The sequence below is a fragment of the Gastrolobium bilobum genome, unplaced genomic scaffold (genome assembly GCF_033153095.1).
Source record: "Gastrolobium bilobum isolate Gb01-03AN ecotype WA unplaced genomic scaffold, APGP_CSIRO_Gbil_v1 utg27444, whole genome shotgun sequence".
Lineage (NCBI taxonomy): Eukaryota > Viridiplantae > Streptophyta > Magnoliopsida > Fabales > Fabaceae > Gastrolobium > Gastrolobium bilobum.
Window position 1 is genome coordinate 366 of NW_026895728.1, and position 72,089 is coordinate 72,454.

The 72,089-nt window shown below is 34.5% G+C and overlaps 5 protein-coding genes and 1 non-coding gene across 6 annotated transcripts; 4 read left to right on the top strand and 2 right to left on the bottom strand.

Annotated features, from left to right (window-relative positions):
* The first annotated feature begins 2,741 nt into the window (after positions 1 to 2,741).
* On the top strand, positions 2,742 to 2,847 carry LOC133294724 (small nucleolar RNA R71). Its single transcript, XR_009749242.1, has one exon. It is a non-coding gene; the product is annotated as a small nucleolar RNA R71 (small nucleolar RNA).
* Positions 2,848 to 16,182: 13,335 nt separating this feature from the next.
* LOC133294717 (uncharacterized) lies at positions 16,183 to 16,971 on the top strand. Its single transcript, XM_061493467.1, has one exon. It carries the CDS (start codon positions 16,183 to 16,185, stop codon positions 16,945 to 16,947), a length of 765 nt encoding a protein of 254 aa, XP_061349451.1. The 3' UTR covers positions 16,948 to 16,971.
* A 28,382-nt stretch (positions 16,972 to 45,353) lies between these two features.
* Positions 45,354 to 49,813, top strand: LOC133294682 (uncharacterized). Its single transcript, XM_061493408.1, has 6 exons — positions 45,354 to 45,461; positions 45,805 to 46,018; positions 46,131 to 46,201; positions 46,337 to 48,082; positions 48,848 to 48,959; positions 49,071 to 49,813. The coding sequence occupies exons 1-6, from the start codon at positions 45,354 to 45,356 to the stop codon at positions 49,811 to 49,813; spliced, it is 2,994 nt and encodes a 997-aa protein (XP_061349392.1).
* An 848-nt stretch (positions 49,814 to 50,661) lies between these two features.
* Positions 50,662 to 51,363, bottom strand: LOC133294689 (uncharacterized). Its single transcript, XM_061493421.1, has one exon. It carries the CDS (start codon positions 51,361 to 51,363, stop codon positions 50,662 to 50,664), a length of 702 nt encoding a protein of 233 aa, XP_061349405.1.
* Positions 51,364 to 59,845: 8,482 nt separating this feature from the next.
* On the top strand, positions 59,846 to 68,177 carry LOC133294648 (plastidic glucose transporter 4-like). The gene is made up of 14 exons (XM_061493359.1): positions 59,846 to 60,042; positions 60,229 to 60,489; positions 61,327 to 61,441; positions 61,668 to 61,735; positions 62,106 to 62,238; positions 62,322 to 62,421; positions 62,508 to 62,620; positions 63,479 to 63,572; positions 64,021 to 64,174; positions 64,652 to 64,798; positions 64,918 to 64,991; positions 66,338 to 66,426; positions 66,544 to 66,658; positions 67,625 to 68,177. Exons 2-14 carry the CDS (start codon positions 60,234 to 60,236, stop codon positions 67,805 to 67,807), a joined length of 1,641 nt encoding a protein of 546 aa, XP_061349343.1. The 5' UTR covers positions 59,846 to 60,042; positions 60,229 to 60,233; the 3' UTR covers positions 67,808 to 68,177.
* An 883-nt stretch (positions 68,178 to 69,060) lies between these two features.
* Positions 69,061 to 70,595, bottom strand: LOC133294709 (uncharacterized). The gene is made up of 4 exons (XM_061493456.1): positions 70,464 to 70,595; positions 70,229 to 70,289; positions 69,954 to 70,140; positions 69,061 to 69,556 (listed from the first exon to the last, which is right to left on the bottom strand). The coding sequence occupies exons 1-4, from the start codon at positions 70,575 to 70,577 to the stop codon at positions 69,514 to 69,516; spliced, it is 405 nt and encodes a 134-aa protein (XP_061349440.1). The 5' UTR covers positions 70,578 to 70,595; the 3' UTR covers positions 69,061 to 69,513.
* Positions 70,596 to 72,089: the final 1,494 nt, after the last annotated feature.

Genomic DNA, 72,089 nt, shown 5'->3' on the forward strand with positions numbered 1-72,089 from the left:
TGGTGCATTGCACAGCCCAAAGGGCATTCCCCTAAAGGCAAAGATGCCATAGGGACAAGTAAAGGTGGTTTTTGGTTGGTCCTCAGGGGCTAAGGCTATTTGATTGTACCCTGAATAGCCATCTAAAAAGCAGTAATATTCCTTACCAGCTAATCTATCTAGCATTTGGCCAATGAAAGGCAAGGGAAAATGGTTTTTCCTAGTGGCTTTGTTAAGTTTTCTGTAGTCCATACAGATCCTCCAACCAGTGACAGTCCTAGTGGGTATTAATTCTTTTTTTTTTCATTTTCCACAACAGTGATCCCACCCTTTTTTGGGACACACTGTACTGGGCTAACCAGTTACTGTCATAAACGGGATAAATGATCCCAGCATCCAGCCACTTAATAATTTACTTTTTTACTACCTCCTTCATGATTGGGTTTAGCTTTCTTTGCTGCTCTCTAGAGCTGCTAGTTGGGTCAGTAAAAAGGATTTTATGTGTGAAATAGGAAGGGTTAATTCCTTTTATGTCTGCCAAAGACCAACCTATAGCCCTCTTAAATTTTTTAAAAACAATCAGCAACTGTTTTTCCTCTAACACAGTGAGCAGATTGGACATTATAACAGGCAAGGTGTCTTTTTCGCCTAAGCAAACATACCAAAGGTGATTAGCCAGAGGCTTGAGTTCTAATACAGGTGGCTCTTCAATTGAGGGTTTAGGAAGTTTTAACCCTCTCTTGGCTAATTCCAAGGACTCAAAATTTTTATTTTTCCAAACCACATCAGTTCTGGAATTTAACCACTTAACTACTTCCTCAGAATCAGTTTGAATGATTTCTAGACCCTCAAAACCAGAATTTTGTAAAGAGTCTAATGAAGACTCATGCAAAAATTTATCTTTGACCACATAGTTAATGATATCCAGCCTAGAACACTCCTCTATATCCCTTGGATATTTCATGGCTTTCAAGATATTAAACTTGACTTGCTCTCCATTCACATTCATTGCTAACTCCCCCTCTTTTACATCTATGACAGCCCCACCAGTGGCTAAGAAAGCCCTTCCCAAAATAATTGGAACCTCTCGGTCTTCCTCATAGTCTAAGATTATAAAATCAGCTGGGAGAATAAACTTATCTACCTTCACCAAGACATTCTCTACTTTCCCTTCAAGATAAACTAGGGACCTATCAGCCAACTGCAAGGTGACAGTGGTAGGATTTGGCTCTCCTACCTTCAGCTTTTTGTACACACTCAGAGGCATTAAATTGATACTAGCACCTAAATCACACAAAGCTCTGCCTATGTAATGGTCTCCTATGGTACATGGGATTGTAAAACTTCCTGGGTCTCCTAGTTTAGGAGGTATCTTACTAAGCAGATATTGACTGCTCTCTTGTGTAAGAGCAACAGTCTCAAACTCTTCTAGCCTCCTTTTTCTTGAAAGAATTTATTTCATGAATCTCACATAAGTGGGCATTTGTTCTAATGCATCCACAAATGGAATGTTGACATGCAACTGTTTTAGGAGGTCTAAGAATTTCCTAAACTGATTATCTTGCTTCTGTTTTTGTAACCTTTGAGGAAAAGGTGGTGGGGGTCTGTTTTTGACAACTGGTGTCTCAACATTTGACTTGGTTGCTTGACCCTTTGGCATGGACTTTTCCATGGAAATATTCCTTAAAGGCTCATCTATAGGGGTCTGATTGTCAGATTCAACCAGAATGGGCAAGGGGTCACTATGCGCAGCCCCTTGGGGGCTGTCATGAACAACAGAATTCTGAACAGGTTCAGAATTTGCATCTTTCTCTTTCTGCATGTTCTCCTCTTCTCTGTTTTTTAATGTGGAAGGTCTAACCACAGTTTCTGGATGATTTACAGATCTGTCATTTCTAAGCTCTATCATATTGCATTGCTCTTTATTTCTCCTAGGCTCTTCAGTGTTACTAGGCAGGGTACCAGGGGCTCTGGTATTCATAGTGTTTGCTAAATGGCCTAGTTGGGATTCTATATTCCTCAAAGATGCAGGAATACTTTGGACAAAAGCTTCCAAACTGTTTTGCTTAGTCTCATTCTTAACCAAATATTCCCTTAACAAAGCTTCTAAGGAAGAAGGTGGAGCAATAGGCATCTCACTAGGATGAACAACAACTTGCTGCCTTGAAGTTTGTTGGTAGTTCTGGGTGGGAAAAGGCATTTTGGTTTGGGCATTAGAGGGGCCAGCTTGCTGCCCTTGCCCTTGGAAATATTGAGGTTGTTGGTTCTGCCTCCATCCTTGATTAAAATGAGTGAAAAATTTATTTTGATTCCTATTTTGGTTCCCCACTTAATACACTGATTCGGGGTTGGATGGGAAGCTACCAAACAAATGGGGCCCACCACAGCAAACACAAGTTTCACCTGTGTTCACTGCATTGACTTGAGGTTGGGTCACTGGCACTTGAGGTGTAGGTATTGGAACTTGAGGCTGAGACAATTTTGCCTTAATGGCTTGTCCTTGGGATCTCACTAAAGTGGACAGTGCATCAAACTTGGCTGAAAGGGCTGTTACAGGATCTATTTCATTTAAACCATCCACTCTCCTAGACTGATTTCTCTCTTCAGGCCATTGGGCATAATTTTGAGTCATTTGTTCTAACAACTCATAGGCTTGGTTGAAGGACATGGTCATAAACATGCCATTAGCAACAGAATTTGCTAAGGCTCTGTTTTGAGTATTCAGTCCATTGTACAGGGTCTATAACACTGCCCAAGAGGGTAAACCATGGTTGGAGCATTGCTTAAGAAGGAGTTTGTACCTTTCCCACACATCCACTAAGGTCTCACCATCCTTCTGCATGAAGTTGGTGATATCACATCTAGTTTGCACTATCTTGTTGGATGGGAAAAATTTCATGATAAATTTTTCAGCTAGTGTGTGCCAATTAGTTATGGAGTTGGATGGAAGGGAGTTCAACCACTCTTTGGCTTTATCAGCTAGTGAGTGAGGGAAGAGCTTTAACCTCAGCACATCATCTGAGATGTTAGGATTCCTAAAAGTGTTGGCCACTTCTATAAAATTTCTAAGGTGCTTGTGTGGGTCTTCCATCAACAACCCATGAAACTGCCCCATGTTTTGGAGCATGGTGAACATCATCGGTTCTAACTTAAAGGGTACTCCATTCACAGGTTGGGCAATGCTCGGATCTAACTCATCCAACATAGGTATGATGAAGTCCATCATGGACCTATCATTGTCATCTATTACAGGTGTGTTCTCTATCCTTGCAGATCCTCCTACCCCATCATTCCCATTTCCATTTCCTACATTCTCCATTTCTTCAAAGTCCGGGATTGGGATTTGCCTTTGGGCTCTTATCCTAACTCTAAAGGTCCTCTCAGGTTCAGGGTCAAATGAATCTAAGAACGGGTATGGAGTTGCACTCATGCACCCTTTTAACTAAAACAGGTAAACCTAACTAACTAAAACAACTTAGATTACTATTTAGTTTTGTGTTTTTTTATTTATTTTTTTAAAAAATAAACAAACAAGAACCTGCAAACAGAAAAGTCCCAAAACAGTTTATAACCAAACAAATTTATAACGCAGAAACAATATATCCAAACTAACAGAATGAAACTAAGAGTAAAAATAAAAAACTGAAACTACAAAATTAAGAAAAACAATACCAGCTATGAAACAATAAGCTAAAAAATTAAATGACAGCAAAATTATATAAAATATGCAGCAAAACAGAAAATCAACAAAACAGTATTCTAAGCTACCAATATTCAAGAGTAGTCAGTACTATTTACTAACACAATACAAAAGCAGAATTAAAATTAAGCTAAACTAAAAATAGCACAACGAATCAGTTCAGAAATAGCAATCACACAAAGAAATCTAATCATGTACGCCTTGATCCCCGGCAACGGCGCCAAAAACTTGTTGCCTTGCTAACAGTTATGCAAGTAAGCGAGCAAGTTTACGCGACAACAAGTAATATAGGGCTTTTGTGAGTCCCAGTTATCGTTCCCACAAGGATCTTTGCATTCTAACTTGGAATAAATTGGTAATTGCTAACAGAACTAAAAATAAAATAAAATAAAATTAAATGCTACTACTATTCTGAAATAGTGTACTGAAAATGTTTTTGTGAAGATTTTCTCTTTTTAAACAGTGATTTTAGTTGGTGAAAGGTTCTTTAACTACTGCCTAGAAAAATAACTTAACCAAACGACTTGTAAAATATTTTTTTAATGATTTTCTTTTAAGTTTTAAAACAGAAAAATAATTTCAGATTTGGATGAAAATACAAAAAGATGACAAAGATGGTTTTGAAAACAGTATTTGGAAGTAAGTTGGGTGTCAATTTCCCCTTCCCTCATTTATCATTAGGATGCTTTAACAGAAAACAAAAATTGCTTCCAGCTTAACGAAAATACTAAAATAATTGTTGTTTCCCAACAACAATTTTCTTCCATTGACAACAGTTGGCATATCCCTATCTCACTGTTGTCATAGGACCTTGAAGAACCATTTTCACAAGTTACATGGGGGTAACTTCATCCCTGGAGCCATATCCATTGAGAGAGTTTTTCTCTCAACTTTCTATGTGCTCACAGTGGGGTCTAGTGTGAGTTATTTCCCAATAATCTCACACCACTAAGAGCTGCTATGTGTGATCATCACATGACAAACTCAGCAATAAACATGCACAACAAACAAGCTGAAAAACAACCATGTAAACATTAAAACATCATCTAATAACAGTGAGTTCCGGGTACTTTTTCAACCCAACTCTCAGAAAAATTAGCTCATCACCACAGGTTGATGAGCTAACATACAACAAGAGAACATGATAAAAACAAGAACTTTAAAATGTACGAAAACTAAAACTCAGGAGCTATCAACAGCCGATAGCCCTGAAGAAGTGCTCATCAAGAATTACAAACAGAAAAAATGCTAAGGAACGAAAACAGAAAACCTAAAAAATTCCCAAAGAGCAGAAAATAAAATTAAAATTAAGCAAGAAAAGGAGAGAGAACAGATCGATCCCTACAAATGCCTTTTTCCCTTCTTTATAGCTGACCCCAAATCATCTCCTCCACCGTACGCTCCTCGCTCCAATCGATCGTGGGTGTCCCTTGCACGATTTAGCAACGCACCACAAAAGCAGTTCCAGCCACTAACGACCTCCAGCTCATCACTTGTTTGGATTTTTCTGTGTCATCAACTGAATCTGGTAGGGTTTGTATGGGTTGGTTCGATTCAAAAACTGAACCGTGATGGAGGGCTAGGGTTCTATGTCTAGGATGAAAATCAGAGGGTGTTTCGGTTTATTTGCACGATTCAAAGAAGGAACCGTGATGCAAGGCTTGAGATGGATTTACTTGGATGGTGGGTTTGTTTGTGCTTAGGTTTTTTTCTTTTCTCTGAGCTTTCTTCATGTTTTTGACTCCCTCTTTTGTTTCCTTTCTTCTCTTCTTCTTTGGGCCGCTGATTGATTTAATTGCCTCTGGCTCAATTCTTTTCTTTCCTTCTTTCTTCTACTGCTCACTTGTTTTCTTTCTTTCCTCACTTTGTGCGTTTCGGGCTTCTGATCAGCAAAGGAATGGCCCAATTTTTCTTCATTCTTTTTGCAAGGGGGAATAACACTATTTTGGGCCTGAAACATACAAAATCAGCCCATTAGTATTAAAATCAGAAAAATTCACTTCAATGCAATATTTGGGGTTTTTTATTAACAAAGATATTCTTTTTGCTACCATTTTAACATCAAATCATATGTTCAAAGTCACAAATCATGGACTTATCATAGGTCATAGTTTGTTATGATGTGATAATATTAGATAGGATATTTGTTCGTAACAATAGATAAGGTTTAGGAATTTGTTACCTTATTCTTTGCTGATCCTACGATGATCATGCAGTTACATTAGTTTTTCTGTTTCCTTTATAATCGTATTTTTGGTTGTTTCCTTTGCCTATTTAAAGGTTACTGATCAATGATACAGAGTATCCTTTTTGTGACTAAGATTTATTAGCTTGGAAGACAATACCATAAAAATTTCCTAATGCTGAAAACAGACGACCTCCATAGCGAAAAAACACGTTTTGTCCCATCTCATCCCAATTAATCAAAAATACAAAGAGCAAGAAAAATAACATGATTTCAATTATAAAGAGATATATAAATAACAAACAACCTATAACTACCAATTTAATCGAATGATCACTAAATCATTTTAAACCTCAAAATTGGGAGCTTTAAAACTCCATTTTGCATCCAAACTATAGCAAATTCACGGGTCGTTAATTATATTTAAACATTTTGTTAAACAGTTCAAAAGTTCTTTCGAAGATAATGGAATTCCAGTATAAAAAACAAAGTCGTACCATTATTACTATAAAATCTGTATGCTCTTAGTAAACATAACTGGATTCCGTTTACGCTCGATCACTCTATGCCTCCCATACATATGTAAACTGTTGATTAAAAACATGCATTGCTAAGTTATAAAAATAATTTGTTTCCAACTTACATGTTTCCTTTTACATTTTATCATCACTTATTCAATCTTCAAGTCTGATTTATGACATGCATTGCTAAGTTATAATAATAATACTTTGTTTCCAACTTACATGTTATATATTACTTAATAATTCGTACACTATTGACAAATGAATGAAAAGTGCAAAATCTCATGCGGAGGAATAACATAAATAACTAAAAAATAATAAATAAAGGAAAGCATCTTCATTTGCATGCCGTTTTGATATAAGTATTGACAAAATAACCTTTGACTAATGATTAACTCCATGTGACAATTGACAAACGCAAAAAGATAACGGGGGAGGGCAAGCATAAAACGCAATGTCACCTTATCCACCTTATCGTGCAAACGGATTATTACGGAATATTTATGTTATGAATTTATTTAAATTTTATTTGAGTGACCTATTGAATAAATAGTTTCATGGTTTTTCCTTTTAGCACAACAAAGAGAAAAAATCAAAATTAAATATAGATAATTATTAGAAATTTTAATATAAAACTTTAATATGACCAACACTTATTAATATTGTGGTTGAATTGGTTCTATTATATGATATCAGAATTAATGCTCAATTGATAGAATAAAAAACGTAAATGTGTATATCTTGTTATGCCATCACAAAATCGGAGGAAATAAAAAAACTTGATTTTTGGGTCTTCCTTTCTATTGTCTATCATTCTTAACAGCTTTTGCGATAAGAGCGTAGACGATACATAAAGTCAAACTCTATGCTAAATAGATTAGAGAGATGATCTAACCAAAATCTCGTGTTAGAATAATATGTATCGGCAGGATTCACTTATCATGAAAACCATGATCGCACTAAAACATACACTATTGTCCAACTATGCTAAATCTAATTAGATGTTATTACCTCCAAAATATATAATATGATCACAATAAATTTAATTAGACAATTAACTGCATTAGAATATGTCATTAACCCCAATTATTTTAAAATACTTAAATAATATTAAATAATAAACCTCATGTAATAAAAAATTCTAAAAAAAAGGCATAAACAATTTTTTTTAAAAAAAACACACATAGAGAGACAACTTTTTGTATTGAACTTTACAGAGACAATGGTAAGTAGCAATGACAATATGAGTTGAACCCGATGGGTCATCCCGCCAAAACAAGGCGGGTTAGGTTACACATTTCAACCCACCAACCTGCCTCGTTGGGTTGTGGGTCAAAACGGTTGGCGACGGGTCGGGACAGGTTGGCCCGTCAGGTTTTTTTTTTTTTACTATTTGTAGTATTTTATTTGTCTTTAAGCTTTATAATATCCAAAAAATTTATCTTAGCACTCCCTAGAAAAAATAAAGAAAAAAATCTTTATTTATGACAAATGTTATCTATTTATGGAAACAAAAATAAGTTCCTAAAGAATGTTTGACAGAACATTAGCATATATTTAGACTTGAGATTGGAAAAAAATTAAGGCAAGTGTGAAATAAAAATAACTAATATAATAAAATTAATAGAATATAATTTTTTTTTAATTTTTAATTATTTATTATTTTTTATATGGGTTAACCCGCCAACCCACCATAAAACTGGACGGATTGGAATTTTCAACCCACATTCAAGAGATGGGGCGAGGCGGGCCAACCCGTTTTGGCGGGTCGGGGCAGACCGACCCATTTTGCCACCCCTAGTGGTAAGTCTATATGGGAGTGGATCCTCTCATATTGAAAAAGATATGATATGGTCATGTGAGCAATTATAATCATACAAAATGAATTAATGGCGATAAAAGAGGAGAGAAAAAATATATTAAAATAAGTAATTATTAAATCATAATCGTTAATTTATTTTTATGTGATTATAATTATCTTATATATATGATCATATCATGTCTTTTTTTAAGGGCTTTATTAATCTCATGCAATAGAAGAGAAACTCTCATGCTATAAAGACAATCACGTATGGGATCCATCCACTTATAGAAAAAGATAAAAATAAAATAAAAAAAGTACTACGAAAATCGATGTATGTGTAAGAGAGAAAAATATTTTCCTATAATATAAGAATATATTTTTTCTTTTTTTAATATGAGAGCTATATCTTTCTTGTGAAAATACAACAAGAGAAAAATACTATCTCATGTACAAACAATAACATAGGAGAGAAAAAAGAAGAGGAGGTGAGAGAAAAGAATTTGCAGAAGACCCATCATTTTATGTTTCTGCTAGAGTATTAATTTATTGTGTAACGGGAGAAATTAATACCTCATATAACAATTGTCATATATTGAAAAAAAAAATGAAGATTCAAATCTATATTGTATGTGCCGTCGCTGAAGGAATATTTAAGGTTCAAATTTAATGCACAAATGTGACGCCTTGCAAATGCAATAAAATAGAGAGAGAGTTAGAGTAAACGTATAACAAATGTCACCTCATCATACAAAAGAAATCTTACAGAAGATTTATTTCATGACTTTATTTAAAATTATTTGAGTGATTTTTTTGGATGAAACAAGTTCATGCTGTCACCTTTTCAGCAAGAGAAAGGACAAAATATTGTTTATTTATAATAATAATAATAACGAAAAATGGGTTGTTACTTGCACACATGATGTGACCATGTATCTGTCAACGCGGTTGTACGCACGATAATTTATTTAATAAGAAAACTATTTTTTAAATTCTCAATAAATATTATGTGACTTAATTTAATTTTTTATAATAAGAAATTGACTCGTAATTTTTTTAAAATTTAAAAATAAATTCATATTAATTCTTTTAAAAAATTTATGTGGGTTTTCTTTAAATTTTAAAGAATCATAATTTTAACTAACTAAATCTATTTTGAATTTTAGAATGATCTTAAATGAATTTTTTTTTCTAAAAAATTAAAATATCCCCCATAAATTTTATTGAGAACCTAAAAAATATTTTACTCTAATTGAATTAAATAGCAAGTTGTTGGTGTATACACAATACAATACACTAATCAGTTACTTAAAGTGTACTATAATTTATTTTAATATTTCAGAAAGTGTTTTCAAATTTTTATGATTGATAAATTGTATCATAGTTTGTATAGTATGTTTATTTTTTATTATTAGTGATTATATCATCCTTAATTAGTAAGATGTTAGTATTTTATTTTTTTTAATTCTAATGAGGTATCTCCGTACACTTTTAAGTCTGAAAATAAATATCACTTAAGATATTGTAGCTTCTCCTTCTAACAAAGTATTATAATTTAATGAAATTCAAACCTTTGATATTAATGACAAGTAAAGCTTGTCTCATTATGTTACTCACTATTTCAACCACACCTTGATGAAATAATTGACATTAATTTTAAAATAGATAATGAAAAATTATTTTTCCTTTAAACTCAAAACAACGTGGTTTTGATATTTAAATAAAAAATATAAGATATTTTAAGTATAATATTCAACGTTAATATACTTTGTGAAACATGTAAAGAAAATAAAAAATACTAATTATGTTCGAGCAATATGAATCTAAATAATTAGATTCTCAGAGCTAAGTTGTATACAAAAATTGTTCAAGTGCTTACAATTATTGCAATAAGTTTTACCAACAAATTAACACTTTGGTAGGATACCAAAAAAAATGAACACTTCGGTACATAATTAAGAGTTTGAATGATAAAGTATGGCAATCATGTGTTAATTAATATGAAATTTACATCAGAAACGTCTAATCCTTTTTTGTCTCTTGTACGAAACCGACTTAATTAGCCCCTAATAATGCTTATCTAATAAAAAGAATCCAATCATAAGAATCTTATCATTTTCTCATGATTATAAATAAATAGCACGCGATTACATCAAGTTTTATGTTATTTTCAGAAAAATGCATAACGAAAAACTAGTCTGCCAAAGAATAAATTATATGTTAAAAAAAATAAAAAAAAATAAATAAATTATAAAAAAATACGAAAATATGTGTTAAAGAAATATCAAATACTTATTTCAAAAATATTTATCTTCATTAATTATATAAATTGAGAGAAATTTAATTTTGTAAAAAAAAAAATTGACATTAATTTAATTCTTTGTATATATGAGTAGCATCAATTTAATATTTTTATTACTAAAAGTGATATCAATCTAATACCAAAATTTAAAACTTTAATAATGGTATCATGAGTTCATATTTAAAATAATTTTAATATATTTTTATTAGTGAAGAATTAAGTTGACGTTCACTTTCCTTGAAAAAATGTGTAACCTTTACCAAAAAAAAAATGTGTACTTGCTCTCTTTTTTTTTTCTTTTTTTTTTTGGTAAACTGTGTACTTGCTCTTTTAATAAATAGGATCTTACAATTTTTTTCCAAAATATATAGGATACATATAATTATGATTTGTGAATGATTATGTTTTATAATATATAAACAAGAGTTTTATAAGAGTTATGTTGTAGGAAAAGTGATGGTGTAATGTTATAAAGATTCGTTTTGCGTGCCGTAATTTTTTTTTTTCTTTTTTCTTAAAAAAGTTTGGGCCCCACAAAATATTGTATGTGTAGGAAAGTTTGTTGTGTCATGTTAAATGACAAATGCAAACCTCTGTAAACAAAGGCTTTCTAAAGTAAATGTAGATAAATTATTTACATTCGCTCCCAAAACGATGTCGTTTTTGGTTGAAAAATTAAAAAATTATAATGAAAAAGAATATTATAATGCTGAAATAAATCATAATTATAAAAATACCTTGATTTTTACCTTAAAATAACATTGTTTTAAGCTTACTGTAGATAAATTATCTATATTAACCGTGAACCCATAAACAAATTCAAGCTTTCAAAAATTTTCTTTTCACATTAATTATTTTTATAATTAATCATTTTTTATATCCATTATTGTTTTACAATCCAACACGAAGAAGCCTTAATATGTCATCGTCGCGGAGCAGTGACAAGACAGCCATCAACCTTTTTTTGGTAAGCCAGCCATCAACCTTTATAATTGAACTTTTAATAATATTATTTGATTGATTTTACTTAAAATATAAATTTTATTTAATTCAATTTAAATTAGTTTGGGTTAGATTTTTTAATTTTTTTTTACAGTTTTTCAAATATTAGTCATTAAAATACATAAATATAATTAAGTTTAAAAAACTCATTGAAAGATACATTGAATACATATTCAAACAAACTCATCAAAAAACATTGAAAAATTAATTTTAAATTAATATTCTATTTTAAAATATATATTAAAATAAAAGATAAAGAATATTTGGCTTAAGATTGTGAGATATCAGACCTTTGAGATGAAAAGGAACTATTCACACACGGTGTGAACAAAGAGAAAACAGAAGCAATAAGAGAATGAAATATTTGGTATTTGATTAACATGAAGAGTACATGATGGGCTGCTTTATATAGCAGAAAGGGAAGCTAAAATAACAGAAAATAACTGTAAATAACTACCATCTATCATCCCCCCTCAAACTCAGTGGCAGAGGAAAGACTCTGAGTTTGTTTCTAAAGGATAGAAAAGTGGCAGCGGAAATAGGTTTCGTGAGGAGGTCTGCTATTTGTTCGGTGCCAGGAATATGCTGAACGAAAACTTGCTTTTGAATAACTCGATCCCGTACAAAATAGAGATCAATTTCGAAGTGCTTTGTACGATTATGAAGAATAGGATTTGCTGCTAACATGACAGCACTTGCATTTTCACAAAACACAGTGGGAAGAGTAGTACAAGGAATATGCAGCTCATGAAGAAGTGACTGAAGCCAAGTGATATCAGCCAACGTAGAGGCTAAGCTGCGAAATTCTGCTTCTGTGCTGGATCGAGAAACAACATGTTGCTTTTTGCTGGACCAAGATATAAGATTTGAACCAAGATATATACAGAATCCACTAGTAGACTTGCGATCATCAATATCAGACCCCCAATCAGAATCACAAAAGGCAAGTAAGCGAAGGTCCTTGGATTGATGAAAGACAAGACCGTGTGTTCTGGTTCCAGCTAAATATCGGAGGATGCGTTTAACAGCTCTCCAGTGAGTTTCCAGAGGTTTATGCATGAACTGGCTAACTTTATTGACAGCAAAAGAAAGATCAGGTCTAGTGATAGTGGCATATTGCAATCCACCAACAATGGACCTATAGAGAGTAGGATCTGGAAAAGCAGTGTCACCTTCCATTGATAACTTCTGACCCGTCAGCATTGGGGTAGGCATAGGTTTTGCAGAGGTCATTTTGGTTTTCTCTAAAAGATCAGTGATGTATTTGGTTTGACTCAGATGAATGGTGGTAGGAGAGGTGTAGACGGCTTCCAACCCAAGAAAGTAATGAAGCTGTCCTAGATCTTTAAGAGAGAAGATGTTGTTTAGTTGAGATATAAGAGAGGAAATTTCAGTAGAGTTGTTGCCAGTAATGAGTATGTCATCAATATACACAAGGATGTAAGTAGTAGAAGTGGAAGTGAACCGAGTGAACAATGAAGGATCAGATTTGGTGCTGTGAAATCCGAATTTGTGAAGAGTAAGGTTGAGAGTATTGAACCACGCACGGGGGGCCTGTTTGAGACCATAAAGGGCTTTGTTTAACTTGCAAACAAGATGAGGATTGTTGCTGGGAAAGCCATCAGGTTGCTGCATGAAGACAGCTTCATGTAAAGTGCCACAAAGAAAGGCATTGTTAAAATCGAATTGTCTGATGATCCAGCCTTTTGTGAGAGCAATGGAAAGAATGAGACGAATGGTGGAGGGTTTAATGACAGGACTGAATACTTCATCAAAGTCAAAACCCTCCCTTTGTTGAAACTTCTGGGTGCTGTGAGATGATGGTTGATAATTGGAATCAAATCTGTAAAAGCATTTTAGAGCAGGGTGTCCTACTCTTCCACATATTTGACATTGTAAGCGAGGTTGATTCCAAGAATTCCAAGACTGACTTTGAGATCTTCCACCTCTAAAGCCACGGCCTCCTCTGCCTCTTCTTCCTCCAAAGGATCTTCCATCATTACTGTTGAACCTTCCTTCAGTGTTGGTGGTCTTGTTTTCTTGCTGCAGATTGGTTTGTGTAACATTTGCTTGAATAGGGAGAGAATCTGTCTTTTTGAATCTTTCGAGCATTTCTTCTTGAGCAAGGAGAAAAGCTTCCAATTCTATGATTGAAAAGGGTGGGAATCGTGACATTGCAGAAGTGATGAGAGGAGTATATTCTTCACTCAAACCATCAAGGATGGCTTCAGAATATTCTGCATCAGTTAATGGAGAACCTACAGCTCCCAAAGAATCAATGATTTTCTTGATTTGAAGGAGATATTCAGATGCTGGTCCTTTCTTCTTGATGGACTTCAGCTGGTTTTTCAGTTGTTTAACTTTTGCTTGAGTGTGTGAGGCAAAATACACTTGAAGCCTTGTCCAAATTTCATAGGCGAATTTGCATCCTACCATTCTGTTTTTGAAGGATATATTCATGGAGGACAGCAGCCAGGATACAAGAAGATGGTCTTGTTGATGCCAGGTTGCATATTCTTCAGATTCTTTTTCACTTTCTTTATCTTCTTGAGTTGAAAAACGGGTGGGGATCTTGTCTTTGTTGAGATGATCCTGCAAGTTGTGCCCATGTATTGAAGCAAGGGCAAGTTGTTCCCAAGGAAGAAAGCTTTCTTCATCAAGCTTGTCAGCAATGGGATTTGAGAAAGATTTCATAATGAGCTTGACTGATTTTGCATTTTCATTGCTTGTTGCGGATCTTGGAGATGATTGATCAGAATCCATGGATCGTTGAATAGCTCTGATACCATGTGAGATATCAGACCTTTGAGATGAAAAGGAACTATTCACACACGGTGTGAACAAAGAGAAAACAGAAGCAATAAGAGAATGAAATATTTGGTATTTGATTAACATGAAGAGTACATGATGGGCTGCTTTATATAGCAGAAAGGGAAGCTAAAATAACAGAAAATAACTGTAAATAACTACCATCTATCAAAGATAATAAGTATGGATAATATAAATTTCTTAAATAGAATATCTTTGTAAATATATATATGATTTTGATTTGGTCTAGATTGAATCAATTTTTAAGTTTAGTTCGAAAATCTTTTTTTTTTTAAGTTAAGTTTTATTTAATTAATTTATTTTATATTTTTATATTTTTTTGGTAGTTAGCGTTATTTTTTTTATTTTGATTAGATTGATTTGATTTTAAACATCTCTCACATGCATAGTGAATCTTTCTTCTTCTTGTCAGGAAGACTTTGGCTATCTACCTTTTTTAATATTTGCTGGAATAAATAAAGCTATTATTTATAAGAAAAATATAAAATGAGCTTTTTAATTTATTCCAATTGTAAATTGTATTATCTTTCAATTATTCATTGTGATTTTACCTTTGAAATAACTGTTTATTACAGTTAAAGAATTAATATATACTTTAATATAGTCATTGGTTCCAATGTTTCGATTTCACCTCAAAATTGATATTGGGATCTTAACTCACCCATTAAATGGGTGTGATTAATCCAACCTCTTCGTTATTTATTGTTCATTGGAAAATGAAAAAAAAAAAAAAAAAGAAAGAAAACTCTTCAAATTAGGAAAAGTAAAAGATACCCTTTTGAAATTATTAACTCTTGTTCACTAAAAATATTATTAACTTCTTTTAAGATAATTGAAGAAAATAAATTAAGAATCGTATTCTTGAAGACACAAAATATATATATATATATATATATATATATATATATATATGGTCAAGCATGTCAATAAGTTTTTGATTTCTTAAGGTATCCTTCAGCTGACAGTTGAAGACTAATTCTTTAGAGGCGGAAGATCACATTAAGTGAGTAAATCTCTCCCAACAAAGCTTTCTCCATAAACATGACCAGGAATCAAACTCCTGTCAACATGCTTAAAGAATTCAGCTATCTACCAACTGTGCTGGACTTTGTTAGTAACATGTCAATAAGTTAGCATTTAATAAAAGGTAAATATATATATATATATATATATATATATATATATATATATATATATATATATGGTCAAGCATGTCAATAAGTTAGCATTTAATAATAGATGAAAACATATGACCAAATAATAAATTAAAAAGGAGTTACAAATGAATTGTTCTTTTTTATTTTATTTTATTTTATTCATACGGGATAGTCAATTTCATTTTATTCAAAGGTTCTTAACTACCACCTTTGAGTTCTTGACTTCATGTCTCAGCCAACCTCTCCAAAAGAAAAACTAACCTTTGAATCTTCTCCAAAAAGCATTCACCATTTCCGTTTCTAAAGTCTCAATCTTTGGTTTCCTCTTAAAACCCAGATGCCATATTCTTTCACAAATCACACCTTTTCAGCCTCCACTCTCATTACCCCTTTTCTTTTGTCCACTTTGGTTTGCACCATTAGACCATTGAAAAGCAAAAAATAAAAAAGTTACAAACTTTGATTTCATTTCATATCTTCACAAATTCAAACCTTCTTTTGATGTTATCCATTTTTTTGAACTCTTTAGACTTCTTTTATTGCAATCTTTGTTTAGTTTTTGAATAAACTAAATTGATTACTACTTTTGCTGCTAACTTTTTTTTCTCTTTTTCTTTTTTGAGTTTTTGGTCCTTCATTCAGAACCCCTCTATTGTTCTGTCTTGTTTCTCATAAAAAAATACTTGTTTTTCTTGTGAAATTTTGAATGGCTATTGAACTTTCCTCAGAAAATTTTGGGGTTTCTATGAGTCCAAGGATTTCATTCTCACATGACTTTTCCCAATCAGATGTCATACCAGTTGAGAGACAACAAAAACACCCTTTGAGATCAAATTCATCTGGTTTGAATTCAAGCATTGATTTTGATTTCTGTGTTCAAGAAAGCTTAGAGCTTGAATCATCTTCAGCAGATGAGCTTTTCTCAGATGGGAGGATCCTTCCCATTGAAATCAAGAAGAAAAATGCTCCCTTGAAACAAACACTTCAACTAGCACCTCAGCCTCCATTACCACTCCCATATGCTATTCGTAACAATGCTTCAACCAACAAAAAATCCAAGAAAGAGAGCCCCAAAGAGAGCTTGAATGATGAAGTGGAAGAGAAGCAGAGTTCCAAATCCTTTTGGCGTTTTAAGAGAAGTAGCAGTTGTGGTAGTGGATATGGAAGTAGCTTATGCCCTTTGCCTCTTCTATCTAGAAGCAATTCAACTGGGTCTTCTCCAAGTGTTAAGAGGATGCACTTATCAAAGGAAGGTCCTAAAGTTAAGCAAAATTCCCAGAATAGTTCTTCAACAACAAGGCCTTCTCACCCCTTGTGTCCAAACAATCATCAAAAGCCTCCATTGAAGAGGAGTCATGGGTCTTATGCTAATAGTGTTCGAGTCAGTCCTGTTCTGAATGTTCCTCCTGCTAACCTTTTTGGTTTGGGTTCTATCTTCTCCAACAACAAAGCTAAGAGCAAGAAGAAGTAATTTACAAATTTTAAGAGTGCGAGCCTCCGGTAGTGGTAAAAATCTTCTTTTGTGACCGAAAGGTCACGGTTTTAATACGAGAATCAGTCTCTTTATAAATATGTAAATGTAAACTAGCGGATAAAGATTGTTCTTATTTCATTCTCGCTAGTCAAGTTCAAAGAAGAGTGATTTTTACTCTAATTTACAAATTTCACTAATTTGCAAATCAGTGTGGTCTATCTTTTTTTCTATGTACTTCCTTGTGGTTTACCATGTGATTAGGAAAATTAGGTGTAGCCAGTAGGTAAAGTTTTGAAAGGTTTATGGTTTGCATCAAGAAGAAAAAGTGTTAAAGAAGTTATGAGTGTGAATGGGATGGACAAGTATTGATATAATTCACAGGAACATGATTGGGAGGCACAAAATGACAAGTGAATGTTGCTTTTATGGCTATCCATTGCTGCTTCTTTTTTTTTATAATTTTATTTTTTATCCATCTGCTTTTGTTCTTTGGTCACACAATGTGTAATTTACATTGATTTTTTTTTTGTGCCTCTGTCTCTTTCTTCTTTGCTTTTTCTGCTGGTTCTCTCACATTGTGTATGAACAAGAGATTAAATGAATCATGCTGTAAAGAAACCTTCCTTTTTGGAAGCTTAGTCCTGAAGGATATACCCAAGATTTAACAAGGGAATTCAAATGTGTGTGTGAAAAATTTAATTCGTTGTGTGTTTTCCTAGTAGGTCCACAATAAAAGTTCAAATTTCTTGTGCTCGAAAAATATAAGAAATGTGATGAACAGGAACATGGTTTTCGTACAGTTTTAGCCTGTGATTTCAACTTTTATTTTCTTTTTCATTAAGTGTATTTTTAAATCAATATTTTAGTTTAATCAAGGATAAAATGAACACATAATTGTAAAGAATCTTAGGATACACCACTCCAAAAATTAGCTCAAAGAGTGTGAGAGCCCAAAGCCTTATAAAGGTCATATTAGTTGACCATACAATCAATGTGAGACTATATATCTCAACATGCCCCCTAGGCTTGAAGCTATGCACAGGCCCAATTTTTAGTTTACATTTTTGTGCTTTTTATTTTAATTCCACTTTAAAGTGAGGGGCGACGAAGATCGAACCCGGGACACGAGGCTCTGATACAATATAAAGAATCTTGGGATACACCACTCCAAAAGTTAGCTCAAAGGGTGGGAGAGCCCAAGGTATTATAAACTCCACATTAGTTGCTCATACAACCAATGTGAGACTATATATCTCAAAAAAGAATCAAATGAAAATTGATGGGGTATTTGGCTTATTTTTCTTTATCTTTTAGTTAAACATGTTTTTTTTTATAATTATACGAATGTTATTTTATTTTTATTCTGTTTTTTATTTACAAAAATTTTCCATGTCTCTTTTATTTTTCTCCAATCTTCCAAATAATAATAATAAAAAAATTCTAGAAATTTATCTTCCCCTCTATTCAAACCACAACGCAGGCTACCGTTTTTTACATGGGTGAAAATTTGTAGTCCTTAAATGTTCATAAATTTCAGAGACCTTTCTTGAGTTTAATAGCAGGCAAAGATACCAGTCAATAGACACAGCTAGATTTGAATCATTCGTAGTCAATTGTCAAAGAAAGGAAAATGAAAGGAGGATATATAATACATATATCCATAGTCAAATGATGCACAAACTTTCTTGCTAAGTATTGATATTGTCTTATTGAGAGTGCTAAGGATGCTGCTAGTTGTTGGGGAATAAAATTTGTAGAGCTCAAAGGGATGCCATTAGACCCTTCCGTTTGACCCATTTGATATAAAAGGAAAACTCTTTACCATATTGATTCAACATTCAAATATTATATCAAAATTATATGGTGAGATGATTATTAGGGGTGTGGACATTTAAGTCTTGTATAGGAGGTGGTGTGCGATTTGTGCATGGGCGAACCTTTCTTTTTCTTTTTCTCTCTTTTTTTTTCACTCAATTTTATTTTATTTTTATTTTTAATTATTTATTGCTTTTTTAATTTCTAGTATCATTTATTTTTTTATCATTTTTTCTCCCTCATTCTTTTTATATTTTTCATTTGTGTTCATCCATCACCGACTCCAATTAATTTGGGACAAATATATTGTTGATGAATCAAATTGGTTTTTAAAAATCAATTAATAAACCAAACTGATATTTTTATGTTATTTTGCTCATTTTTTTATCATACACAATATTTCACTTATCATATTCAATTATTGTGCAAAACCTTTATACAAGTTGTAACATTGACAAGCCCAAGATATTTTGATATGTTATTGTATTTGATCCAATTTATTGGATTAAAATTCTTTAGTTTGTTGTTTGTAAATGGTTGTTATATTAGTTCAGAATTGATTCGAAAAAATAAATTAGTTTAATTGTTTTCCAATTTAGTTCGATTTAGACAAAATTTGGCCAAGAAAACTTAATCCAACCGAACTGCAAACACCCTAGAGACTTGAATGCATACACTCCCTATATGCGACTAGTAGTGCCACGTGACAGACGTATCTTCACCTATGTACAAGTTACACATCTCCTTCGTGTGCAACTTAAACGCACACCTTTATATGTTCTCAGGGTATTATGTTAGTAAAATATTCTAATTTTGAATTAATCTAATAAAGGGTCCCCTTTTTACATGGTTATGGTAAAAAAATACCCTCGAAGGAAACTTGTTTATTATGAACTTAACTTGTTTATCGATGCATCCAGCTTGATGGTAAAAAAAAAAAAAAAAAAAAAGCAAAACAGATAATGTGATGGACATCACCAAATCTAATATTGTTGTAGAAGAATTATTGGTCAACCACTTTGTGTACTTTATATATTATGATGGAAATGGAAACCCATTTCAATTGGTGGTGCGTTTGAATTATTATAATTTAGAAAGCAAGGTACATGCGTAGGACATCGGTGGATGTCCAACCTGCCAACTATCTAAATTCAATTCCACGAAGAAAACAGCACACTGATTACTATAAATATGAGTTATTAATTTGTTCATCTTCCAAGTGCCAAAAACATATGCCAGAGTTAGTATTCCCTATTTTTTGATATTGTTTGGCCTGCCTTTCTAACTTATTCTGTGGATCTGCTTCTTAATAAAACAGTAAACCGAATGTTACGCAACTTGTTAAAATATTAGTGAATTATTTCATTCTCTCGCGTATTTAATATTTATTATGCTTACCTTCATTTATTATAAAATTTATGCAAAATCTTCTGTGTTGGTTAATGAAAAAATAATATTTAAGTCAAATATTTTGTATACCCTTTTATTATCTTATAAATTTAATATAAAAAAATATCATGTAAGAAAAAAATGAGGTGCATTATCGAATATCAAATAATTAAACTATCTATTAGGTAAAGTTTCATAGAATCATCGTTTTCGTTGGCGCCATCACTGCCTGCATTGTTGTATTATTGCCATTTCCACAAAGAACGTTGCCAAATGCCAACTTTGCAACCCGCGTCATCAACTTTGCTATCACTTCATACGAAGATAACCTTTTTTTTTTTTTTATAAATCACGTGTAGTTTTCACATAAGCAATCATATTTGAACCGGAAATATCCACATCATGATACGGTTAGCTCTCTTAAAAAAACAAAATTTACATTCATAAAAATTTTAACTCAAAACTTTGTTTATGCGGAATCAAATATATATTACTTAAAGTAACACCCTTCAGTTTATATGAAGATAACCTTTGTCGCCAGCACCATTAACTTTGCCAAAATTATCAGCCATGCCAAAAAACAAAATACAAAAACAAAATATTTCCATTCGTATTATCTAATCGGAACATTAGTCATGATCTTTTGGTGCACACTGCATAAATATCATTTTATCTTTTTAATGTTATAAGACACAGAAAATAATTTTACATAAAAAATTGCTAGTTACATTTATTTCATAATTCTAGTCTTGCTGTAATTCAGTGGCTTCGTTGACCTCCAACCTTAAATGAACAAGTTTATAATATTAATTATATTGATGGGAAATATTATATTTATAACTTTTTTTTGCATACAAATTCTTACCATCGTTGATTTTTGCTAATCTGACTGTTATAATTTATTAGTCACACTTATTAATTAATTATTAATTTTCAATAAACAGTAACCATCAGATTAATGGAAATCAACGATTAAAAATTGGTTGTAAGAATTTGTAAACTAAAAAAGTTATAAATATAACCTTTCCTTATAGGGAAAAATATTTCTGCAGTTAATCAGATAAGTTATCTGCATTTATTTTCAAAGCGACGTTGTTTTGGTCTTGAAACCTTAAAAAATTATAAATATAAAGACTATTATAACTCTGAAATAAATTAAAATTACAAAAGTATCATGATTTTTACCTCAAAACGACGTCGTATTGGACATACTGCAGATAATTTATTTACAGTAACTGCAGAAAAAGCAAACCCTTCTTTATATTGATAAATAAATAGGCTGTTAAAAATGATAGAATTTAGCATTTTCTAAAACAATGTAATTAATTAGTCAAATAATTTCACGATTTACATCATTAATTCTACTATCAAGTTGTTGGCGTACGCCTTTACTCACATTAACTAATTTTTAATTTGATTCGTATTCAGTTGGGTTGGGTCAGAGAAAGAAGCATCAAAGATTCTTTTTGCGGTTGAAAGAATAAATAAAGAAAAGAAAACTGATTCTTGATTTATTCGGCTTGTGGGAAACTTATATTATGCTTGTCTTGGGCCTGAATGAGTTTCTTGAACATAGTTATTGGACCAAGAAATGGACAAGGTTGAGAAGCTAGAAAGGTGTTATTGGCCTGGAAGGAGTTTCTTGGGCCTAGTCATTGGCATATATATTACTCTATCTATGAACTGTTGATAAAAAAGAAGTAGGAGGGAGTATGGTTTGAATTAATAAAAGAATTTTATTAATCTTATGTTTAAGGAGATAAGTTATTCCATGTTATAGAGATAAATTTGTGGGCGTCACCACCTGAAAAAAAAAAAATCGTGGCACAGTTATTAAAGGGTGTGTAGGAGATAAATTTATCACATATAGCATAAGAGTAGTTTTTCTCTTAATAAAAAGCTGTGTAGACAAATGGATGGAGCTGGTATCTGATTCTGCAAAATATATACACAAAAGTAGTTTTCAGTTAGAGTTTCCCTTCTAAACACAAAATAAGCTCTTCAAGCACTTGCAAAACTTATTCATAAATGAGTTTAAAGACAAAGTTAATGTAAACACCAGATTAATCATGCCCACAATCGAAAGTAAAGAATAAGAAAGAGAAATATGAGACACAATTTTTGCCCACAATCTATTTTTATTTTTATTACTTATTCTTGTATTTTTTTTCTTATCTATTTTTATTTATTTTTTTAAATTTTTTGTATATTTTTTTTTTTAAGTTTCAGTTTTCACTTTTTTATTTTATTTTTTGTTTACTTATTTAATTTTCCCTTTTTTACAACATTTCCTTACTTTGTTTTTCTTTGACCATCTACCCTAATTAGTTTGGAATAAAGGTGTTGACGTGTTATTAATGTTGATAATGATGTTCAATATATATACGCAATTTTAAATTTTGAATGCATATATTTATGAAGTAAGAAAGTCATTATACTTTTTTTTTGGCACGTTAATTGAATTATTTAAGAACATAAAAAAGTTTTAATTTTTTATATTTAAAAATAATTTTCTAACTCAATTTTTAATCACATTTGATAACTTTTTTCTTAAAGACATTGTACACTAAACCAATTTATGTTACTCCATTATCTAATATTTATAAAAATATTGGTGGATGTTATGGTAATATTATTATGGTAAATAAAATATATCATATATAAATGAAAGCTTTAATATTTCTAAAGTGAATGTAGATAAGTTATCTACATTTGCTCCCAAAACGACGTAGTTTTGGGTTGAAAATTTAAAAAATTATAAAGAAAAAGACTATTATAACCTTGAAATAAATTATAATTACAAAAATGCCTTGATTTCTGCTTCAAAACGACGTCGTTTTAGGCTCAATGTAGATAAGTTATCTACATTGATTGTAGAAAAAGCGAACCCATAAATGAATTATATAAAAATGAAATGAAATTATAATATTATTGAAATACTTTTTTCAAGAGTGATCTGGATCTATTACCTACGAGATGAGACCTAGTTCATCAGAGGCCCAAACGTCATGACTTAAACTTTTAAGGAAACGAGTGCATCCTACGTAGAAATTGTTGGCATCTTGCCAACTTGTTGACAACCACTTGACTTAGCACGCAAGTAAATAGGACTGGCAAGATCAACAACTCAAAATAATTTGACCTCCACATGAACCCAATGACTAAATGACAGCACCAGCTTGTCGCCATGTCTACTAGGGCTAGCTTGACTATAGGTATCTCGCTTAAGGAATAGCCTGTGAAAGGCCATCATGCTACACCAATCGGAGTGAATACCGCCATAGAAAGGCGGCATGAAGCAAGGCATCCTTCTAGTATAAATGTAGAGGCATTCAGCCCAAGTAAGATCATCTATCATTGAATACTTGAACTATATTCAACACTGAACTGACTTGAACGTCGAAGTGCCTTGTAGATATACCCTCAATCTCCTCTAAATTGCCTAGACTTTGAAGAACCGACCCAGCTATCTCGCCAGGGCAGTCGGATCATCTTGCCTGCATCTTGTTATCTCGGAAAACATTCTCTTCATCAACATCCTCTATATCAACTGTGTGTGATCTAGCATAGCTTAGTAGTTGTTAAACTTATCATTGGTGTCGTCAGTGGGGACGATAAATTTTGACTCTCACTCCATATAAATAAAAAACATGGTTGATATATACTTGGAGAAAAATGACGAAATCTCAAAGCGCATCCAAAAACAAGGATTAGATAGGCCAAATATTCCGTCGAAGAACAACCTTGTCCCTTCTGTTTTCCCAAGCACGGTGCGCCAGACCTGGCGCAAAGTGCGTGGGCAATATTTTTTTGACTCCAATCTGATGCGAATTACCCAAAAAAAGAGGCCCGATTGGAGAGCAATTGAAATTACGTTTTCCCAAAACCTAATAAAAGGATCAGAAATAGAGGTAGGAGGAACTTTTTGACAACAAGGAAGAGAAAAACAACAAAGAGAGGGAGAATTCTTGGGAGCTTCTTGGAGTTTCAAGGATTTGATCGATCAAGACGGAAGATCTTCATCTTCCTTTTCTCTTTTAGGTTCTGAATGTTATTTCCTTTTATGATTATTTTGTTAGAAATGAATATGTCTGGCTAGTTTCATTATTGTGGTAAGGGTCACAACCCTTGATATGAACCCCTTGCAGTTTGGTTAAATTTATATTCATCTATGTTAATTGAGTTATTTTATCTTGTTCTCGATTTTATAATTCTTCTAGAACTGATCACTCTTTTAGGATTGCGAGGGTTAGGGCTTTCAATAGGAATATTAGAACTCTAATTCCTGACAGGAGGTAAGATAATTGTTCATGTATGCACTAGGGACAGGCTACATGAACCGCAAACGTGAAAGATTCACTGATTTGAAGGCTTAACTTAAAAAGGGATTTCTAAGGGATTAGGATCCTAATAGGGTTAATAAGGTTAAAGTCACTAAGGAATTAGGGTTTAACCAATTAAATAAAAGATAGTGAATCGTTTGATCAATTGCATAATTGAACGTAAATGTAATCCAAGTTGCAAGGTGGGGATCGTAAAGGTGTTTGTTTCTCTTTACCGCAATATTTTCTCACATATTTTCTCAACCTTTATTCCGTTTTCTTGAATTCTAAAAGAACCTTGAATCATTTACATTTTCTTGAATTGTTCTCATTCATTTCACAAACCCCAATTGTTCTTAAACCATTTTTATTGATCCAACAAGAGAGGAATAGTTATAATAACTTCGGTGCCTCAATCCTCGTGGAGATGATACTCTACTCATCATTTTATTACTTGGAACGATCGGTACACTTGCCGATTTTTCGCAACAAGTTTTTGGCGTCGTTGCCGGGGATTGATTACGCCAAGTTTATTTATAACTTTTGATTTTCTTAATTGGATTTTTTGTTACTAATCTGTTTGCTTTAGTTTATGCGTGGTACAGTTGATACTGAAACTTTGATCTACGATCCAGAGATAGAAAAGACCGCAAAAAGATTAAGACAACTTACCAGGAAGAGAAGGCAAGCAGAAACTTCTACTCCACAATTTGAAGTAGAAACAGAGATGGCAGCTCAAGATCCACCGAAAGATGAGTTGATGGAATCAGTTTTGGCCCCACAATTCACAAGGCCAAACTCGAGCATTGTCAAGCCACCAATTAATGCCAATAACTATGACATCCAGCCAGCACTAATCACATTGGTGGAGAAAACTCAGTTTGGTGGGGAAGACCATGAAGATCCTCATGACTTCATAGACAGATTTTTAAGAATCTGTGATACAACTAAGCACAACGGAGTGACAGAAGATGCGATCAGACTCTGATTGCTCCCGTTTGCTTTGACCGGGAGAGCTCTCAAATGGTTAGATCGACAGGCTCCTAACAGTATCCGCACATGGGACGAGTTAGCAGCCAAATTCTTTGCTGAGCACTTTTCCATGGAAAAGTACAATAAGTTGGTGAATGAAATTACCAACTTCACTCAACAACCGGGAGAGGACTTGTGTGCAGCCTGGACCAGATTCCAGGAACTGGTCCGGAAGTGCCCCCAATATGACTTGCCAAACACAAAGAAGGTCAGAGTCTTCTATAATGGAATGACACCAGACTCTAGAATGATTGTCAATGGTGCAGCTGGTGGAACCATAGGAAAGAAGATAGCAGCTGAAACCTTAGAACTGATTGATTTTATGGCAAGGAATGAGAATGCGTCTATGGCAGCCCAATCTATTCAGCCCAAGAAAGGAATCTTACAATTGGAGAACAATGATGCATCACGAGCTGAGCAAAAAGTGATCTCTCAACAGCTAGCCAGTATGAACGCCAAGCTAGACAAGATGCAAGTCTCAACAGCTAAAGCTAATTTATTTAACTGTGAATACTGCAAGGAGCAGCATAAGACTAATGAGTGCCCAACACTTATGGGAGCTCAGCCGTTCCAGGTCAATGGAGTTTGGTATGATCCAAGGCCACCACAGAATACTCAAAGCTTTCAAAGGAATCAGAATGGTGCCCAAGGAAACAACTTTCAAAGGAGAAATCAAGGGGGAGGTTTGGATAATAAATCCAACAATTAACTGCAACCTCCTCCTCTCCCACATAAAGAGCCGTCTGAGTTAAAGAAAGCAATGCTGCAACTCTCTAAGACCACCAATGATCACATCCAGAATATTGTCGCCTTCATGAATGAAACAAGAGCCTACCATAAGAACCAAGATGCTTCCATCCGGAACTTGGAGAATCAGATAGGCCAGTTGTTTAGGCAGTTAGCTGAAAGAGCTCAAGGGCAGTTTCTTAGTGATACTATCTTGAATCCTAAGGCAGACTGCAAATCCATTGTAACTAGGAGTGGAATTGTAATTACTCCTCAAGACAAGCCAAAAGTGGTTCAGAAAAAGAAATTTTATGAACCAGTAGTTGAGCCGGAGCACGAAAAAAAGGTGGGAACGCCTGCAAGTGAGAAAGAAGAGCCTGCGGAGAAAGGAAAAGAAGAGGTAAAGGAAAAATCTGCTGAAGCTCAAAAGAAGCAATGAGATTTATCACGTTTTGAGAAACCTCCTTATCCCATGAAGCTCAAGCAGCAAGCACAGAAGCAACAATATGCTATGTTTTTAAATATATTTAAAAAGTTGCATATTAATATTCCTTTTGCTGAAGCCTTAGCTAATATGCCTAATTATGCTAAATTCTTGAAAGATTTGTTGTCTAGAAAGCATAAGTTGCAGGATTGTGAGACATTAGCACTTACTGAAGAGTGCAATGCCATTATACAGAAGAAATTACCACCAAAGCTTCGAGATCCTGGGAGTTTCAACATCCCAATTGCGATAGGCAACACTAATGTTGGCCGGGCACTTTACGATCTTGGAGCAAGCATCAATTTGATGTCATTATCAATATGCAAGTCATTGGGAATTTCTGAGTTGAAGTCAACCATGGTCTCTTTACAACTTGCTGACCGTTCTTTGAGGAGACCTAATAGAATCATAGAAGTTGTTCTTGTTAAAGTTGACAAGTTCATCTTCCTTGCTGATGTCATTGTGTTGGACATGGAGGAAGGGAGTGAAATACCTCTTCTATTGGGTAGACCGTTCTTGGCCACAGCTCGAGCTATGATTGATGTAGAGCAAGGGAAGCTCGAACTGAGGATGAATGATGAGAAAATCACTATCAATGTTTTCGATGCTATGAAGAATTCATCTGATCATAGTGATTGTTTCAGACTTAATGTGTTTGAAGAGGTGGTTATGGAAGAGAAAAGTGATTATCAAGAGCTTGAAGAAGAGTTGAAGGCTCAAGATGAAGCTACTCCCCAAGAAGATCTAGAAGTTTTTTTTGAGGTGTTAGAAAAGAAAGAAAATGATCTAGTTATAGTAGCACCAAAAACAGAATTGGAAGAGTTACCTGAAACTCTGAAATATGCCTTCTTGGGAGATGAAAAGCAATATCCTGTCATTATCAACAAGGAGTTGTCCAAGGACGAAGAGGAGAAGCTTTTGAAAGTATTCAAGGAGCATAAGACAACTGTTGGGTGGTCTATTTCTGATTTGAAGGGCATCAGTCCTTCTTTCTGTACTCACAAGATTCTAATAGAAGACAATGTTAAACTTGTGAGACAACCTCAGAGAAGACTAAACCCCACAAAGAAGGAAGTCCATCAGCGGCATGAAGAATGCAAGCCAAAGGTTAAGATGGAAAAATCCAGGAGTAAGGAAAAGCATGTGAAGACTAAATTTAAAGTTCCTAAGAACCTTCATCCTCAACCACGTGCATATGATTATTATGGAAAGACACAATACTGGACCAAAAAGATTGGGTCATACATGGTAGCATGCTTCCAACCACCATAATCACAGAGGGTACGTCAGGCTCATGACGTTAAACAAGCGCTAGTTGGGAGGCAACCCAATAATTTTTGAGTCATTTTCTTATTTAATTATGTTGAGTCTTTTAAATTTTAGAAAGAGTTAGTTTTTTTGGTCTTTGGTTTGTAATTCTCCAGTACATTGGTAATGCAATTTTCTGCTTGATATTTCACATGTATGTGTTGTTTTACTTGCGCAACAGTTATTTTCTCCGACTAGTTTAGTTATTGCTGAGGACAACTGTAACGCCTGGCAACTTGTAAGGATTAACGACTGTCCGCACACACTAACACGAGACTTTTCAGCGTGCTTTGTCCTCACTCGCACACTTCCCGGGAAAACTTCCCAGGAGGTCACCCATCCCTGAATTGCTCCAAGTCAAGCACGCTTAACTGTGGAGTTCTTCCGATCCGGGCTACCGAAAAGTAGATGCATCTTGTTAGTATAGGTAGTACCAATTAATTCTTATAAGCCATTCTCAACTGTACCGTCCCATACCAGCACAGTCTCTGGAATCCCTCTCTTTCGGGTGTTGATTCGATTCATTCATGTACCCCCGTCCCTAGAAGCCTGCCAGGAGCCGCTCCTTGTCCGTGCCCTTGCGCACCGGCGATCACTCCCCGCCCTCGTCAGCGCCCGGGATGTTACATGCCCACCAGCTTCCGCCTGGTTCGTCCTCGAACCACACCGTACTGGATGGGAGGCCTTGCTCTGATACCACTTGTAACGTCTGGCAACTTGCAAGGATTAACGATTGTCCCCACACACTAACACGAGACTTTTCAGCGTGCTTTGTCCTCACTCGCACACTTCCCGGGAAAACTTCCCAGGAGGTCACCTATCCCTGAATTGCTCTAAGTCAAGCACGCTTAACTGTGAAGTTCTTCCGATCCGGGCTACCGAAAGGTAGATGCATCTTGTTAGTATAGGTAGTACCAATTAATTCTTATAAGCCATTCCCAACTGTACCGTCCCATACCAGCACAGTCTCTGGAATCTCTCTCTTTCAGGTGTTGATTCGATTCATTCATGTACCCCCGTCCCTAGAAGCCTGCCAGGAGCCGCTCCTTGTCCGTGCCCTTGCGCACCGGCGATCACTCCCCGCCCTCGTCAGCACCCGGGATGTTACATGATGGTTTATGGTATCATAGCAGTTTCGTCGGGAATAACTGTTAGCTATTGTTGAGTATGCTTAGTGTTTGATGCTTTATAGTTGTTTTAGTACTCTTTATGATTATTGCATTTGTGATCACTAAGTGTGGGCTTGATCAACTCACTTCTTTGTGTAACATGTGTAGTGACATGACGAGGAACCGAAACAACCCCGGACCATCAAACACCAATGCTCAGCCAGAACCTGTGTTGGCTGCTCTTGTGAGGCCTAGAAGTGGCCGTGGGGCTACGAGCCTACAGCCTGATCCCGTGGCTGAAGCTCTTGCAGCTGTTCAGAGGGAGTTGGCTGCTAGCAGGCAAGCCAATGAGAATCTAATGAAAACCAATGAAGACTCGCGGACTGCCATGGCCGCAATGATGACCGAGTTGAGGACGTTGAGGGGTCCTACGCCCGTGAACCGGCAACCCACTCCTCCTCCTCACACTGCTACGCCTTCTCCACCTCCTTCACAGGAAGAGGGAGTAGTGGGTAACAATGAGGGTGAGGGTAGTCACCACTCTGGAAGTCGGAGTCATCACACTGAGGTTTGTCAACCTCGAGTTGAAAATGTCGGTGATCAGGAAGTGGAGGAAAGAAGATTGATGGCTTTCCGAAAACACAAACCTCCTTCTTTTAAGGGAGGTTATGAGCCAATGGCGACTGTGAAATGGCTCCAAGCGATGGAGAAAATATTCAGGGTGATGAGATGCCCTGACGCAATGAAGTTGGCTTACTCTGTTTATATGCTGGAAGAGGAAGCGGAAGATTGGTGGACCAATACCGTGCAGCCATTAGAAGCTGAAGGTCGGGAGATCACATGGCGGTTGTTTGAGACATTGTTTTTGGATAACTACTTTCCTAGAGAGGCTAGGGAACAAAAGCAGAATGAGTACAACGATCTCAAGCAAAGGTCGATGTCTATTGACCAATACTTCTCAAAATTCAATGAGTTGGTGAAATACGCCAACTATGGGCGAGCCTTACCCACTCCGGCTGAAATGACCTCCAAGTTCCAATGGGGTCTTAATGAGAAGATGTCTCGGAAGATGTCAAATTGTGACATCCGAGAGTTCAGTCGGTTTGTAAACCAGTGTAGGAAGGTGGAAGAAGTGTATAAGGTGTCCCAAACCAAGAAGCCTTCTGAGGCCCAGACACCTAGTTCCAATAAAGCAACGGGCTCAGGTTATTGGAAGAACAGGAAGATGCAAGGCAAGAAGCTGAGTGCGAATAAGCCCTTTGACTTGTTCAAAAAACCCGGTACTCAGAAGAATTTTGTTGATAGGGGACCTCCTCCCAAGTGCAAGGGATGTGGCAAGGAGCATAGAGGTCCATGTGCTACCGGTGAGGTGATTTGTTTTAAATGTGGAAGATCCGGTCACTACTCCAGGCAGTGTCCTCAGAACGAAGCGAGGACTATGGCAGTTCAAGCCACTGCTGTCCCTGTCTCTGTTGTTCCACCTATGCTAGAGTCTCAGACGGTTGGTAGAGTATATATCATGGACCGTCAACAATCGGAGAAGGCTCCGAATCTAGTGAAAGGTACAATTTATATTGATGGTATGGATGTTGAAGTGTTGTTTGATTCAGGAGCTACACACTCCTGTATGTCTGACTTTATGGCCGTTGGGCTAAATCTGCAAATGTATGACATTCGCCCTCCAATGAAAATGGTTACTGCTACTGGAGAGGAGTGTTATACATCCGTGTTGTGTAAGATGTTGAGTTCAAATATGAAGGCCGAGGTTACGTGCTGGATTTTATTTGTTTGCCTATGATCAGCCTTCAAGTTATCTTGGGTATGGACTGGTTGTCAAAGAACTGTGCTATGATAGACTGCTGTGGTAAAAGGATTGTGCTTGATGCTGATGATTCTGCTACTAGTTCTTCCCCATATCTATCTGTGTTGCAGGTTAGAAAGGCTTTGAGGGCCGGGGCATTGGGATATGTCTTTGTGGGGGGTTTAGTAGGCGGAAGTCATGAGGAGATTGGCACTATTTCCGTGGTGAGGGAGTTTGTGGATGTGTTTCCAGATGAAATTCCACAACTTCTGCCTCATAGAGAGATTGAGTTCACGATTGATCTATTGCCTGGTGTGGGGCCTATCTCTCTGGCTCCGTATAGGATGTCACCACCGGAATTAGCCGAGTTAAAGAAGCATATTGAAGAGCTTTCGGCTAAGCAGTTTATCCGGCCAAGTGTGTCCCCGTGGGGAGCACCAGTCATATTTGTTAAGAAGAAGGACGGTAGCATGAGATTGTGCACTGATTACCGTCAGTTGAATAAGGTTACCATTAAGAACAAGTATCCTCTCCCTCGCATAGACGATTTGCTTGATCAATTGAGGGGTGCTTCTGTTTTCTCAAAGATTGATTTGAGGTCGGGTTATCATCAAATCCGAATTAGGTAGGAAGATATTCCGAAGACTGCCTTCCGATCTAGATATGGACATTATGAGTATCAAGTAATTTCATTCGGACTCACTAATGCTCCTGCGGTGTTTATGGATTACATGAATCGCATATTTAAGCCGTTTCTGGATCAATTCGTGATTGTGTTTATTGATGATATCCTGATATATTCCAAGAGTAAGGAAGAGCATGAAGGTCACTTGAGAACTGTGTTGCAAATTCTCAGAGAGAAACAGTTATATGCAAAGCCTTCTAAATGTGAGTTTTGGCTTTCTCAAGTGCAATTTCTGGGTCACGTTATCTCTGCTGATGGAGTAGCGGTTGATCCTAGCAAGATAGAGGCAGTTGTTGATTGGGAGAGACCCAAGACAGTAACAGAAATAAGAAGTTTTCTGGGTTTGGCTGGCTATTACCGGAGATTCATTAAAGAATTTTCAGCCATGGTGTTGCATTGACCCGTTTGACCCGGAAGGATACTCCATTTGTTTGGACACAAGAATGTGAAGAATGCTTTCAGAGCCTTAAGGAAAAATTGACGACCGCTCCGGTGTTAGTACTTCCTGACCCGGAAGGTGAATTTGAGCTATACAGCGATGCTTCCAAAAAGGGATTGGGATGTGTGCTGATGCAAGATAGGCGGGTGGTAGCTTATGCATCGAGGCAATTGAAACCGCATGAAGAAAATTGTCCAACCCATGACCTTGAGCTTGCTGCAATTGTTTTTGGGTTGAAACAGTGGAGGCATTTCTTGTATGGAATGCAATTTGCAATATTCAGCGATCACAAGAGTTTGAAATACTTGTTTGATCAAAAGGAGCTGAATATGAGACAACGACGGTGGACCGAGTTCCTAAAAGACTATGATTTTGAATTGAAATATCATCCTGGCAAGGCTAACGTTGTAGGTGATGCACTGAGCCGTAAATTTGTGAGCATATCAAGCATGATGATTAGAGATTATGATGTGATTGAGAGGTTCAGAGATATTCAATTATCTAAAATCTTTCCATGTAAAATTTGTGGCTTTGAAATCACAAGCATTGAGAATGAACTGATGACCAGAATCAAAGAAGTTCAGCTGCAAAATGAAAGTGCTAAACGAGTAAAAGGTCAGAGTGGTGTATCCTGCAATGATGAGGGTATACTATTATATCAGGGTCGTGTTGTTGTACCTAGGCAGTTGGCGGAGGAAGTGATGACAGAGGCCCATAAGGGTCATTTCACAGTTCATCCGGGAGCTACAAAGATGTATCAGGACCTAAAGGTGAATTTCTGGTGGCCTGGTATGAAGAAAGATGTTGCCGAATTTGTCTCTAAGTGTCTCATTTGTCAGAAGGTCAAGATTGAGAATCAAAAGCCTTCTGGTATGTTGCAACCTCTAGATGTTCCTGAATGGAAATGGGAGAGTATTTCCATGGATTTCGTAGTGGGATTGCCGCGAACACATGCTAGTTATGATTCTATATGGGTGATTGTGGATAGATTGACAAAATCCGCACACTTTTTGCCAGTTCGGGTAGATTTCTCTGCGGAGAGATTGGCTAGGCTCTATGTGAAGGAGATTGTGAGGCTTCATGGGGTGCCTGAGAGCATTGTTAGTGATCGGGACCCGAAGTTCACTTCTCGCTTCTAGGGAGCATTGCAGGAGGCTCTTGGCACTCAGTTGAGACTGAGCACTGCTTATCACCCACAGACGGATGGTCATACTGAGAGGACCATTCAGACGTTGGAGGATATGCTGAGGGCTTGCACCCTGGAGCAGGGTACTGCATGGGATCGATATCTCCCGCTGGTTGAGTTTTCATATAATAATAGTTTCCATGCTAGTCTGGGTATGGCTCCCTACGAGGCCTTGTATGGTCGCAGGTGTAGGACACCTACTTGTTGGTCAGTGGTTGGAGACACAGAGCGGTTTGGATTGGATTTTGTTCAAGAGACTACTGAGCAGATCAAAATGATTAGGGATCGTCTGAAAAAGGCTCAGGATCGTCAGAAAAGTTACTATGATCTCAAGCATCGACCTCTAGAGTTTGAGGAGGGAGATCATGTGTTCCTGAAGCTGTCACTGGTTACGGGTGTGAGACGAGCCCTTGGAGTGAGGAAGCTGAGTCCGAGATTTATTGGACCCTACCAGATTCTTCGTAGGGTGGGACCGGTTGCCTACCAGCTTGCCTTACCTCCGCAATTAGCAAATTTGCATGATGTGTTTCATGTTTCTCAGCTGAGGAGATATGTAGCTGATCCTTCTCATGTGGTTCAACCTGATAATGTTGAGATCCGGGAGAATTTGAAGACTCCTGTTGGGCCACTGAAGATACTCGAAAGAGATGAGAAGAAGCTGAGAAATAAATCTATTCCTATGGTGAAAGTCCAGTGGGAAGGAAGGACGCCTGAAGAGTCCACTTGGGAGCGGGAAGATGAGCTTTTCCGGCAATATCCTGAGTTTAAGGACAGGTACGTTCTTGATTTTGCGGACAAAATCGCTAAAAGGTGGGGTGATTATAATAGCCCAACTTAATTAATTAGTAAATCAAGTGTAATTAATTAATTAAGCATGTTTTACTGAGTGAAATTAAGTATAATGCTTAATTAAATGAATCTGAGTCACTTTGGAGTTAAAAAGTGTACTCAATGAGAATTAAGGGGTATAAATGGGTACTGGCAAAAGTACCCAAAATATAAAAATAAAAATAGTAATATTCCTAGAATAATATTCCAGACTTTTGGGTAAAGTTTGGTAATTATTGGAGTTGAATAGATAGATGAACCAATACCCGCTTAAAGCCACTTAACCAATGTTAAGTGACCAAAACACAAAAAACCATTTCATTTTTCCTTCTTCTTCCCGTGGTTCAGCGACAGAGAGAGTGAGGAAGACATAGGTGAGCCAAAAACCTAGCTTTCTCATTTGGTGTCCAAATCAACTCCTTCCAAAGCCTAAACCACTCTAAATCTTCCCATCTTTCATAATCCTAGCTTTGCTTTGAGTGAGGAGCTTTGTGGAGAGAGATTTTGGCTCTCAAAAATTCGGCCCTTTGGTGAAATTTAGAGTTTTGAGGGCTTCAACCTCCATGGGAGCTTGAGGAACGCTCCTTGCTTGGTTGTGTGACCCTTGGTGGTAAGATTCTAACCCTTAAACCATGTTTTCTTGGAAATTTCATGATATAGGGTTTTGAATGAATAGTGTTATGGGTTTTGTGAGAATTTGAGTAAATTGGCTATGTTGTGGTAGAATTGAGATTTAGCACATGTTGAGAAAATTGCTAAGGATGACATTTAATCGGTGGAAATGAGCCTAGATAGTCATTTGATAATTGTTCATAATATTAGAAAATTCATGCTTGGATTGGTTAGTATTCTAGCATGTTGAACAATTAGTGAGTTGAATGATTGATTGTGTCCTTGTGATGTCTAGGATTGAGACATTTGGACCGACCGTGAGTGATCAACCGCTTGAGCAAGCTATGGAGCTTGAGTAGCTCATTGGAATTGGTAAGCTCATACTTGTGTTGTGTTTTGAATTGAGTAGTTGATGGTTGATTGTGAAATACTCTTGGATGCAATGTGTTGATTGCACTACACCATGTGTAGATGTTGGTTTTGGAGTAGAGTATTGTTGACATTGGTGGTGAACAAAGGTCGACTGAAGCATTGAGGTAAGCCTTCGGACCTTGGGTGTAATTCCCTTGACTGTTCTACCAAGCCCTGAAAGGGTAGAGGTTGTGATTGTGTATATAAATGCAATAAAATAGTGTAATGCTTTGTTATACGTATGTGTATGCATTTGGTGTGGCATAGGATGGTGTTTCCCTATGTTGGTATGTTGCATGACGATGCGTAAATCATACTTGGTAGTTAGCTGGCCAGTAGGACTATTTGCATCTGAGTTTCCTTAGGACAGCTTGAGAGCTCTAGGGATTTCTCCTGGAGATGTATTGCACTTTGCATAGATATGTATTTACTGCATTATTATTGTTATTGCTATTACACTGATATGGAACTGTGGGGTGGAGAGATGCTCCAAGGACCCCTGGTTTACTGGATATATTCGTATATCTCACCCCGTGTTGTGGGGACCCCCTTTCAAGTAAGGATGCTGCAGGAGCCTCTGGTGGCAAGTGGCCATATCTGGATTATGCATGATATGTGGCATTTCTTTTGAGATTGTACATGTTGTTTTGTAGCTCACATGTATAGAATTGTAATGAATAGGCAATGCTGGATTTATGATTTGTATATTGGAATGGACTTAGCCTATGCTCATGCCTTTGGTCATCTCTTTTGTTGATGGGAGCCAAGGCAATGATCATAGTGTTTTGTAAGCTAAGTTCCATGATTTGTAATGGATATGTACTGTAAATGATGCCTACTTGAAATTCAATATATGCATGTTTGTATGTATTGGGTTATTGAATTGGTTGAGCTGAGAATCAATTAGGTACCTTTTGTTTAAATTGGGAAACGATGAGAAAACAAAGGATATGCTGCCCAAATTCTAGCTAGATCTCATGAGGAGAGGTTGGATGAGTGCTAGGATTTAGTTTTGGGGCATGGACAATTGGGGTTTGGAATGGGGATGCACCTTCCCCTAGACTTGGACTTGAAAAATGTGAGAATTGGAATTCCCTAGCAGCGCGCTTCAGCGCCCAGGAGCGCACTCAAGCGCCCTGCTGCCCCTGCGAGTGCCAATGCATTCTGCCTCCTCGCGCTGGAGCGCCCAGGATTGCGCGCTGGAGCGCCCTGGCTTGCGCTTAAGCGCCCTTCGCTGCAGAAAGATGGGGTGCTTACTGTCCCCTCGAGTTTTAGCACCCAGGGTTGCACGCTTGAGCGCCCTGGTCCGCGCTTGAGCGCCCTTAGCCACTGAAGGAGGAGATGCTTCCGTCTCTGCGCGCTAAAACGTCCCAACGGGAGCTTAAGCGCCCAGAATAGCGCGCTTGAGCGCCCTGATGCGCGCTTAAGCGCCCATTCACACTGAAATACCTGATGCTTCCTGCCTCCGTGCGCTTAAGCGCCCAGATGGAGGCTTTAGCGCCCGATAGCGCGCGCTTGAGCGCCCGGTAGCGCGCTGAAGCGCGCGGGGCCTGTGACCAACACTCTCTTGTGTTGCTTCAAATTGTCCTAACTTGGGCTACAGTGCTCCGATTTGAGTGCGGTTTGAAGCCACGCGTAGATAATGAAGAGATCTACAATATAGTAGAAGTTGTGAAATAAATAGGAAGTAAATTAATGGTTTAAAAATGGAATAAGAACATGATGTTAAGCTTAATTTATCTGATTCCGCAAGGTAATATGGTTATGATCACGAAATTGGGTATTACAAGTTCGGTATGTTTTAAAATGAAAAATTTATCCGGATTTTAATTGAACCCATGTGATTGTAACTGTGCTTAATATCATAATGCGATGTTAACAAACCGGTTCTAGAACGGGGTGTTACAACAACAATCTTCTAAATCTGGGAATTGGAGCCGCATACGCGTTATCATAGGTATCACATACAGAGGAACAACAGAAGGTTCAACAGAAAATCAGAGAATTCATGTCTACTTCAGGGGAGTTATTTTAACCTTTCCAATTTATTTTTGTTTTAGTTTTAATTTTTTTTTAGTAATAATTGATATGTGAAAGCATGTTCAGATTTAAAGGTGCTACTCAGTCAATTCCTTGATTGAAAATAAGGAAGCGTTGCATGATATATATTATTGTCATGGCATTGCATAGAGCATGAATAGAGATTATGATTTCTCGTTTTTTGATTTCTATGTTAATAATGGATAATGATGCTTGAAATGAAATTAGGAAGAGTCTAGTTTGATACCACATCTGGTGAGGTTTGAGCCTATACAGTTAAATTTTTTTTTAGAGAATCCTCACTGCAGTAGTACTCTAGAACTTGATCTAATTCTCTCCAATGCATGTGTTGATTGAAGTGATAGAAGCATTTTATTCTATTAGCTTATGGCCAAATAGCCACCTGAGAAATCATCCATTGCTAGCCATGTTGAGCCTGAGACCATTTTTGTTCAATTACCTTATTAAACTGTTTAGACCACTTCCATCAGAACTTACCTTGATTGAGATTGAAATGTCAATAATCAAAAGTTAGAAGTGATTAAGGTAAGTTCCACTAGAAGTTAAGCAGTTGAAAAGGAAAAGAAAAGAATAGTTCTCACGTGAATTTAAAGAGGAAAGAAAAATAAATTGCAAAAATTGAAAAGCAATGATGAAGAAAAAGGGTGTGAAAAAGGATGAATTATGAATTCAAATAAATAGTGAAGCTGAAAGTTGAATTGAGAGATGATTGAGTCTTAATGAAAATGGTGTTTCAATCTCAATAATTATTTAGCTACTTTCCAAAAGATCCTAACCTTAAGCCAAGCTGAGTTATAACCTTAAGAAGCCCTTTTGATCAATCAGGCATGTGTTGTTGTTTCTCATCTTTAAGAACTTGAGAAAAAGGTCAAGCTTATGATAGTACAACAGCTGTGATTAAATGGGTGATGATGAATAACCCCAAACACTGAGTGATGAGTGAATATCATGTTTTGTGAGGGATAATCAAGTTAGACTCTGATATTTGAATGTAGTTGATAAGCATCATCTTAAGTTTGACTTGGAAATCATTCATGCTTACTATAGTAATCTTTATGATTGTCTGTGCAATGATGTGCTTGATTAATTGAACCTTGCTTCCCATGCTTTAATTCTGTTTATTGCTGAGGACAACAACATCTAAATCTGGGAATTGTTTGATGTGCGTCTAGCATATGATGCTTTCTAACTTAAAAGAAGCAAGGAATTAATCATAAATGTGTGAAAATAAGTCATAAATGCAAGAAATATTGATTATCCTTCTCAATCATTCTCTCACTCAAGTTATGTGTTTTAATAGCAGTAAACGCCACAAAAGGGAGCAAAAACAGAGAAGTTGAGTTTCCAGCTGGCGCACGGTGCTCTGAAGGAGGCGCACGGTGCGCGGTACCTGGCGCATCCCGTGCCATTTCATGTGATTCACTCCTGTATCCCGGCGCATGGTGCGTGGGAGGCGGCGCATGGTGCGCTTTGTCGCAGTCTCCCTTCTGTTTTCCTAAGCACGGTGCGCCAGACCTGGCGCAAAGTGCGTGGGCGATATTTTTTGACTCCAATCTGATGCGAATTACCCAAAAAAGAGGCCCAATTGGAGAGCAATTGAAATTAGGTTTTCCCAAAACCTAATAAAAGGATCAGAAACAGAGGAAGGAGAAACTTTTTGACAACAAGGAAGAGAAAAACAACAAAGAGAGGGAGAATTCTTGGGAGCTTCTTAGAGTTTCAAGGATTCGATCGATCAAGACAAAAGATCTTCATCTTCCTTTTCTCTTTTAGGTACTGAATGTTATTTCCTTTTATGATTATTTTGTCAGACATGAATATGTCTGGCTAGTTTCATTATTGTGGTAAGGGTCACAACCCTTGATGTGAACCCCTTGTAGTTTGGTTAAATTTATACTCATCTATGTTAATTGAGTTATTTTGTCTTGTTCTTGATTTTATAATTCTTCTAGAACTAATCACTCTTTTAGGATTACGAGGGTTAGAGTTTTCAATAGGAATATTAGAACTCTAATTCCTGACAGGAGATAAGATAATTGTTCATGTATGCACTAGGGATAGGCTACATGAACCGCAAACGTGAAAGATTCACTGATTCGAAGGCTTAACTTAGAAAGGGATTTCTAAGGGATTAGGATCCTAATAGGGTTAATAAGGTTAAAGTCACTAAGGAATTAAGGTTTAACCAATTAAATAAAAGATAGTGAATCGTTTGATCAATTGCATAATTGAACGTAAATGTAATCCAAGTTGCAAGGTGGAGATCGTAAAGGTGTTTGTTTCTCTTTACCGCAATATTTTCTCACATATTTTCTCAACCTTTATTTCGTTTTCTTGAATTCTAAAAGCACCTTGAATCATTTACATTTTCTTGAATTGTTCTCATTCATTTCACAAACCACAATTGTTCTTAAACCATGTTTATTGATCCAACAAGAGAGGAATAATTATAATAACTTCGGTGCCTCAATCCTCGTGGAGACGATACTCTACTCATCATTTTATTACTTGGAACGATCGGTACCCTTGCTGATTTTTCACAACAGTATCTCCAACCTCTCCTCAGCAAAACAACCCACTATTAATCCAACAATTAAGTTGCTGCTGCAAATCAACAAATCCCTTAGCTTCTTAGGCTACAAGGGTAGAGGCTTAAGGAACAACAAAAAGAATTATTGGAATTAAAAAGATTACAGTCTGATCGTGAAAAACACTCAAATATGGAAGAAAAATCTAATGAGAATGAGAAGTGACATAAAAATAAACCAGAGAAATCCCAGAAAGATCTTGGTTCTTCACAAAAAAAGGAAAAACCAAAACAAATAAAAAAACCATCAATCTCACGTTAGTCACGTCGCTAACCATCATATTGACCAGAATTTCCATCAAAATCCAAAAACTTCTTCAAAAGTGACACATCCTTTTACCTATCAAATTATGGATCTACCTATCCCAAAAGATATTAAGATCACCATTGAAAAATACAGCCGGAAAGGTGATCCACAAGAACACCTTGAATAATTCTCGACCAACATTGATGGCCTTGGATATCCTAGATGTTGTAAGTTATCGTCTTATTTGAAAATACAATTGAAAATTTATTTGAAAATGTAAGCAATAATCTATATTCAACATGCAAGAGAAAGAATAAATCAAATGCATGTAAGATCACAAAAAACCTATGATGAAAAATAAGAAAAACAATCTAAGCCCAAAGATTGCTCTTGTTTCTTAAGATAATTTGTTTCCTCGATCGGTGTCTAAAAACATCAGAGAATTGTCTTCCATAATAGAACAAATTATATCTCTTGCAATTGGCAACACTACCATAACAAGAGCCCCTTCAAACTCAATAAAATGGCAAAATAATCACACAGAACGATGAATTTGATATGATATATATACATGTAGAGTAAAAACGAAAAAAAGCAATCAGAAATAATGGCCAATTTTTTCTTGAACTTTTCATATTTATAAAATGTGAAAGGTCACATCTTGAAAAACAATCAGTTAACATTGAAAAGGCACATGTGTTCTGCACGAAAAAAATAAAATAAAAAAATACATCTTTTTTAACTTCTTATTATTCAAAATTTTTTTATATCCGCGTATTTAGTGGCGGGGAATCGGGAGCAGCGTCCCCGAATTTTTTTTTGTAAAAATATTTTAAATTAACGCTTGAACCCGCTCATAATCTAGTTGCTTCCATAACAAAGGATGAAGAAATCATGGGAATGAGTATGTGACAGGGGAGGAAGAAAAGTTTTCTCTCTAATCAATTTGTGTTGCTACGTTGTTTTAAGCATATCTGTACATTGCTACGTTGCTAACTAATATAAGAATAAATATCATTTTTGGTCCCTAACAAAAATTCAGTCCTCACTTTAGTCCATTATAAAAAAAAAAAAAGTCACCTGGTCCCTATGAAATTTAAAGTGGACCTATTTTAGTCTTTTTGAGACTAATGTAAGTCTTTTTTGAATTTGTGAGGGATCACGATTTTAATTAAATTATCCACTTTGAATTTTTTAGGGACCTCCTCGAGACTAATTTTTGGTAAGAGACTAAAATAGGTATCATATTTTTTGTTAGGGACTTAAAATGATATTTACTCCTACTATAAATATTGAACCAAAAGACAAATAATAACCTACATGACTACAAATAAAAAATAAAAAAAAGTGCGGACATGTGACCCAACCTAGGTCACCGGTGCGTCAATCCATTGCCGATTGGGAGTCCATTTCTAACCTGTACATGAGTTTAAATGTAAATACTTAATCTCAGCAATATTTCAAACTAAAATCCATCTAAGGGAGTGTTACTTTAGCTAGTTCTATCCTTAACTTCATCTCCATCTATTTGATATGGTATGCTCAAAGTCTTATTTCTTTTGCTAAATGCTCAATTTGTGACTTCAATTGCTCTTGGCTCACAGCTCACTATGTATGTGGGGGTATTGTCGCCACCTTAATTATGTGAAAGTGAATCTCATGATAGTGATGTTGTTGGAGTCATTAATCACTTATGAGCTCATAATATTTCAATCACTATGGAGCTCTTTTCAATCTCATTGATATTAAGACACCTTTTTACTTATGCTATTCACCACATTAATTATATATTTGCAAAATGTTAATAAGGACGAAATACTAATACTTACAAAGGAAACTATAAGAGCATCAAAGACTGTGTTCTTAAGCGTGCTCAAGCTTTTTTAAATTCTTCTCTTTATCACATGCTATTCCCATCATTATTCATTCATGTGACGACACAGTGCGTTGATATATATTCACATTTTTTTACCTATGCAACTCACGAGTCTTCAACATTTTATCAATGAGATAATATTGTACCATGATAGAGCTCAAAATAATTTTCTACTAAAAATTATCCCATTCCAACTTATATAATGCTGCTCGGCACGCTTTTTTTGTTTTGTTGTTTTTGTTTTCTTTATTTTTTATGAAATTAAGATGCATTATTTTTCTAATCACTTATCTTGTTTTATTTTATTTTTAAAATATAATAGATCGAACCCATACTTTTAAAATATAAAATAAAATCCTAATATTCTATTGTCTTTCATTTTAACGTTTATTTTTGTATTATTATTTTTTATCAGAATGGTGGATGCGCCATATACATTACCGGGATATTTGATACAGGAATTTTTTTGAGATTTTCGAGAAAATGATAGTGATAATCTTATTTACCCATCTTTGGTATAAGATTTCTGAATTTTTTTTCAAGAATTTGATTTTTCGAGAATTTTATTTTATGTATAATTTTTCTTCTAAATGCCATCTAAGAATACCATCAAGGGATGGTAATCTTGGAATCCCAGGTGATAAAAAAAATTATATTTTCTATGGGAGAAAATTTCAGTAGCTTTTTAATAACATTTTGGAAAAAATAACTTTTTCACCATATTTTTAAAAATCATAATTTTTAAATACGAAAAAATTTATCTTATAGTGAACGCCCTTATTAATTTAAAGTATGATAACATTTGCAAATGGTTGCCTACGACGACAATATTATATTACTCTAACGAGCCTGACGGCAATATTATATTACTCTAACGAGTTTAGGGTATGATATAACATATCTAACTATAAAATAATAATAATTATTACTTTTTCTGAATATCAGTTATTCAGTTAAAAACACAGTTAGTGTTTAAATGCTTGAATTAACAATTTTTTTAATAAAAAAAGTCATCAATATAGTACCCCAAAAAAAATTCACTTTTTTGTTTTGTAAAAAATGAAACAAAATGTATGGGATCAACTTTGATTTTTTTCTTCTAAATGAAAGTAATTTTTTTTTTTGAAATTACAGATTTAATGTCAAATATTATAGATTGACTAATAGAAGTTAAACCCTAAATAGTAAAAAATTCCATAAACTCCTAAGGCCGGTAGCTCAAACATCAAAGTTAAGAGTCGAGGGTTGCTTGGTCCAGATCCTTGGATCAAGTAATTTTGGAATCTTTTGAAGGATAAAAAAAATCTTTGGGCCATACTTTGAAAATAAAATAGATGAGGAGGTTGAATAAAGATATCTTTTAGTTTTTATCAAAAACAAATTCATAATTTTAAAATTAATATAATATAAGATAGGATATTATACTTACTTAAAAAGGAATAAATAGAATAGGTATAAAAAAATAGATATAATATCTTATTTTATATAATATTTGTCATTAAAAAAGTACTGAAATAAAATCCAAATTTATATTATGTATTTTTTACAATTAACTTGAATTTGTTGACTTGAGCTGTCGTTTTGACTAATAATAGGTTGTCTCGATAGGTGAGCGTGGGTGTCCTTTGTGTCTCATTAGACTCAACCAACGCTCACGCGCCTCTTGTCGCTCTCTGCACGCGCTGTTGAACTCACACATATTGGGAAAAGTGACTATTTTGCCACACGTCGCAAAAAAATTTATCAGACTGTCACGCAAACAGTAAATTTTGTCAAAATGCCACGCTGCACCCTTAGCCGTCGTTGAAGAAGTCTGAAAATAATTAAGAGTTAAGATAAGATAATGCGAATTAGTTATATTTTCAGACTTCTTCAACGACGGCTAAGGGTGCAGCGTGGCATTTTGGCAAAATTTACTGTTGGTGTGACAGTATGGTAAATTTGTTTGCCAAGTGTAGCAAAATGGTCACTCTTCCCACATATTGGAAGTGATAATCAATTTTTTTTTTTATAATTTGTTCGTATTAATCTAGTTGAATTGGACATGATTGTGGAAAAAAGTTTTCCTATCAAATTTGGGAGTAGATTCACTCATGTGAAAAAGTGGTCATGTTATTTGATTACAACCACTCATTTAAAAATTATATATTTTTCTCTCTCTTATCTCATCATCAATGAATAGTTGTGATCAAATAACATGGACATATAACTAGGGATATGCATGGGTCGAACCGAGCCGATTTTTTTGAAAAACCGAACCGAATTGGTTTAAATTGTTCGGTTCGGTTGTTAAACTAGTTCTAAAAAGCGGTTCGATTCTTAAACTGGTTGTAAAAACTGGTTCGGTTCATGAACTGATTTTTTTAAAACCGATTATTTTAAGGGGCGGTTTGGTTCGGTTCATGATTCGGTTCAGTTTTTTAGTTATTTTGCACACCCCTACATATGATCACTTTTTCACATGAGAAGCTCTATTCCCATAAAATTTATAAGGGCAATGCTTTTCTCATATTACATTACATTACATGAGATAACATTGTCATATGTAGAGACATAATTAGGTGGGTTCCACAATTAAAAGAAAAGAAAAAGAAAAAAAGAAATGATGGCTCAAATTTCAATGTATATGTAACATGATAAAAGTATTTCCTAATATTGAAAACAGCTACTTATGTAAAAATTGAACTCGAGATCCTGATACCTCTGTCAATTAATTCACATATTTGGTGATGATAATTAATATTTTGATGCTTATTTTTTAGATGGATAATGAATAACTCTTATACCCAATATAGTTAAAAAATGAGATTTTATCTAAAAGGAGAAGGGGATAAAAAAATTATAAAATGTAAAATCCTAATATAAAAAAATTATAAAAATGTAAAAGCATTTAGAATATTCAGAAAAGTATTTTGATGAAAAAAATCATAAAAATATAATGATAAATTGATATTTTAATTATCATATTTATACATCACTTATTAGGTTATTGCAACACGATACAAATAACCTAAAATTAATAGGGATCAATGTTATACTTATATGTGTTGATACTCAATATAACCCGTTTTTATGTTAGTTTTTGCTAACGACGTAAAAAAAAGTTAATTCGAACACGGTTTTTTTATATTATATTATGGGAAAGATATATTTAAAACTTATTTTCTGTAACAATTATTTCAAAATCAAATCAATAATTATTTAATAATCTCAAATAGAAATCGTTTATTTAATTTTAGGATTTGGTATTTGTCATTTTAAATGACATAAGTTATGTCATTTTAGGAAAGAGATAGACACAGAAGAACGGAAATCATAGGAGAGAGAAAGTGAATAATTTTTTTTAATTTAAAATTCAAATTTTCTGTGTATATCTTTCTTAAAATGATATAACTTCCTATCCTTCCGAATGACAAACAATCTTTCCTTAATTTTAATCTAACAATAAAAAAAATATTGTAGTAAAAATTTGCCACCCTTGACAAATGCAGTCACAACTCAACGAGTTTTCTATCACTGCAGAGAAGAAAGAGAAGAAAAAGCTCTGTTGCTCTGCCAATGGCAGATTCCTCGAGCTTCCATCTGCGTCTCGGGTATCTCAAAAACCACGTCGATTCATGCAAAGTAGTGTTCTTTTTTGCAGTGGACTTCTGACTTTGCAACGTTTCTTTTTGGCCTTCCTTTTTCTACAAAAACACTTGGGTCCTTCCTCTTGTCTCTTCTTTCTCCTTCTGCTGTTCTCTTTCTTTTGTGGTGGGGTCCTCGTCGTTTTTTCAGCTGAAGGGTCGCTTTTTTGCAGTTGTGTTTGTTCACACTGTGTTTTTGTGAGTGGAAGTGTCGTTTGTACTTTGTAGTGTGTTCTTGGTTTTGTAAGTGAATGTTGAAAAATGGGGTTTGGATAATGTGTTTTGTGGATGTAGATTTTTGGTGTTTTAGTTTAGAGTGAAGCTTTTGTGTGTGTGCGTGTTGTGTTTGTTTGCAAGTGTTGAAGAAATGAATGATACTGTTGGCAAGGGTTCGTCTTGTTTGGCAATAACAGAGAAGAAGAATCAAAGGCAAGGTGGTTGCATTGGTATTTTCTTTCATCTACTTGATTGGAACCGGAGGCTCACCAAGAAGAGGTTCTTGTCCAAGAAACTTTTGCTTCCTGGTTAGTCTTGTCATTAACATATTTGACTTGAACAATGAACTGCATTTTTTGTTTGTTTGTGGAAACTGATGAAAAAGTTTGGTTTTTGTTGTTGATTTGATTGTATCAGCAGCTCGTGGAAAACAAGCTTCTTCAAAGAAGTTTAAAGGAGATGAGAAAATGCCAAGTTCAAAGCTCCACTTGGTATGACTTATGCTAGTTGTGTTGGCTTGGATTAATGCTATTTATCTATTTAGCTTTTTTAATTTTATTTTTGAATTGTTGAAGTTGAAAAGTTATATATTTGAGTTGGTTTTTGTGATTATATTTCATTTGTAGATTGCTAATGAGAACAATGGAGGTTTCCCAACTGCCAAAAAAGGTGGGAATCGTGTTACAGAGGGAGAACAGAAGCATGAAATGCGAGTTCCGAGTTTGGTAGCTAGGTTGATGGGTCTAGAATCTATTCCAGCTTCACAAAGAGATAGGTTCAAGAAATCTTCCTTTCCTGATAGTAATGAGACTGATAAGCAAGGGGTGGATTTGGAAATGGGAGTAGCAAATTCAAAACATGAATCAAGACCTCAGAAGCTTCAGAAAACTGGGACATATGAGAGAAAGGTTGTGACTACTAGGTTTGGAGCTGAGGCACTGCAAATTAAGAGTGTTTTTTCACGAGCAAGAAAGTATAAGCACCATCACCCTACTCTTGCTTCTCCTTTAAAGAGTCCAAGAATTACTTCTGGAAAGTGTGCATCTCGAAGCTCTAGGTTAATAGGAGCAGCTACTAGGATCTTGGAACCTGGTCTTCAGGCTACAAAGAGAACCAAATGTTCTCTTACATCTTCCCCTTCCATTTATCCTCCCAATAATGGCATTGTTACAGAAAGGGTGGGAAATAGGCTAGTAGATACACAAAATCAATCTGGTTATGATGCCAACACGGCCAAGTCTTTGATGGGGCATACTTCTTGCAAAAACTGTGGTAATTTGATTGATGTTGTCAATTGCAGGCCAGAAGTTGAGGAACAGTCACATGTTCCTACACCTATTGTTTCAGATGTGTTTACTACCTCATCTTTGGGATTAGCACAGAAGGGAAAGTCATTCATCCCTTGCCATGAAAATGATGTTGTTCTTCTGAGAAGTCAGGAGAAGCTCATAACTCTTGTTAATGAAGATGGCAAAAGAATTGCACAGTCTTGTAATGAGTCCACCATTGGAAGAATGCCTTTGACTGCTAAATGGAATTCATCACGCCAACCATGTGGGGCACTAGAGGATGATGAAGCATCTTCTTTTGCCTTCAAACACAAAACTCAATCACAAGAACGGGAGTTAAGTAGTGAAAGAACTTCACCTGGATGTAGAATAAGTAATATGCATGTGAAGAGAGTATCATCAGCTGCAAGTGCTGAGAATGGAACTAAAGACTTTGTTGCTTTGAATAGAAACCTTAGTGGTCGAACTAGGATGAGGTCTCCAACCAAAGTGGTTTGTTCCAAATTTGACCAGCTTGAGAGAAAACCTTCTAATAGACAGGATGATCCCTTGTCTTGCATAAGCACCACAGAGAGGAAGAGAAGGACCCCAAATGTCTATCAAGTTGAAGGTAGTGAAGCTTCTGTTAATTTGGTTACATTGAAACAAAGAAATGTTAGTTCTGATGCAATGGGGGGAAAAAGGAGAGGTTTTGATCCTTTCTCCCCAAACTGTTCTAATGCCAAAAGTAAACGTGGTGGTCAGGGAAATATAGTTAAGGTCAATGAGGTAGTTTCATTAACCCTTAATTCCCCTTTTAAGCAAAAGACAGTGGTAACTGCTGAAAAGGAAGAGAGAACTCAGAGAAGCACTGATAATGAGATTAAGTCTTATTTCCAAAGACCACCACCCTTGAGAGCAGATGTTTTAGGTGCCGTCCTACAACAGAAGTTGAAGGAATTAAGGTCTCAAGATAATGAGTTGGCTGCTGGTGGTTCATCTAAAAAATCAACTGCCATGATTCTTCAAGAACTTATATCTGCTCTTAATTCGGATCATCTAACATGTTCTGATGATCAAAATGATCAAATGTTCAGACATAAGGTTGTTTTCCATGTCCACCTTCTCTTTCTATTTTGTCTAATTGGAGTTTAGTTTCTTTGATCATTTTGCTTTTGCTATCTGTTTTCTATTATGAGTAAGTTTAGGAAATATTCAGTTCCTCTTTTTCATTGTAGTCATTGTTGATTAAATGACTTACTACACAGAGCATAATGCTCAAGTCTGAAGTTGCTTTGTTAATACTTCTTAATGTGCTGCAGTGCACAATGCATGTCACTCTGTGATTCAAGCTCTATTTTATGCATAGTCTGGGATAGGAATTAAAAAAAAGAGCTTGACCACAATGGACAGTAGCTATCAAATAATTTGGACTAGTCTTGACTCTTGTCAACTTTCTAAATCCTTTATTATACTTAGCGGGTGGGTGGAAAAGTTCTTTTTCAGAAGTCTTCACTTTTGCACAGAAGTTTGCTTTATTTCCTGCGCTTGCTGTAGCAGGATGTAAAATCTCAATTGCAACAGATTTTTGGCACTTGAATTCTACAATTAGCATTTTCTTTTTAGTGTGTAATTTTGCTCAACTACCACAACATAGCTAGTGTGTGGATAAGGAAAATTAACAAATAGCAAAGTTATTTATTTCGTATAACTCTAATTCACCCAATACTACTTTATGTGTAATTGGTGTATTGGGCATTTAATTTCAACATTTTGGAAGTGTGGACTAACTCTCATCAATTTACCTGTAAAATAAATAATATATGAAAGGTTATACCTGACGTTATCTTTTGTTTCTACTGATACTAGTATGGAGCAAATCATGGAAGATTATTTGAAACCTCTTGCAATGGTAATCATCTCAGTCCTGGATCTGTCCTGGAAGCTTCCTTTTCCTCCAGTAGTCTGGATGAAAGCTCAGGTAAATGGAATTAAGAAAATATGATTTCTAGTCTTCATTTATTTAATTCCTTTGGTTTTTGAGCCAATTTTAATTCCTTGTTGATGTCTTTGATCCTTGGTTTAATTCCAGGGCATGGTTTTCTCCCTGACCCTTTGAGTTGCTCCTATGATCAACTGGAACAATTGGAACATGATGTGGAGCTTTTTGATTCTGCAACATCATTTAACAAAGGGAAGATAGGTTGTGAGATATTGGCTCAACTTGTCAACCAAATTCCTAGGATATTACAAAGTTTAAATTCTTTTTGGACAAGATTGACAGAAAGCAAGCTTACTCATATGAAAGATGTTATCTTAAATGCTGAATTGGTTCTTGGAAATGCCACTGAGCACAGTGGGGATGGAGTGCCACAACTTCTCATTTCTAGCTTTCTGCTTGATGAACTAGACACCATGGCAAGTGATGCTATGTGGACAGATTTTAATGGCTTTGTGGGTTGTGAGGAATCTAAAGAGAGAAGCCAACTCAAGGGATTTCTATTTGATTGTGTAATAGAATATTTAGAATCAAATTGCTGCCATTATTCCAACAGTGTATTCAAGGTACGGTCTGCATGGAAAAAGGTGCCATTATGCATGAAAGCTGAGATGTTGGTTCAAGAGGTCAACAATGAGATCAAAAAGTGGGCATGTCTAGCTGGGATGGTACCAGATGAAATAATTGAATGGGAGATGAACCACTCCTTAGGGAAATGGACAGAATTTAATGTTGAAGCTTTTGAGGTTGGTGTTGATATAGAAAGGGATGTGCTTCAAATTTTGGTTGATGAAATTGTTCAAGACCTTGTAGATTCTAAGCAGGGCACCATTTAAATTTACCAGATCTTGCTACTAAAATTCCTGAGCTGGTCATGCAACATATCACCATTCACCAGTAATTTCTCTGATTATTTTTTTCTGGTTCAAGAATCATGGTATACATTGTACAAATATATTCGTAGTATTACTAATAGGGCCTCTTGGTATGACTTATTTCCGTGATATATGTCTCTTTTGTCTTCTAATTTTCTAAGGACAGACTTGACTCTCACAAAAGCCTTATCTGACATGAAAATTTAGTTTAAAGACCTAGTTTTTGAATGAAACAATAGAACTATGTTTATAAACAGGCCAACAAATATATAATTTCAAGACATTATAATAAAAATTTAATGCAATAATAGTAATAACTAAGATAAAAATATCATATATAATTATCTAGATGTGATCTCTGGCCTTTTAACTACATCAGCTTTGTTAAAATAAAATAAAATAAAAAAATCTTGGCTTAACTAATAAGCTGTCTAGTCTTTTCTCACTTCCATTGGGGATGGTCTACTTTTGGCTAAACAATCAGCAGAGAAGCAGCATCATTTTAAAACAATGAACAAAATCATCCCCACTTAAGAGGAATGTTTAAAACTATGTATTTCCTATAATAGTGTCATAGTTGTCAACACTCGCAAATACATCATTAGCTTTACATAATACTGTGTAAGTTCCTCAAAAGGAAAAAATAGGAAGAAAAGAAAAACAAATCAAGTCAAATAGAATGAATAAAAAAACAAATGAAAAAATAGCATAACCATCACCAAAGCCTCTCAAAGTAACAAATTCATTCAACAATGAAACAAATTCAAATTCAAATTCAAGGAACCCCATTTTTCCACAGCACCAAATATTCAAAACTGTCTGTGCCTTGAAACTGTCTTCCCCATAACTCTGTTATTCCTTCCTCCTCTGCCTTCACCATTGATGGCAATGGCCGTAGCAGAAGACAAACTCTTGAGCTCATCAATGCTGGCATAGCTCTTCCTTGCCATCAACAAAACTGCACCACCACCACCATCTTTCTTTTTCTCACCAGCACTCGCTGACTTGCTTCCTCTTGAACTTGACAACACCCCATTACCTTTGGAGAAGAAACTCTTGGTCTTGGACGGTGGTGGTGTCATCTCCATCATTGAAGGCAAAGTAGTGTTCACAGGTTTCCTATTCTCTTTCCTCAATGTTGCAGAGAAATCTGGCACGGACTGAGCAATAAACAATGACCCTTTTTGAAACTTGACCTGTTTCGTTGGTGGGGTTGCAAGTTTAATAATTGGTTCAAGATCCTCCTCATGTTCTTGTTCTTGCATCCTCATGCACTTCATGCGTAGCCTTGTTTCCCTCAACTCAGCGTATGCATTGTATTTGGGTCCTCTCTCCATGATGAAGCTATCTGAAGAGGTGAGCATAAGAGGAAAAGGTTGTTGTTGTTGTTCTGAATGAGAATTCTGGTTGAGGATCAGAGATATGGGATCAAGGGCATGGAAGAGAGGCTCAAGAATGGGGTTTGGTTGATGGGTTTGTTTCAAAGAAACGTTTTTGTTTGTGTCTCCCATGAATGATGATGATGATGGAATGTTTGGAATTTGAGGGTTTTGTTTTGTCAGTGTCTTTTTCTTTTCTCCTTGTAAACACAACAGTTTTGGCTTCTTCTTGGGATTCTTTCACTTGCCATCAATATAGAAATTGACAAGTAAAAAATAAAATTTAATTACTTTTTTTGTAAACAAAAAAAATAAAATATATTTTGTAACGGTCTAAATCTTAGGTGGGGGAGAGAGAGATAGAGAGAGAAGGAAACCTTTTACTTTGTTTTTGCTAAAGCTAATGATGGGTTTCTAACGTTATATGTTGTTGAAGAATTTAAGTGCACTTTGGATTCTATATTATTAACTGTTTGACTAATCAGTTAGAATAAATCTTTTTCGCAGAGTTAGATTCAGTGCATTTTATTAATGAGAGCATTATATATTAGAGGAGAGAGAAAAAATTTGACAGAAAAAAAAAAAAGAATTTTAACTGACATGTAATATTTTTATTGGTAGGATGCACTGAAGCTTTAATACAGCAGTAGTACCAAAGATTTATTCATCAGTTACCTTATTGTATGTGAAGAAAAAAGTTAGGAGTAAATACTTTTTTTTTTTCCATAACAAATTTTATGATGCCCGCTTTAATTTCTAGCAAATATAAAGGCTATTTGTGGTTTGTAAGAAATTCAAAATGGACCCATTTAGTTGAAATCATGGTCCCTAAGAAATTCAAAAAAGACCTACATTAGTTACTTATAAGGACCAAAATGAGTCCATTTTGAATTTCTTATGGACCACGAATAACTTTTTTATTTGCTAGAGACTAAAACCGGTATCGTGAAATTTGATGAGAACCGAAAATGGTATTTACTCAAAAAGTTAGTGATTTTTGTTTTATATGTATTGAAGTGTTTTTCTACGCACCATATGTTGCATTTTTGAAGAAAGCGTGATTTTCTTACTTTGCCGTCAAAGACGGCCGCTGAGAGCTTAATTGACTAAAATCCTAGCAATTATGCATTGAGTTTAATGATCAATTGTAACGCATCACTAATATAAATCATTAGTCTTTAATTATATTTTTAATACTATATTATGCATTTAATGTTGAAGACTTTTTATTTTATAGTGTCAGTTAAAAAATTTAATAATTGTTTAGACGTCTTTAAGTGTGATGTAATTAGCATATGAGTGCACTAAAAAATATTTTATTAGTGATATAATGATCACTTATTGATGGTATAATGAGTTATTTATTAGTGTTTATTATGGTGTAATATGCTATTTAGTGATATGTGTCTTTTCATTGTCTTTTTTCAGTTTTTGTATTGTTTATAAGAAATTAATGTCATTATATGATCAATGAATGAAAAAGCATCCCTTCTTCAAATATTTAGAGCTTTATTAGTTTTGTATTGTATTTTATAACATTTAATAGTACATATTTAATGCTATACAGAAAATTTTACTTTGTCGTTAATTGTTAATTGACTTAATTCAAATGGCCAAATGGTATCCTTAAAGGCATGTTTGGTACATAGTATAGGATGAAACATGATAGTATAAGATAGACTGTATAAGATTTGATTAAATTTTAATATTATCTAACGTTTGACATGATATTGTATAAGATGATATATTGTATAAGATAATATCATTTAATGTTTGGAAATACACTATATAATACTAGATAGGTTAAAAATAAATATTTTTATCAAAAATACCTTTTAATAATGAATTTACATAATTCTTTCAAATATATCATATGATATTATTTTTTATAGAAATATGTTGAGCAGTGTGTCCAAAAAATATATTAACTTTTGTAAAAATAAAAATCCTTAATATTTTAAAAAATTATATATTGAAAATTGTTTTTTATTTTAATATACTAATATTAAAATAATATATTAATTCTTGAGAATTGGTTAATACGTCAATCTTTTATCAGACCTTAACTACCCTTCTAGGCCTGATTAAGTTATACATCATTTTGATGTATAAAAGCATAATGATGTATAAACTTATAATCTTATACTATACGATGATCATATCAAATAATTAAAAATATTGTAACATATAATATAAGCTTATATTATCAGATTTTATACATCACATCAAACACTCTCTAATAACATAATAACAGGGAGTTGTTGTGTTGAAGGGTGACAGTTCGAATTGATCCTCCACCCTTATTTTCTTAACATTTTTAAGGAAGCAAATAATAATTTGTTAGTTCTGTTTAACTTTCAGGATTTTGGTCCGTAGAGCTGTTGCAAATATGATATATAGGCTAATTTAGCCACCGAATGTAACTCATGACTACTTTCTAAGATTTCGTTCTCGAAATTGACAAATACACGACTCGTTTAATATGCTGGTCGATCGAAATTATTAAATTATGTATCATAAATTTCTTTCCACAATCAAGGTATAAAACCCCATATAATTACCAAACATCTCCATAACAATAATAAATATTCATATATAATTCAATACAAATCATCCAAAACTAAAATAATAAAGTTAGTAATTAGAATTATTAAACAATTGAAAAATTAATTTGAGAAGCAGAATCATTTCTTGAAATTTGAGTGTACATATTTTTTCGTGTTATAAACTGAGTTGAAGCAGAATCATTTCTTGAAATTTGAGTTGAAATTAATTAGAATTACCAAACATCTTTTTTGTGTCAAATTTTTTCAATTCAACACGACATAAATAAAAATGCGGGTTGATTTGAACACAAAAATTTCATGTCATGTCCGGGTCATGTCACTGGGTCAAGTTAGAAATTGCCACCACTAGGGGTGGCAAAACGGGTTGGTCCGCCCCGACCCGCCTCCAACCCGCCAAAAGTGGGTTACCCTGCCCCGCCCCGCCTCTTGAATTTGGGTTAAAAACCTCAACCCGTCCCGTTTTATGGTGGGTTGGCGGGTCAACCTGCTTAAAACATTAAAATTAAAAAATAAATTATATTTTATTAATATTATAATATTACTTATTTTCATATCACATTCCCCTTAATTTTTTTTCAATCTTAAGTCCAAATGTTTGCTAATATTTAGTCAGATATTCTTTACAAACTTGTTTTTATCTCCATACATCAATTACTTTTGTCATAAATAAAGTTTTTCTTCTATATTTTTTCTAGAGAGTACTAAGATAACAAAAAATTGGACATCACAAAAGCTTAAAAACAAATAAAACACTAATTAATAGTAAAAAAAAAATTGACCCGACAGGCCAACCCGCCCCGACTTGCTGCCAACCCGTTTTGACCCACAACCCAACGGGGCGGGTTGAGTCGGGTTGGTGGGTTAAATTATGTAACCCAACCCGCCCCGTTTTGGCGGGTTGACTTGTCGGGTTCAACCCATATTGCCACCTCTAGCCACCACTATTAATTTAAATTAAAAAAGGTCATAAATTTTAATATCCAAATAAATGGTAATGACTTTATCCTAAATTTTGGAGGAAAAAGTTTTAAACAAATAAATAAATTATAAAAGTGTATATGTATTTATGTTTTATTGTAACGAAACATTAGAGAAGTATAAAATAGAAATTCTTCATATGATGAATTAAAAACATAGAAAGGTAAAACATAAATCATCATACCTTAATAAAATAACATGAGTTTGTCTATATAATATGATTAAATATAAATATATTTCAATAAAAAAATGTACAAGATGCAAAAAAAAAATTTCTTATATATAATTAGGGGGAGAATCCGGTTACAAATTTTTTTTACAAACTTTTGCAAATTACATTCTGTACTTCCGGGAGAACATAATGTAACTTAGTGTTCTCTCGGGAGAACATAGTGTAGTTTGAAAGAATTTGTAAACAAAAAGTTTATAAATATAACTCTGCCCATATAATAATTTTGAAAGTAAGAAAATGTATTAATTTTAAAATGTCATGCAAGAAGTAAAACTCATTTGAAATTTTTGAATTTCTTCCCCAAAAGAAATGCAAAAAGATGCACACGACATATTTAAGTAAAAATACATAAGTAAAAATCTTAAACCAAAATCTCTTCCAAGTTCAAGATCATGTGTCAATAGTAATATATTTCAACTCTTTAGAAGAGAAAGTGCTGGATGATAACCGGTTGCATCTATGTGGTTAGGATGATAATGAAACATCATTTTTATGAAAGTAGCATCAATGTCTAAGAATGAGTCAAGATCATTTTCCCTCGTGACAAAACACAACCAGCATAACCCATTTCGTGCAATACAATCGTGCCAAGTGTAACCATAAATACAGCCTTATATAGATAAGTTTTCCTACAACTACAAGTGTAACCACATGTAGGAAATTTAAACACAAAAAGTATGCCTTAGATCATATATGCATGAATTTAGAACACCAAGTTAATAAACAAACTTCAATAGTCCATGTCTAAATATTATGAAGAGATTGTACCGCATATGATCTTCCTTTCTTTCTCCCTTGTATTATGATAGGAATTAAACAACAAATGAAAAGATCAATGCAACTCTATATTATTTGAATATCAACGGCAATTCGAGGCTGTCAACAACTCTAGAAAATTCAAGGAAGGAAGGGAAGAATTTAGTTACAAGTTCTTAGTTAACTCCTCACAACAACCATGACCTCGAATTAAAGAAAAGAGACAAATAAACAACGATGGGCTCATAACCATCCCAGCCCACTATAAGCAGAATAACATTTGGGCCTCTCCCATTTATCCCCCATGTGTTCCCATCACCTAGTCTTTAATACACATGGCCCTCATCTTTACTCTTGTTCCCTTTCTCGGAACTTCTTCTTCCTTGTCACCAGGTTCGTTCATTTCTACCTCTTCTCCATTTGTACCAGAAGGACACCGTGATGCAAAATGGATCACTGATTTTAGTGATACTAAATCCACAAATGAGTATGTGTACACACTTAGTGGGGGTGTAATTTCTTGGAAATCGTACAAGCACACTTTTATAGAAAAGTTTACCATAGAAGTAGAGTTTATTACTTTGGATATAGTCGGTGAAAAAGCCGAGTGGCTACGAAATTTCCTTAAGGATATTCCAAATTGGCCGAAGCCAGTACCAGCATTTTGCATACATTGTGATAGTCAAGATAGTTATCAGAAAGGCAAGGAATGTCATATATGATGGTAAGTCTCGACATATACGTCGAAGACATGATACCATAAGGGAACTACTCTCTAGTGGAATAATCACCATTGACTATGTGAAGTCCAAGGAGAATATTGCGGATCCGCTAACAAAAGGTGTAACTAGAAAATTGGTGTATAATTTGTCGAAAGGAATGGGTTTAAAGGCCATTAAATGTTGATCATCATAGACACTTTACCTTGCTGAGTGGAGATCCCACAAACTAGGTTCAAAGAGACAACGAAGTCATGATTGACAGTTTAAGCACTATGAAGTTTTTCAAAAGTCACACTCATTCCTAGATGAAGCAGTGTAGTATAAAAAGGGTAAACAATTAGGCTTTTAATAATTTCTGAATCTGATGTATTCAGAAGGTGTATGGTTCGATACATCATAAGAAATCACCTATGTGAGTGCAAAGGAGGGTTGCTTCTATGAGAATATCTATGCATATTCTCTAATGAACTCGTAGAACCAAGGGATGTCCAGGGCCACAACAGACACAACAATGTGGACCAACTTCGTTTAAGAAATGATTGTATGTTTTCTATTGTCTAGGTTTGCACCAAAGGTTGAGGGTTCAAAGCAGCGCATCCACCGATTGACCAAGTAAATTGGGTAGGTCAGGGAAGGTTCAAAGTGTAAAAACTATCTATTTTAATGCAATTGTTTCTCATTAAGCTATCGCACACTGCATAAATCATCATATGCAATTAGTCACGATGAGTGAACTTCTTATTCATGTGGGGGATTGTTAGAATTCTTATAGAAATCAAATGTTATGAATAAGAAGTTAAGTGTGAAGAAATGTGTTTTTTCTCTGTTGAACATATATAACTATTCACTGGTGAACAAACATGACTTTTCACTGCCAAACAGGCACGACTCTTCATTGTTAATAGGCACCATTCATCATGACCAAACATGGTTTATAAATATTGAAGGAAATCAGAAGAAATAAGTGAGTTTTTCTGATTTCTCTCATATATTGAAACTCTGCCATAATGGTTTTTGAAATATTTTGCACTCATTTGCATTCATTTTGTGCAGTGGTTCAAACGAAGGTTGTGTTCGTCGGCGCTGTTTGTTTTAGAATGCCATCAACAAACAGAGGTAATTCGTTTCTATCTTGAGAGATAATTGTCCACAAATCTTGGACGCCATAGAGAGGGCAAAATCATCTAAGGACACAATGTTTAACACTGAGCTCGAATTTTCCCTTGATGCATTTATATATTTTCGTATGGTACGCTTTAACTTTGTATTATTGCATGTTTCAATTTCTTCTGCGTATTTCATGGAGCTGTGTGTATTATTGAAGCAATTTCTCTAACACGGATTATCCCCTTTCAATTATTTTAACACCATTTTTTCCGACACAATTCACCTTCACCTTCGCTCACTGGATCCCTCTCCTCTCCTTGGGACCACGTAGGATTATGCTCTTACCCTTACAACTTAACTTTCCCAAATGCGCTTTTTATGTTTCATTGCCTTTAAGCATAAATAAGAATTGCATTCTCCAAATTAACTCACGAGTTACTGGTTAGTTACTCGAGTAACTAACGCGCACGGTGGTTACTCAAGTATAAGGTTTATATATTGAAGTAACTTGTCTAGTCAATGATCAAAATAGAGACAGATTGAGGTATAGTTTTGATTAAAGATTAAAAATTTTAAATAGTTAAAAAACAAGGACAAAATGTTAATATATTTTTTAATTAGGCATAAAAAGGGCAATCACCCCTTTAATTTATGTATTTTAATCAAGGGATTAATGTTTCTCATGTTATAGGATATAATTTTATCTCTTATATACATATAAAAGTGTGTGTGTTCCTTTTGAAAGAAGAGAAAGAAAAAGATAACATGGGCACCACACACTTTTATGTGTGTATAGGAAATAAAATTATATCTTACGACACGAGAAATATTAATCTCTTTAATTCAATATCATGTTAGTCCAATTCTAAGTGCCTGTTTGAGAATTCTTATTTTTAACTTCTCTTCTCTTCTTCTTATAAATAGAATTTAGCCAAACATGTTTTTATTAAGAGGTAGGATCCTTTGACACCAGTGTCAAATTTGAAATTTGACACCTCATCTGAGAGCCATTAGATCAAAAAGATCAATGATGTCACATGCTCACAAATCAGAGCCATTGATCTTTTTCAATCTAATGGCTCTCAGACGAGGTGTCAAATAATCCTACCTCTTTTATTAAAGTTGTTACATATAAAGAGTTTTTTAAATAAATAATAAAAGCAAAAGTAAAAAGCTCTAAAGAGGAATTTTTGTTAAGATATATATTAACTTTTTATAGTTGTTATATTTATTTTTAAATTTCATCCTTATTCTAATTTTGTATTTATCAATTTTACTCTTTATCCAAATAATTCATCCTAACAATAAATTATTTTATATTCTCTCTTTCAAAACCCTCGTAACAATGCATATAGTCATCAAACAACTTTTCACTTTATTTTTTAAGTTTTTTTTAATTTTAACTTAAAAGTGATTTTTAAATTAAAAAATGTGACAAACAGACTCTGGTTCCGATCATCAACCAAATTACAACCAAACAAAATGAGTCTAAATATAAAAAAGAAAAAGAAAATTACTATCATCTATGAAATAGAAAGTGGGTCATTTCATATTAAATAAAACGTAACATAGTTATACGAAGAAATCATAATCATATAAAAATAAATTTATGATAATAAATGAAAAGATAAAAAAATATTAAAATAAGTAATTATAAATTTTTTATCACTAGTTTATTTTTGGATGATTGTAATTTTTCGTTTTATTTAAATCGATTTTCCATATTGACATGTTAAAATGTGGGACCAATACATGTCACATAGCTGCAGCAGTCAAGGACATTGGCCAGCAGACACAGCAGCACCAACGTGCAGTGACGACATCTCCAACACAAACCTTTTTCCATAATCTAATCCCAAATTCCCACGTAAGAAATTCCTTTCTTTTTCTTTTCTTTTCAAAACCCCATTTTTTGTTCTATATTTATTGGATCTGGATCCTCTAATGTGAAAATTCACATGGTCATGTAATGTGAAGAATCATAACCACACAAAGATGAATCAATGGTAAAAAAGAAGGAGAGAGAAAAAATGATAAAATAAGTAGTTATGAAATCATAACCGTTCATTTACCTTTGTATGATTGTGATCTTCTCACATGACCATATCATGTTTTTTTGGCACATCAGAGAATCTATTTCCATATTTATTAGTTTCTTTTCTTTGCACAAAAATAAAACCGAAAAATATGCAATTTTTTTCTTAAGAAAAATAAAAATAAAAAACTTTACTAGCTTCGTCCTTGTTGTTGGTTTCACTTAGTAGCGGTCCTTTCGAAGTTCTCATCTTTCATCAGAAAACGTTAAGCATAGAAATAGAAAAAAAAAATAGAGCAAATCCCAATACAAAAAGTTGCATTTTTATTCAGAGAGAGCACCTAAACTATCAAAATTCCATCACCCCTTTTCTTAGTTTTTGGTTTCCTTCAGTTATTGTTACGCTTTTATAAGGTAATTAATCTGTTACTTCCTTTTCTTTCACACTTCAATCATATTTGATATTGTCCTAAATTCATTTGCATGGAAGCCATTCTCTCTCTCTCTCTTTTTTTTTTTTTTTTCTTATTGATGTTTTTTCTACATATTATTTATAAATTAAAGTATTTTGACTTTGTGGGGGTTGGAATTTTCAATCAGATAATATGCAGGCATCAACTTTTGCTGTTAAAGGAGCCACTTTTGGGGTTCATAAGCAAAGGGGCTTGGTGGGTTTTGGAGAGTTCAGAAATGGGAGTGTTCTGAAACCCAGAGGAGTATGCATGATCAGTAATTCTAATTCATGTGGCTTAAGGGTTGGTTCTGTTACTATGGAAAATGAGCTAACTAGTACGAGAGTTGGTTTTAGTGGCGTTTTTGGGTCCTCAGCTAAGCCCAGATCAGTCAGGGTTCAGGCTTCTGGTTTGTATGCTGTTGCTGATGGCTTTGATTTGTTCAGTTTATTTGCTATTCTGAAATTTATTGGACTGCATTTGCCAAAGATGTGTGACGTGCTTGAATCATGTGAATTTGCCAAATTTTTGTTTGCTTGATGTTGCCCTGTTTGACTTTCATGGAAAAATTGCTGATTTCATATTTAATTTTTTTGTTGTTTATCTGCAATGATGTTTTCTAGTTTGCCTTGTAGATACTGTGCTTGATTGTTGTTGTTGGCTTGATTCATGTAGATGGACCATATTTAATTTTGTGGCAAGGCCCTATTTAATCTTGTGGCAAAATGTGTAATGTGCTTGATTCATGTAGATGATACTCTGTTTGCTTGATGATGCCCAATATGAAAATCATTGACTGATTTTAGGACAATGCATATCATAATAAATGAAGTAATGACGCGCTACCTAATCATGGTTCATAATCGAGTTGATACGTGAATGGTTAATTTCAACCTGGTTAATTTAAAGAATAATGTTCTTTTGCAAAACTATGTCAAGAGTTCATACTATAGTATTCATCTTTTCTAATTGTGTTTTGTCTCTTGGTGGCTCTTAATGTCATCTCCAGAGTCCAGAGTATGTATGATATTAATATGCTTACATTGTGAAGTTGTATATGCAATGATTCTGAAAACACTGTTTTTAGTGCTGGAATTACCTTTTACAAGTCTTGTATTTGCAAACTCTCTGAACTTCTTTTCCAAGTTTCATCAGCTTACTGTATGAATCTGGGACTTCTAGCTATTTTATATTTTTATATGCTCTTATAATTGCTCATTGCAATGCAAGTGAAATCGAGTTGCAGATGGAGATATCGAGGATGTTGTTCCCACTATTCCTCAGGGCAAATCTTCCGGAACTGTTCTACCCTATGTTGGTGTTGCTTGCCTCGGAGCCATTTTATTTGGCTACCACCTTGGGTATGGATAGCCTCTTCATTTTAGTATGTGGTGTCAATTTACTATAATGCAGCATTACATTTTCTTTATTCTGTTATCTAAGCTATATGAATGATATGAGCCACTTCTAGATGTCTTAAGTTTTTAGCTGCAAGTCATGTATTGAGTCTTATGTAGAACTGTTACCATTTGTCGTTAAATAACATCGTTACGTTGGATAACTCTGACAATACCCTATTTGATTTAGGGTGGTAAATGGTGCACTTGAATACCTTGCTAAGGATCTTGGAATCACTGAAAATACTGTTGTACAAGGTACATGTTTTCTTAAAAATAGATATATAAAGTCGTAAATTACTTTAAATTTTTTTATTGATTTTACAGGCACTGAAAATTGTCGATATTTACAGAAGTACTGTCTGTTGTTATATTCACTCATGTTTTTACTTTATATTGCAAGGAAAAATTTCAGTATGCATGTCTGTCCATGTTAATGTTACTGTTACATAAACAGAAAAATGGCTGAGCTTTGTCAAAGAAAGTTTAAGTGAAATTTTTTGTTACTTTTGTTCTCGTCGAACCTGTGTTTACCTTTAACATTTGTTTCCAAAAGTTCTAGCTTCACTTTTATAAGCCCCGTCAATTTTTTTTCTCATGATTCTCATGAGTGTGAAATCATGAACAGGTTGGATTGTCAGCACGCTACTCGCTGGTGCCACTGTAGGTTCATTTACTGGTGGAGCATTGGCTGACAAATTTGGCAGAACTAGGACTTTTCAGTTAGATGCAATCCCTCTAACAATTGGAGCATTTCTTTGGTCTGTCAGTTGTTCTTGAGTACAAGGTTTGATCTTTTATATATTTTTGAAATCTGACATTTTAAACTATGATGTATTAACAGTGCTACAGCCCAGAGTGTTCAGACAATGATCATTGGCCGTTTGCTTGCTGGTATAGGAATTGGTGTTACATCTGCTATTGTACCACTATACATCTCCGAGGTGGTGACTTAATAAGTTTTTCTAATCTTTGTGATCATGTTTACATATTTTGTGTGAATCATGAGGTGACTCCTTCTAATGCGCAGATTTCACCAACCGAAATTCGTGGTGCACTCGGATCTGTTAATCAACTTTTTATATGTATTGGGATTCTTTTAGCGCTGGTGGTTGGGCTGCCTCTGGCAGGAAACCCTATATGGTATTGAGTTGTTTCACCTTTCCACTTTTTTTATTACTACATTCATTGTAAACGATTTGAAACTAAAAAAATCCTTACTTCTATTACTCATATTTCATGTGAAAGAAAGTGGAGATATTTGTTTTTGTTGTGAATGGGAAATAGATGATATCACAGAAGAAAACGTGCTCCTAGAGGAGAATTTTGCTAGTGGATGGCCATATCTATATCCAAAGTATTTCTCAATATGAATTGATGTTAAGGTCATAATTGTGCACTAAAAATGGATAATTATTTTTGAATATATTGATTTCTTTAGCTCAGAAATATGACTACAGATATCCTATTCATAGTTGCATGTTTTAATCTTCTCATCATTATTGACACGAAGGAATAGGAGAAATTAGGGTTGTGAACTTATACTTTTGGATAAATATGCAGTTGCAAATTCATAACTTGGATATTGAAATTCTGCAACTATGGTGAAGGATAAATTGAACTATTCAACTGGTAATATCCAGATTTGATGTAATACAATATGATATTAAATCCTTTTTTTTTTCTTACCTTAGGACCTTCTTTTGTCAATATTTGAAATTGATACTTAATATTTTTCCACATTACAGTAGTCATATCTCGTTTTTACAGCCAATATATCTGGATTCACTGGAAAGTTCTACTTCTCTGCACACTTTTTCTTTTATCTTTTGAAAATAACTCTTCCAGGCTTATGTGATTTTGTGTTAGTTTCAAGTTAATACTAAAATCTTGATTTAGTGTCTTACATGGTTTTAATCTTGTTTTCTTCTTTTATGATCCAGAATCCTTTGTTGGTCAGTTTTCTGCATCTTCTAGTTTCAATTTTCTTGATTTTATCAGGTGGCGAACAATGTTTGGCATTGCAGTAGTTCCATCTGTTCTGTTAGCACTAGGAATGGGAATTTCTCCAGAAAGTCCCCGATGGCTTTTTCAGGTTGTCCTGCAATACTGTGATATCTTTTGTTCTGGAAGCAATAAGTTCATATTACCACTAAACCATTGGGGAAAAAAAATTCTTTCAAACCCATCAATGGCTTTTTGTCAAATATTCATCTCATGAACCTAACCATTGCAAGTCATTGTCATATATGGTGACAACTTTGCAAGCTAAACTATAAGCTTATTTGAAGACTGTAAGTAAAGCACATTAAAATAGAGCTTATATTATGTTTTAAATATGATAAAGACACTATCAATTTTCTTTAATGCTTAAACTGGGTGGAAATTGCAAGAGTCATGATGCTTATATTTCGTAATTTAATCCAACAGACCAAACATATTATAAATATATGATGTCTTATATTTTATGTGTATCTGTTAAGAGTTTAATACAATAATTTTATCTTCGGTTTTCTGAGAAAATTCCATTTATTATTTTACAGCAAGGAAAAATCTCTGAAGCTGAAAAGGCTATTAAAACACTGTATGGAAAAGAAAGAGTTGCTGCGGTTATGCATGATTTAAGAACAGCAAGTCAAGGTTCTTCTGAACCTGAAGCCGGTTGGTTTGATCTGTTTAGTAGCCGATATTGGAAAGGTATTGCATTCTCAGTTCAGACAAATTCTAGCTGATAGCACTGACCTGCATCTTTTTTTGTTTAAAGGTTTATTTTTCTTTTTGTAATAATTTCTTTGATTGAAGGGTGTTGTGTATAGGAGGTCTGATCTAACTACCATAAACATTGTGATAATTTTATCTTGAATGATGATTCATGAAAGTCAATTCTCTTGTTTCAACCTAAAACCCAATCCATTGTCAGATTTGATAAACCATGAGAATGCCTTTTACGTTTGATTTCTTTGAGGCATTTCTTTTATACCTGATATATTTGTTTGAAGATTTATATCTTAATGATTATATTATCATGGTTTATGTTTTAATTTCACTTCCCAACTTCCTTTTTAATTTACTATAGCATTGGTTTATAAAAAAAAAAAAAATTTACTATAGCATTGATTAATGCTTTCTTATATGAAATGGTGTAGCACTTTTTTGAAGCATGTCTTGTTGCAGTTGTTAGTGTTGGGGCAGCACTTTTCTTGTTCCAGCAGTTGGCTGGAATAAATGCTGTGGTATATTATTCAACTGCCGTGTTCCGCAGTGCTGGAATTGCTTCCGATGTTGCAGCAAGTGCCCTGGTTGGTGCATCAAATGTTTTTGGTTAGTATTATTTAATCTTAAAAATGGTTAGTGTGCATTCAACCAAAACAGATCAATGTTTATTGTGCAACATGCACAAACATGATATTGTTTCTGAGTGATGTTTTCTTTTGTTACAGGAACTGCTGTTGCTTCCTCCTTGATGGACAGACAAGGAAGGAAAAGTCTCCTTATCATAAGCTTTAGTGGGATGGTAATAGTTATTTCCAGCACACATCTGTTTTAGGTCTAAAGCAGAAAAATGTGAGATATTGCATGATAGATTAATGATATGACTGAAACATCACAAGTTTAAATGTAAATATTGATTTTTCTGGGCCCAATGCTTTGCCTGGCTAAACTTATCCAAAGTGAAAGAAAAATGTCTTGCACTAATGTAGTGACACAATGCATGTTTGGTTAATGTGTCCGAATATACTTTTACACTTCAAATGTAATTTTGGACACAAAAGAATTTTGTCAATTTAGAAACCATCTCCTTTCAGCCTTCAACTCAGCTACGATACTCAAAAGGTCCACATGGCAAAATATGAATGTAAAGTAGTACTGACAAATCAGTACTCCCATAATACTAGAAATGCTTGTACAGAAAAATAAATGTATTCAACCTGCTAGAGTATGCTGATTTGATTTTTCTTACATGAATATTCTTTCCCTTGTTCTCTGTACTACTTTTGTAGTTGTAGCTTTAGATTTTATTGATTGAGTGCAATTTGCAAAATGCAAGTACCATTTCTTGTCATGCTGGTAAGGCATGCTGATTCTATTGGGTTTATTACTTACAAGGGTGAATGAAGATATTCCAATGCTAGTCAGAAATGGTGCTTTGAACGATTTTATACCCATCTGGGCAGTACTTGGGAATGGAAGGGTTTGTACATGCTACTATGCTATATTAAAAATGGTAAAGATGATAAGGAGGTTATGCAAGACAATTTTGAGAAGTCTAAACAAGGGGTCAAACTTCTTCTTTTCCACTTCTCTCACTCCCCTTTTGTTGTGAATGCTTATATTTTATTTTACTCTCACAGAAGAAAGGTTACTTTCAACCATTATGATGTTTAATTTCATTTTATGCTTGCATGTTAGAAGTATAATTTGGTTGGTAGTTATCGATTTAATCTGTCTTTTTCAGTGAGATGCTTAAATGTAACCAAAATACTTTTGTTATGAATCTAACTAATTTAAAGCCCTATCCTCCTGGATGAGGTGATGACTTTGTATGTATATTTTGGAAATGGATCCTCTTATGTGAAAAAAAAAAACATGACATGGTCATGTGGGAAGATCACAACCATACAAAGATGAATCAACGATTATGATTTTGTAACTACCAATTCCAATATTTTTTCTCTCTCATCCTTTATTACCATTGATCCACATTTGTATGGTTATGATTCTCCACATGACCATGTCATGTTTTTTTTCACATGAGAGGATTCAGATCCGTATATTTTTATTTGGTGCAGTGAAACCAAATCATCCCAAAGCATTTTTTATTTATATAATTGACAGGCTTTTTGTTTATGTCTTTACCAGGCTGCTTCTATGTTGCTTCTTTCTCTGTCCTTTACTTGGAAGGTCCTTGCACCATACTCTGGCACCCTTGCAGTCCTTGGGACTGTTCTGTAAGTTATTTAATTTTGTCAATAATAGTGATTTCATTCGCTGAAAAGTCTTAAACTTCAATGAACTTCTAAACTTTGCATTTCTATTGACTCTTGTGATCTATGAATTTTAACCAGCTATGTCCTATCCTTCTCTCTTGGTGCTGGTCCTGTGCCTGCCCTTCTTCTACCGGAGATATTTGCTTCTAGAATTAGAGCAAAAGCAGTTTCTTTGTCATTAGGCACACATTGGGTGAGTGACTTTATGGAATCTAATATTTGACCTGTAACTAATTTCTTTATCTTGCCATAATTTTGAAATTCTACTGCTTAGAGACTGAAACTGTAAAGAACCTTGGGATACACCACCCCAAAAGCTAGCTCAAAGGGTGAGAGTGCCCAAGGCCTTATAAAGGCCACATTAGTTGCCCACACAATCAATGTGGGACTATATATCTCAACACGCCCCCTCACACGAAAGCCCATTGGGCTTGAAGAGTGGACAATGCAACAGGCCCAGCCTACCTGTGCTAAGAAACGCCACAAGAGAAAGTGGGGGGCGGCGAGGCTCTGATACCATGTAAAGAACCTTGGGATACACCACCCCAAAAGCTAGCTCAAAGGGTGAGAGTGCCCAAGGCCTTATAAAGGCCACATTAGTGAAACAAACTAAAATCTTGGTAGTTTTTACTAGTAGTTTCTTTTGAGCTTACCAAAATCCCAATTTACTGTTCTTAAAGACAAATATAAAAGAAAAGAAGTACCTTGAGCCGCCATATCTAGCTCAGCCACACAGTTGTGCTTTGGTGAGCACATATTGATTTTTTAAAGATGAAGTTTATACTTACAACTTGTTTTCCCCTTATAATCTCTTGTAACCATTTTTGTTGTCGTTAGATCAAAATTAAATCACTGATAATAAAATAGTATCAACTGAGAGCTGGTTGATTTGATTTTAGTCTAACAATAACAAAAATAGTTGTAAGAGGTCAAAACTAAAAAGATATTGTAAGTATAACCTACCTCTTTTCTGAATACTATAATTGAAGAAACTTTCCTAACAAAATAGCTTCACGAGGAGTTCCTCACCCAACATTCTGCTTCAGAAGTTCCTTGGATCTCTTGTCTATAAATGATTTATGCTAAATTAAGTTTTTCATAAATATTATGTCATCAATGAAACTATTATTTATTTATTTATTCATTTTGCTCTTATCAGATCTCCAACTTCGTCATCGGCCTGTATTTCTTGAGTGTTGTAAACAAGTTTGGTATCAGCTCCGTATACTTGGGGTTCTCAGCTGTCTGTGTTCTTGCTGTTTTGTACATAGCTGGTAATGTTGTGGAAACAAAGGGTCGATCATTGGAGGAAATAGAACGTGCTCTTAGCCCTTCAACTTAAAAATCTTCCAGAAATGAATGTGATCATAATTCCAATGCTACTCAGAACTGTTTTGCCTTTGTAACATTGCAAGAGTGATAACCGGGCTAACTTGTTTAGTGTACCCAAATTTTGCTTGTGTGCAAATATGGGAACATGGTGTGAGCTTTGGTCAAGCATCTGTATTCAATATCATCTTTTCCAACTGACAGTTTTTGTCACAATGTATGTTTGTTAGATATCAGCACAAGAACATTCTCCCTTCAATTGTTTTGAATAACTTGGACGTCTTATTTTCAAATTTGAGAATGACAATTTTCTCAACCTTTGATGTAATAAACATGTAGAATTGACAAGTTTCTGGAAGGAAAAAACAATAATATTGGATTTTTATGAGTGAAAATAATAGACGAATGAATGGTATCACTGCATAGGTGCAGCTCCAAAGGCAATCGAAAAGATAAGACTATGAACAATCGACTTTCATTTTTATTCTCGCAAGTTATGAAAAAGATAAGACTATAAACAATCGACTCTCATTCTTAAGGGCCGTTTGGATAAGTTTTTTTTTTTTCAAAAGCTGCTTTTTTTCAAGAAAAAAAATCACTTTTCATTTTTAGTTTGTTTAGATATCTGCATTAAAAAAAAAAACATAAGTCACAAAAATTGTTAAAAATATACTTTTTTCAGAAGTTAAAAATTTTAACTTCTAAAAAAAACAGAAGTCAACAGTCAAATATATTTTTCAAAAATTAAATATTTTTTAAAAAATATAAATAGTTTTAACTTTTATAAAAAACAATTCTAAAATAAATAAATAAAGATAAAAGTTATTTTTTTTAAGAAGTGTAAACAAACGGGCTCTTATTCTCGCAAGTCATGAAGCACCGGGATTTGTCTTTTGCACTCTATATAACTATACTTGACTTTTGTATGGTATGGAACTGAATGAAATAACTGCAATATGATACGGATATCTCTTTCTTTGGGTTACCAAATAGCTAATTATAATAGCGTGGCTAAAATATAGCCATGAAGGTGTTCACAGTTTGTTGTCTTCCTTTAGGATTTATCAGAACGTCTCTGGACCATAACTGTCATAGAACTATGCTCCTACATAACATGTAGTCACTTGTGCATAGTTGTGACTTCAATAATTTTTCAGTTGTATTTTGTATTGTATAAGATATCACTACAATCATCCGTAAAGTGGACACATAAAAATTGATTAGCAAAGAGCCGAAGAGGGTCCTCAGCTGTATAAACTTGGTACTGAGCAACATTCAGCAAAACATTTATGCGTCCAAATTTCTTGCACTCAACTTGTAACATGTATAGTGTCCAGGTTGGGGAATGATCTCAACTAGAACAAAAATTCTAACCTTTGTTTTTCATGTCTAAAAATCAAATAATTTGTTTGATGGTTACATTGTTGATAATGCTAATATTAAACAAATAGAACTCTATGGTGTAATTAGCTCATTGCCTATCATCTTATACTTGCTATAATAACCAGGGCAGGGTTACTGATGACCATGACGATACATGTCAACTTTTAAGCCCCAAAACATGAATAACTGATGTTCCCTTATTATGTACTGCATGTGCAAGTACAAAAACAACGACTTGAGCACTTCCAGGGTTATCTTCAAAGTTCAAACAATACCCATTTTCAAAACATTTTGATGAAATTTCATAGATTCCTCACTGCATTTCCATGGTGATATCTACATGTTGGACTTCCTCTCCCACCTCTCCTTGGTGTCAAGCCTACAAAAGTTGTTAATAACAGACAGATCAAAAGATTGTAAACTGCACACATGGAACATAACAAATAACCATATATATACATGTGAATAAACTAGAACTACAATACTATAAACACAATCAGTGATGTGTGCGGTTAATATTGGGATTTCTAATTCAATTAAGTCTCAAGCAGTGATAAAGCTGCTCCTTTATGACTTCAAAATCACAAGTTTAAATTCGAGAAATAACCTTTTTACAAATATGCAAGGGTAAGACGGCCTACAAAGATTGTCCTCATTCCTTACCTTCGCTAACCGGGATTTAATGGGGAGTGGGGAGTGATTCTGATTCAATTAATGAAAGAAACTAAACCACTGCTAAATAAGGTCCATTAACCAAAGTGGAGCTAGAGTTATACCCCCAATGCAATTTTTGCTTCTTTGGTGCAGAAAGCACAGATACACCATCCTTTGAGTCTTCATTTCCTGTATCAAAGCCTTCACAATCATTCCAGAGGCTTGGTTCTTTGTTATCAACTATTAAACCTTGACCTCCATTTTTTTGGCTTGATAGGTCATTGCCTTGTGATTTTTTGTTGGCCCCATCTGCAGAACCATAAAGTTGAGGAGACATGTGATAGAATTCATAATAAATTTTCATTTTTTTTTTCATTACATAGAAAAAAAAAAGAACCTTTGGATTTTGTAATAAATTTTGATTTTGACTTTAGTTGTAAGCGCTTCTTGTGAAGTTCCTATAACAGTTAAATGTTTCAGACAATGTTAGCAGGGAACAACATTGAACAAACATAGTAAAACAATACCCAGGTCCCAGAAAGTTGGGAAAATCTCAAAATTTAAAAAAAGAAAAATGGGAAAAATCTCAAAAACCCTGAAAATTGAATTGAATTTAATTGAAGAGTACCCACTTGAAACTTCGAAAGCTGGTCTTTGGTGACACCTTTGGCTTTGAAATTGGGTCGTAGGCACGGTGTCGATGCGATTGCTTCTTCTCTTCTACGCTCTTCTTCTTCCTCTTCCATCTTGTCTTTCGTCTTCGTCTTCCGCTAAGGTTTTTTTTATGGGTTTTACAAGACTTACGTCACAGAAAAAAAAATGATCGTGTCATTTTTTTTTTGCGGGCCCCACAATGTTGTGTGTAGTAAATTTTTTGTAGTCATGTTAAATGATAGATAATAAATTTTTTTTTATTCACCATGTTATGTTTTTTTGGGGGGTTCCATGATTTCTAGTTAATTAACTTTTATTTAAAATATTTTTGAAGAGGATAAGGAGAATTCTGTGGTTTCAGAGGATTGAGAATCATTTGTGTCTTGAGGTTCTGTTTGGGTTATGGCAAACTGTTCTTTGAGATCTACAGTCTCAAAAGTTTTTTTTTGAAGAACTGGGATTATTCATATGGTCTGTAGAGTCTGAAGACAATGAAGGAGTTGTTTCCATTCTAGTTCTAGATGAATGTTTTCTAGAAGTAGAATGTGGTTTTTCTCTTTCTCTACTTTCTCTTTCTCTTCTAGGCTTTTGATCATAAGGCTGACTGGTTGGAAAAGTCCAAAGTTTTGAAAGATGAGGGTTGGTCCAGAATTCTGATGATTTTTGGAAGGGAGAATAATAATTTGGCATAGGAGATGATAAAAAGGGGTTATAACTTTCTGCTGGTTTCGGCTTTTGTTAGGATCAGATGTTTTGTTCAATATATCCTATCCCTAAACATATTAGAACGATAATAGATATTTTTTATATTTTCAATAATTTTTTTGATGATTCCTGTTTTGATTTTCTTTTAGTGTATTTTAATTTATTTATTTTAAATTTAAAGTAATTTATAACATTTTTTAATATGAAAAATAGAACTTTATTTGTTTTGAAAATCTTAAATAACAAAATCATAAAAAAAAATGTAAATTTTTTTTTTGTTTGGATTCATTTATTAATTTATCAAGTATTCAATTAATCTGCTTCGAACTCAGCTGGATCGGTATATGGAGTTAGTAAATATTTTATCAGTTGAATTAATAATTATTGATACTATGTAATACCTTTTTTTGGATATGTTAAGATTACTTTGCTTAACATAATCAACCTGTAATCAGATTATAGATATGAGAAATTTAATCATGCTTAAAACAACATGAAAATCAGGAAACAAAATTTTATTAAGACAAATTTTAATGAAAAATAATATTAAAAAGTAAAATAAAATTTTCAGAAGTTTAAATGAAGTTAGATACAGTATCTAACTCGAGTTAAAGAAAATCTGCAACCTCTTTGAAGATTTTCGAAAGGAATTATATATCATCCATCAATAAAATTTTCGTATTCATAAACGGGATTTAAACTCATACCTTATAAGATATGAACCAAACTCTTAAGCCAATTATGTTTATTTTTGTTGGTTTAACCAATTTTTTTCAAGTATAGTTTCATCAATGCCGAACATTTGGCCTCCAAAAAAGAAAAAGTGAGTCCATAAATTGTAGGACTTTTACCTGTAAAGAAAAACTTAAAAAATTAAAAGACATGATACTCTAGAGATA

Excerpts from the sequence above, each read along its gene's own strand:
- LOC133294689 (XM_061493421.1), bottom strand. The coding sequence starts at position 51,363 with ATGGGAGACACAAACAAAAACGTTTCTTTGAAACAAACCCATCAACCA.
- LOC133294709 (XM_061493456.1), bottom strand. The coding sequence starts at position 70,577 with ATGGAAGAGGAAGAAGAAGAGCGTAGAAGAGAAGAAGCAATCGCATCG. Across the intron at positions 70,141-70,228 it reads ATTTATTACAAAATCCAAAG|ATGGGGCCAACAAAAAATCA; the intron begins GTTCTTTTTTTT and ends ATGGTTCTGCAG. Across the intron at positions 69,557-69,953 it reads AAGCAAAAATTGCATTGGGG|GCTTGACACCAAGGAGAGGT; the intron begins GTATAACTCTAG and ends CAACTTTTGTAG.
- LOC133294682 (XM_061493408.1), top strand. The coding sequence starts at position 45,354 with ATGCAGTCACAACTCAACGAGTTTTCTATCACTGCAGAGAAGAAAGAG. Across the intron at positions 45,462-45,804 it reads AGCTTCCATCTGCGTCTCGG|TTTAGAGTGAAGCTTTTGTG; the intron begins GTATCTCAAAAA and ends TTGGTGTTTTAG. Across the intron at positions 48,960-49,070 it reads TAGTCTGGATGAAAGCTCAG|GGCATGGTTTTCTCCCTGAC; the intron begins GTAAATGGAATT and ends GTTTAATTCCAG.
- LOC133294648 (XM_061493359.1), top strand. The coding sequence starts at position 60,234 with ATGCAGGCATCAACTTTTGCTGTTAAAGGAGCCACTTTTGGGGTTCAT. Across the intron at positions 64,799-64,917 it reads TGGTGCATCAAATGTTTTTG|GAACTGCTGTTGCTTCCTCC; the intron begins GTTAGTATTATT and ends CTTTTGTTACAG. Across the intron at positions 66,659-67,624 it reads TGTCATTAGGCACACATTGG|ATCTCCAACTTCGTCATCGG; the intron begins GTGAGTGACTTT and ends TGCTCTTATCAG.
- LOC133294717 (XM_061493467.1), top strand. The coding sequence starts at position 16,183 with ATGGCTATTGAACTTTCCTCAGAAAATTTTGGGGTTTCTATGAGTCCA.